This window comes from Chlorocebus sabaeus, chromosome 16 (assembly GCF_047675955.1).
Source record: "Chlorocebus sabaeus isolate Y175 chromosome 16, mChlSab1.0.hap1, whole genome shotgun sequence".
NCBI classification, from domain to species: domain Eukaryota; kingdom Metazoa; phylum Chordata; class Mammalia; order Primates; family Cercopithecidae; genus Chlorocebus; species Chlorocebus sabaeus.
In genome coordinates, this window is record NC_132919.1 from 4968150 (window position 1) to 5038405 (window position 70256).

General features: G+C 46.4%; 4 protein-coding genes across 6 annotated transcripts; 2 read left to right on the plus strand and 2 right to left on the minus strand.

The window, feature by feature from the left end:
• The first annotated feature begins 3382 nt into the window (after nucleotides 1-3382).
• ZFP3 (ZFP3 zinc finger protein) lies at nucleotides 3383-20978 on the plus strand. The gene is made up of 2 exons (XM_008010004.3): nucleotides 3383-3909; nucleotides 16030-20978. The coding sequence occupies exon 2, from the start codon at nucleotides 16038-16040 to the stop codon at nucleotides 17550-17552; it is 1515 nt and encodes a 504-aa protein (XP_008008195.1). The 5' UTR covers nucleotides 3383-3909; nucleotides 16030-16037; the 3' UTR covers nucleotides 17553-20978.
• A 567-nt stretch (nucleotides 20979-21545) lies between these two features.
• Nucleotides 21546-36654, plus strand: LOC103242226 (uncharacterized). Its single transcript, XM_073004619.1, has 4 exons — nucleotides 21546-22269; nucleotides 33795-34561; nucleotides 35655-35721; nucleotides 36430-36654. The coding sequence occupies exons 2-3, from the start codon at nucleotides 34178-34180 to the stop codon at nucleotides 35682-35684; spliced, it is 414 nt and encodes a 137-aa protein (XP_072860720.1). The 5' UTR covers nucleotides 21546-22269; nucleotides 33795-34177; the 3' UTR covers nucleotides 35685-35721; nucleotides 36430-36654.
• ZNF232 (zinc finger protein 232) lies at nucleotides 27936-34361 on the minus strand. Of its 3 annotated transcripts, none has more exons than XM_073004617.1 (4): nucleotides 34259-34361; nucleotides 31873-32347; nucleotides 31403-31529; nucleotides 27936-28699 (listed from the first exon to the last, which is right to left on the minus strand). In XM_073004617.1, exons 1-4 carry the CDS (start codon nucleotides 34279-34281, stop codon nucleotides 28026-28028), a joined length of 1299 nt encoding a protein of 432 aa, XP_072860718.1. In that variant the 5' UTR covers nucleotides 34282-34361; the 3' UTR covers nucleotides 27936-28025. The 3 variants fall into 3 exon arrangements, with proteins under 3 accessions (XP_072860718.1, XP_008008197.3, XP_072860719.1); XM_008010006.3 differs by having other exon boundaries at nucleotides 27936-28735; XM_073004618.1 differs by having other exon boundaries at nucleotides 27936-28735; nucleotides 31873-32247; nucleotides 34259-34339.
• A 4725-nt stretch (nucleotides 36655-41379) lies between the features above and the next one.
• Nucleotides 41380-57187, minus strand: ZNF594 (zinc finger protein 594). The gene is given in 3 exon segments (XM_073004616.1): nucleotides 41380-42804; nucleotides 42807-45040; nucleotides 56625-57187. Coding segments are annotated over 2 exon segments (2286 nt in total). The 5' UTR covers nucleotides 45021-45040; nucleotides 56625-57187; the 3' UTR covers nucleotides 41380-42732.
• Nucleotides 57188-70256: the final 13069 nt, after the last annotated feature.

Here is a 70256-nt window from a genome sequence, read left to right on the forward strand (position 1 = left end):
ACCCCATCTCTACTAGAAATACAGAAAAATTAGCTGGGCGTGGTGGTGGGCACTTGTAGTCCCAGCTACTCAGGAGGCTGAGGTAGGAGAATGGCGTGAACTCAGGAGGCAGAGCTTGCAGTGAGCGAGACTCCGTCTCAAAAAAAATAAAAATAAAATAAAATAAAATAAAATAAAATAAAGCAAACGGTGAGCTGGGGAGTGGCCGAGAGGAGACAACTTATCCTTTTACTTCCTAACCCATACACAAGGGCAGGTCAGATTAAGCACTGCCAAAGCTGGGGCCAATGATTCTCAAACTTTATTGTGCATCAGAGCCATGAAGTGTTGTTAAAACACACATTTCTGGGCCGGGCATGGTGGCTCACACCTGAAATCTCAGCACTTTGGGAGGCTGAGACGGGTGGATCACCTGAGGACAGGAGATCAAGACCAGCCTGGCCAACATGGTGAAACCCCGTCTCTACTAAAAGTACAAAAATTACCCAGGTGTGGTGGTGCATGCTTATAATCCCAGCTACTCGGGAGGCTGAGGCAGGAGAATCACTTGAACCCAAAAGGTCGAGGTTGTGGTGAGCTGAGATGGTGCCACTGCACCCCAGCCTGGGTGACAGAGTGGACTCCATCTCAGAAAACAACACCACCAACAACAAAAAACACACAACGCAACACATTTCTGAGCTCCAGCTCCAGAGTTTCAGATTTAGGAGATCTGTGGGTGGGACCTGAGAATTTTAATTTCTAACAAGTCCCCAGGAGATGCTAATGCTGCTGGTTTAGAGACCACACTTTGAGAACCATTGGCCTATGCTATTGGTTTTCAACCATGGCTGTAGGTCAGAATTACTTGGAAAGTTAAAAGCAAAACAACCCATGTCCAGATCATATTTCAGATCAATTTCAACAGAGTCTATGTGGGAGGCACCAGACAGCCATAATTTTAGATCCCAGGTGATTCCAATGTGCAGTCAAGGTCGAGAATCACAATTTAGGCTCTTGAGGCAGACATCCATTAATGCAGGTGTACTAGATAAAGGTCAGTAAAACCAGACATCTTCTACCCTTGGTTCTGAGGCAGGATATTTTTGTAGTCTGGGCATCTTTCCTTGGGATAAATGTAGCTTGCAATGATTTTGATTGAAATGATCTTTTCTTGGATCGCGGCTTGGAGAAAGTTTTGAGCAGAGTAAGGAAGGTAGTAATGGCAACCGTGGAAAATGGTAGACAAGCTGATTAGGGAAACAGAAAGTGATTTCTGGGCCTGTGGAAAGCAGAGACCATAAAATTACCTTAGGACTCTTCAACAAAATATATTTTTCCCACTAATGGGTAAGGAAAATAGATTTTTTTTTTTTTTTTTTGACATGGAGTCTCACTCTGTGGCCCAGGCTGGAGTGCAGTGGCATGATCTTGGCTCACAGCAACCTCTGCCTCCCGGGTTCAAGTGATTCTCCTGCCTCAGCCTCCTGAGTAGCTGGGATTACAGGTGCCCACCACCATGCCCAGCTAATTTTTGTAGTTTTTCTTTTTTTGGGAAGGAGTCTTACTCTGTTGCCCAGGCTGGAGTGCAGTGTCGAGGTCCCAGCTCACTGTAACCTCTGCCTCCCAGGTTCAAGTGATTATTCTGCCTCAGCCTCCTGCTGGAACTACAGGCACGAGCCACAATGCCTGGCTAATTTTTGTATTTTTAGTAGAGACGGGGTTTCACCATATTGGCCAGGCTGGTCTCAAACTCCTGACCTTGCAATCCGCCCACCTCGGCCTCCCAAAGTGCTGGGATTACAGGCGTGACCCACCACGCCTAGCCCTAATTTTTGTACTTTTAATAGAGATGGGGTTTCACCATTTTGGCCAGGCTGGTTTCAAACTCCTGACATCAAGTGATCCGCCTGCCTCAGCTTCCCAAAGTACTGGGATTACAGGTGTGACTCATCACGCCCGGCTGGAAAATAGATAAGTTAACAAACTTCCCATGCAGTTGCAGACAGTAGGGCAAGGGAGTTAAGGATTTTAGTAGGAGAGTGGCTAAAGTGATGGGCCCTAGAGTCTAGGGCCTAACGGCAATGATGAATTCAAGAGAAAGTTTTCTTTCTGCTAGATTGTGTATGGGATATAAACACAATATTCCTTTCTGAAGGTGTTCACTCCTTTCCCTATTTCATAGTATTATGGTGAGGCAAACAGAGAAGCCCGCCCTCATCCTTGTGGGAAGGCAGGTGACCAGGTTTGGTTAATACATGGTCCTTTCTCTCTTGACTGGTCCAGGGTTGAGCACCAGACCCAAACAGGGTTAATCATAGTCCTTCTTTGAAACTGATGTTTGGGAAGGATAGTGTACTCTGAGGCAACATTACATAGAATGAAAGGCTTCAATGTGATGATCTTGGAACTGACACCTAAAAATAAGGTGGCTGGCCAGGCGCGGTAGCTCAGGCCTGTAACCCCAGCACTTTGGGAGGCCAAGGTGGGTGGATCACCTGAGGTCAGAAGTTCGAGACCCGCCTGACCAACACGGTGAAACCCCCATCTGTACTAAAAATATAAAAATTAGCCGGGCGTGGTGGCGGGCACCTGTAATCCCAGCTACTCTGGAGGCTGAGGCTGAAGAATCGCTTGAACCCGGGAGGTGGAGGTTGCAGTGAGCGGAGATCATGCCATTGCACTCCAGCATGGGCGACAAGAGTGAAACTCCGTCTCAACAAACAAACAAAAAAACAAGCTGGAGACCGGGCGCGGTGGCTCATGTCTGTAATCCCAGCACTTTGGGAGGCCGAGGCGGCAGGATCACCTGATGTCGGGAGTTCGAGACTAGCCTGAACAAAATGGAGAAACCCCGTCTCTACTAAAAACACAAAATTAGCCAGGCGTGGTGGCACATGCCTGTAATCCCAGCTACTCGGGGAGGCTGAAGTAGGAGAATCGCTGGAATCTGGGAGGCGGAGGTTGCGATGAGCCGAGATGGAGCCATCGCACGCCAGCCTGGGCAACAAAAGCGAAACTCCATCTCAAAAAAACAAATAAAATAAACAAACAAACAAAAAACAAACTGGCTGTGCAAAACTACAGAGGAAGTAACAAGGAAAGGTTGAGGTGAGAATGGGCCAAGCTTTGCTCAGAGAACCCAGGAAGGCTAGCTGCAGAATGCTGTTTCCGCGGCCTCAGCTGCTTAACCTAGGCCTTTACTCTTAACCTAGGTAATTCCCACTCAATCTTGAGATTTCAGCCCAAACGTCACTCCTGCAAGCCCTCCCGGAACTCAAAGCAGGTCTCCCTTAGCTCCCGCCGAGGAGCGGCCTGTTCCCAGGATCTGCACCCTGTGTTTATCAGACCCACGGAGTCTGTGGAAGGGAAAGACGGGATAAGAACGATGCGGGCTGGGAGAGTTAAAAGGGTCGCGCAATCCGTCCCCGCGGGAATGCAAAGCAGATTCCGGAGTTCTTCAGCCCAGCGCGATGCTTGGAGAGCGACACCAGGGCGCAGAGCGGCAGATAGCGGAGCGGAAGTTCATCCCCGGAGCCGTTCTAGGAAACCCGGAGGACTCAGTTCGTCACTGATCCCGGGGCTGAAGTGGGCGTCGACGGGTGCACTTTGCTGTTCCAGGGAGCCGGCTTGGCAGGCGGCGGTGACGTGGAGCTAGGGCTAGGGCGAGAACCGGCGAAAAGCAAAGCCGGAAAAGGCAAGGGGGCGTTCGTGCGCTGACCACCTGTTCCTCCAGCGGAGTGCGACGCGCGCCGATTGGCTGGAGTGCCGCCCGGGTACCGGAAGTGGCCGATGCCCGTCGCCAGTGACACCGGGACAACAGCTGCGGGCTGTGTGCGAGCGGCCCAGCAGCGCGGAGCTTGAGCGGAGTGAGCGAGCGCGGGGCGGTAGCGGCCTGCGGTGAGACCTCATTCCGTCGCGGCTGTGGGGGTAGGCGGGGGCAGGGCTCCCAACTCCCTGGAGAGCCGAGCGGAAACCCTACGTTTAGGCCCGTTCTGACCGGGGTTCGGTTTGTGACCTTGAAGTTTATGCCTCCCTCCATTGCCCCCGCCCCCAGGCCTTCATTTCCACCTGCACGCAGACAGGGTGGCGCCTGGACACCGCCAGGGACCGTCCCAGCTCTGGTTTGTTGCCTGTCAGCCGTGGGGGCGGGAGAAGCGGGACACACCCTTATGTCCCGAGGTGGGGACCCGTGGGAGCTGTGGTTTTCTCACACATTCCACCCCCAAGTAAACCGCTAGGACGAAATGGCGGGCAGTGTCACAAACTTAAGGCCCCAGTGGCAGATTGTGCTCTGTGCTGCCAGACAAGATACTGGATTATGAGGGGTGGTTGTGAAAAGGAGACAGGTTTGACCTGCAAAGATAGAGCCCTATTATGGGTACCAGAGGGAGAAGAGAGGAAAGGAGGATAACAGTGCCGTAAATTAAATATCACCCAGATTGGGAGGAGGAACTTATTTTTACAAACAGTTATTGACAGCAGCTATGTGTCAGACATTATCCTAGGCTCTTTAGATACAATGATGAATGAAATATCCAGTTAGCCATCAAGAGCATTGCAGAGGCTGGGTGCGGTGGCTCATGCCGGTAATCCCAGCATTTTGGGAGGCCTAGGCGGGAGGATCACTTGAGCCCAGGAGTTCAAGACCAGCCTGGGCAACATAGTGAGACACCATCTGTACAAAAAATAAAGAAATTAGTTGGGTAGTTGGGTGTGGTGGCGCATGCTTCTAGTCCCAGCTACTTGGGAGACTGACGTGGGAGGATTTTCTTGAGCGCGAGAAGTTGAAGCTGCAGTGAGTCTGGGCAATAGAGTCAAGACCCTGTCTCAGAAAAAAGGGAGGTATTGCAGATTCATTATATATATATAAGACAGTTACACAAATTTACTTAACATTTACCAGGTATCTGAAATATGCTAGGTACCCAGAATACCAGGATGAATGCAACAGCATCCTTGCTTATGGTCTAGAGAAGAAAATAGGTATGAAAATTAATAATGCAGTGGGGTAGCTGCTACAAGGTGAAGGAGTAGCTGTCTGCCTTAGAGCATGGGGGTCAGGGAAGAAAATGGAGGGGGTCAGCCGGGTGTGATAGCTCATACCTGTAATCCCAGCACTTTGGGAGGCCAAGGTGGGTGGCTCACCTGAGGTCAGGAGTTTGAGACCAGCCTGGTCAACATGGTGAAACCCTGTCTGTACTAAAAATACAAAAATTAGCCAAGCGTGGTGGCGCACACCTGTAATCCCAGCTATGTAGGAGACTGAGGCAGGAGAATCACTTGAACCTGGGAGGCGGAGGTTGCGGTAAGCCAAGATCGCATTACTGCACTCCAGTCTAGATGAAGAAGTGATACTCCGTCTCAAAAAGAAAAAAATGGAGGGGGGTCTGTCCATGCCTCAGCCGAGGCTTGGAGATGGAGATGCTTGTGAAGTGCACAAAGTAGGCAGTAGATTTCCGGGAAGTGGGAATAACTTGTTCTCAAAGGCAAAGAAGCTTTAAAGAATAGAAAATGTTTAGGCCGGGCACGGTGGCTCACGCCTGTAATCCCAGCACTTTGGGAGGCCAAGGCGGGCAGATCACAAGGTCAGGAGATCGAGACCATCCTGGCTAATATGGTGAGACCCCATCTCTACTAAAAATGCAAAAAAATTTAGCTGGGCATGGTGGCACAGGCCTGTAGTCGCAACTACTATGGAGGCTGAGGCAGGAGAATGGTGTGAACCCAGGAGGCTGAGCTTGCAGTGAGCCGAGGTCGTGCCACTGCGCTCCAGCCTGGGCAACAGAGAGAGACTCCATCTCAAAAAAAAAAAAAAAAAAAAAAAAGAAAAGAAAATGTTTAAACTGCAGGACACTAAGCATGACTGCACCTTCCAGCAGTTAATGGAGTGTGTGGGACAAGAGATGACAAGGGGAAATGGGCTTTCTCGGGGGGACATTGTGAGCCATGAGAAGAAGTTTTTATTCTGTAGGCTTTGGGATGCAATAAACAGGAAGCGACATGATAACTATAGTACAGTGAAAGAGAGAAAAGGGCCAATGAAATGCTGGCCCAGAGGACCAAGAGAGAACCTCTTTCCTGCAGATGTTAGCGAAGACTTTGAGAAGGAGGTGATCCTTGTACTAAATATGGAATATCTGGTAGGATCTGGTCTTTCAGAGGTTGAGGAAAATCATTTGCATCAGTTAAGATGCTTTTGTCTGTAACACAACCCAACTCAAGCTGGCTTTAAAATATGTAAGTATATAGGCTCTCATAATTGGAAGGCAAGAGGTATAGGCTGGGCATGTTGGCTCATGCCTGTAATTCCAGCACTTTGGGAGGCTGAGGCAGGTGGATCACCTGAGGTCAGGAGCTAGCCAACATGGTGAAACCCCGTTTCTACTGAAAATACAAAATTAGCCAGGCCTGGTGACGGATGCCTGTAATACCAGCTACTCGGGAGGCTGAGGCGGGAGAATCGCCTGAGCCTCAAAGGCGGAGGTTGCAGTGAGCCGAGATTGCCATTGCACTCCACTGTGGGAAACAGAGCAAGGCTCTGTCTCAAAAGAAAAAAAAAAAAAAAGAGGTATAGTGGTTGCAGGACTGATTTAATCCTGGCAGCATCTTCCTTGTTTTTCTTTCTTCCTTTTTCTTTTTTTTGTTTTTTTTTTTTATTGAGGCGGAGTCTCGCTCTGTCGCCCAGGCTGGAGTGCAGTGGCGCCATCTCGGCTCACTGCAAGCTCCGCCTCCCGGGTTCATGCCATTCTCCTGCCTCTGCCTCCCGAGTAGCTGGGACTACAGGCGCCTGCCACCACGCCCGTCTAATTTTTGTATTTTTAGTAGAGACGGGGTTTCACCATGTTAGCCAGGGTGGTCTTGATCTCCTGACCTCATGATCCGCCTGCCTCGGCCTCCCAAAGTGCTGGGATTACAGGCGTGAGCCACCGCGCCTGGCCAGTATCTCCCTTGTTTTCCTTAGCTTTAGCTGCCCTCATCCACAGACTGGTAGTGAGATGGCAGCAGCAGGTACAGGCAATAATATATGGAAGTGTTATCTTATGGTTCTCTCAGGATGGCAGGAAACTATTCTCAGAAGCTCCCAGCAAACTTCCTCAAAATATTGACCCAGATGAAGGTGGATGTCCATTTCTGAACCAGGAATTCCTGAATCCTTGCTGTTTCTGAACCAGTGCTTTGCAAGAATTAGGACATTTATTTGACTGGGTTAACTCAGTTGGAGTGTACTGCTGGAGCTCTTGGATAAGGTTAGATCTCTGGCAAGGAAAGCAAAGCCACTGCAAATATTTTTGCTCACATACCCTGTAAAATAATTTTGGAAGGTTTGTATCTCTTTATACACTTGCAAGTTGACATCCAAAACATTTCCATTTCTCATACATTTTAGTGAGTTTCAAAGTATATTCTTTTTGAGGTATTAAAAATTTTCAAAATAAAGCCTCATCCCAGCTTCCCAGATACCTTCCCTTGGTTACCTTCCCTCGGAGCACAAAGAAGGTGCTCGTCACATCCTTCACCATCTCTGTAACCTCCTTCTGTTAGCACCCCACTCCTCCGAGCCCCACTTCATTTCCATGCCTGTCTCACTCAGTCATCTCAGCTCTGTCCTGACTAACCTCCCTAGGCCTCACCTCCTCAGTCTTCTACCACACACCTCCCTGGATTCTCAAACTGCCAGAACTGCCACTGAAAGAAGTCAGGAGAGCATGGTGATTGGCCTCTCTTCACTCTGATGCTCTCTGGTGTGCTTGTTTCATCAGGAGGTGGTGAGGGTTAATGTCTGTACATTGCTTAGCACTTAGAGCTTATCATTACCCTCCACATCAAAATGTCAGTGCTGCCTTGCTCATCTTCCCCCCTTCCATATTTATCCCACCCTTGTGTATGCCACATTGAAATCCAAATGTTTTTTCTGTTTCTGTTCTTTGTTTGTTTGTTTGTTTGTTTGTTTGAGACGGAGTCTCACTCTGTCGCTCGGGCTGGAGTGCGGTGGCACGTTCTCGGCTCACTGCAAGCTCCGCCTCCCCAGGGTTAATACCATTCTCCTGCCTCAGCCTCCCGAGTAGCTGGGACTACAGGTGCCCGCCACCATGCCCGGCTAATTTTTTGTGTTTTTAGTAGAGACAGGGTTTTACCATGTTAGCCAGGATGGTCTTGATCTCCTAACCTCGTGATCCACCCGCCTCAGCCTCCCAAAGTACTGGGATTACATATCAGTAAATACATATTTTAAAAATTTTTTTTAAATTATAGGGGCTGGGCACGCCTATGATCCTGGCACTTTGAGAGGCTAAGGTGGGCACATCACTTAAGCCCAGGAGTTTGAGACCATACTGGCCAACATGGTGAAACCTGTCTCTAGAAAAATTACAGAAAAACTGGCTGGGCACAGTGATGCATGCCTATAGTCCCAGGTTACCTAGGTGGCTGAGGTGGGAGGATTACCTGAGGCTGGGAGGTCAAAGCTGCAGTGAGCTGTGATTGCACCACTGCACTCCAGCCTGGATAAGAATAAGAGACCAGCCTGCACTCCAGAATAAGAGACCCTATCTCAAAAAATAAAGTAAAATTTTTGGGGCAGCAAAGATTGGGACTTGTATTACAAAAGGTCCAAGAAACACAACAAATTATCTCTGTATGGCACGCTAGAGGATTTTCCACCACAGACTGATGCACCATGGTGACCTTAAGGAGACAAAATTTTTAAAATATGTAATCAGGTTGTCAGTCAGCTGACAGATTATGCTGTAATGTTTTACTACAAATCACCGTGTGGCTTTTTAGCAGATAAGTTCAAAAAGTTGTGATATTGCTATCATAAGAGATTACTGTAAATGTAGATTTATGCAGTTTGGGCAAAATCAGGTCCAGTTACAGTAACTAGCGTCAGTTTGATAAGCATAACAGAAAGGTGGTTTTTAACTCAGAAAAGGTAAGCAGTCAGTTGTATTATATCTGCCCTGTCTGCTCTCGGGTTTAGGGGAGGGGAGGGGCAATCTAGATTGAGAAAAGGAAAAAAGTCTGAGGAGGAACTGGCAATGCACCATAATTCTGCTGCTTGGCCCCTGTGTTGATCTGCCTGTAGGCCAGATTTTGGGGAGAGATGGATACACCACATTAAGAGTAGGATAACTCCAGTCATTAAGACTTTGTAGGCCAGGCGCAGTGGCTCACGCTTGTAATCCCAGCACTTTGGGAGGCTGAGGTGGGTGGATCACCTGAGGTCAGGAGTTCCAGACCAGCCTGACCAACATGGAGAAACCCCGTCTCTTCTAAAAATACAAAATTAGCCGGGCGTGATGGTGCATGCCTGTAATCCCAGCTACTTGGGAGGCTGAAGAGGAGAATTGCTTGAACCCGGGAGGTGGAGGTTGCATTGAGCTGAGATCACACCACTGCACTCCAGCTGGGGAACAAGAGCGAAACTCCATCTCAAAAACAAACAAAAGAAAAGACTTTGTAACAGTGGTTTTCAAACCTGGCTGGGCATCAGAATCACCTAGGGCACTTGTTTAAAATACAGATCTCTTGGCCCCACTAGAGATTCTGATTCTGAGACATCTGAGACGGGATCTGGAAATTAGTATTTTTAACAGATTTCTCAGTGGATTCTTATGCAACTAGCCTAGTTCCAGACCAAGAACCATTGTTTAAGATCTTCTAACAAGATCTTACTGCCATGATTTCAGGGCGGCTAAGCAATTTTCAGGATTTTATGTGGATTTCCATGTAGATTTTCCTTTCCTTTCCTTTCCTTTTTCCTTTTTCCTTTCCTTTCTTTTTTCTTTTCAGATGGAGTCTGGCTCTGTCGCCCAGGCTGGAGTACAATGGCGCAATCTCAGCCCACTGCATACTCCACCTCCCAGGTTCAAGCGATTCTCCCGCCTCACCCTCCTGAGTAGCTGGGATTTTAGGCGCTCACCATCATGCCCAGCCAATTTTTGTATTTTTGTAGAGATGAGGTTTCACCATGTTGGCCAGGCTGGTCTTGAACTCCTGACCTCAAGTGATCTGCCCGCCTCGGCCTCCTGAAGTGCTGGGATTACAGGCATGAGCTACCATGCCCAGCTCATGTAGATTTTCATCTAGGTAATATGGTCCTTTAGAAATTTTATTTCTTCTTGTTAATTAATAGATATCTGGTTTCTACATCAGTACTTTATGAATGAGGCTTTTTGAGCTTGCTTTCCTTGGGCGCATTGAAAAGACAAATTTAGGTCTGCCAAGTTGAGGATCCTATTCTGAGCTATGGAGCCCCAGTAGAGGTCTGCCTGTCATCCCCAAACTGAGGACCAGTGCTCAACCTGCACTCCTCCAGTAGCACCTCCGTCTTATCTCTCTTCAGAAACATTTAATTTCAGATGGAGAAAAGTGAGGAAGTGAGAAACGGAAAGATAGAAAATTGTATTTGGGAACTTGAATTTAGGCTATGAGAAGTGGTGTTTCCATATGAGTCTGAGGCCTAATGTATGGCTGTGCCTCTGGAAAAATCAACCAAATGGAGATTGGCTTTGATTGATTTGTATTTGATAAAATACCCTTAAAGCAGTATTTAATAAATGACATTGAAGGCCGGGCGCAGTGGCTCAAGCCTGTAATCCCAGCACTTTGGGAGGCCAGAGACGGGCGGATCACGAGGTCAGGAGATCAGGACCATCCTGGCTAACACAGTGAAACACCCATCTCTACTAAAAAATACATAAAACTAGCCGGGCAAGGTGATGGGCGCCTGTAGTCCCAGCTGCTTGGGAGGCTGAAGCAGGAGAATGGCGTGAACCCGGGAGGTGGAGCTTGTAGTGAGCCGAGATTGTGCCACTGCACTCCAGCCTGGGCGACAGAGCGAGACTCCGTCTCAAAAAAAAAAAAAAAAAATGACATTGATATTGTGTTGCTGGCAGAATGCAAAGTAAAATAATGATCAGAGCGGGTAAGATTTAGTTGGGGAAGGCTTTCTGTGTTTTTTTGAGATGGAGTCTTGCTCTGTTGCCCAGGCTGGAGTACAGTGGAGTGATCTTGGCTCACTACAACCTGTGCCTCCTGGGCTCAAGTGATGCTCCTGCCTCACCCTCCCCAGTAGCTGGGACTATAGATGCACACCACCACGCCCGGCTAATTTTTTTTTGTGTAGTTTTAGTAGAGTCAAGGTTTCACCATGTTGGCCAGACTGCTCTCGAACTCTTGACCTCAGGTGATCTGCCTGCCTTAGCCTCCCAAAGTGCTGGGATTACAGGCATGAGCCACTGCGCCTGGCCAGGGGAGACTTTCTGAATTGCAGGGTTTTTTTGTTTAGTTTAGTTTAGTTTTTTGTTTTGTTTTGTTTTTTTGAGATGGAGGCTCGCTGTGTCGCCCAGTCTGGAGTATAGTGGCACAATCTTGGCTCACTGCAAGCTCCACCTCCCGGGTTCACACCATTCTCCTGCCTCAGCCTCCTGAGTAGCTGGGACTACAGGTGCCTGCCACCTCGCCCGGCTAATTTTTTGTATTTTTAGTAGAGATGGAGTTTCACCGTGTTAGGCAGGATGGTCTCGATCTCCTGACCTCGTGATCCACCCGCCTCTGCCTCCCAAAGTGCTGGGATTATAGGCGTGAGCCACCGCGCCCGGCCCTGAATTTGAGTTTTAAACTAAGTCCTGGTTACTTGACTGGGGATAAATATATACCTAACTTCTGTTGTATCTTGTTTTTACTAAGAAACAGTGATTTGCCATTTATTGTGGTACACATGTCGGCTCTATGAATGCTGATTTTGTAAAGAACTAGATGATGGAAAAGAAGCAACTCTAGGAGGCATGAGGATGAAAAGGAAAGACCAGAGAGGGGCTTGGAAGCAGATGGAGACTGAAATGGCAGCTTGTGGAACTTGCTGTTGGGTAGGGATGACAGAGAATATATTTAAGACAGTACTTCCCAACTCAGATGGTACCATGGAGGAAGAAGACACCTAAATGCTCGACAGTGGATTCTTACAGTGGTATAGATACACATTACCTATCATTTGCAAAGAGTTCATCAAAAAGAAGTACAGTTCTTAGGTGCCCTCTCTTACTTCATGGGAAAATGAGAGAAGATGCTGCGATGGGGAAAATTGAAGAAAGTTCCATCTCATTTTCGGGTGTAGCACAAAGAGCTTCTAAGACTTCAGGATTCCAGTAGGTTCCTTCCAGGTGTCTGGGGAGGGGGACATTGCCAGGGCTTCCCTGATGAGTGACTGGAGGTGCCTGAGCCAGATGGTGTTAGTAAGCAACATCCTGTGGATAACGGGAGGCTGGGCAGAGAGAAGGGGAGTCCAAAGTCACCCCCAAATCTCCACTTTTCCCCTTCCCTTACCACATGACTGCAGCCTCCTCTGCTGCTCAGGGTCTTTTTTCTTCAGTGATCTCCTCCTTTCTTCACTCTTGACCCCTGTCTTTCTGCTGGAACTATTCCTTCTAATGTAAACATGTCCCTATCTCAGAGAAAAGCCATTCTCTATAGTACTATCTTGGTCTTCTCCTTTCATCCACTTTTTTTTTTTTTTTTTTTTTTTAAAGAAGCAGCAAATTCATTATTCAGTCCACTACCAGCTGATTTTTGCTTCTGTCATTCCCCTGAATCTGTGCTCACAGTTCATATATGACTATTGTCTCAGTAGACATTTTCTTTTTTTTTCTTTTCGAGACGGAGTCTCGCTCTGTCACCCGGGCTGGAGTGCAGCGGCGTGATCTTGGCTCACTGCAAGCTCCGCCTCCCGGGTTCACGCCATTCTCCTGCCTCAGCCTCCCGAGTAGCTGGGACTACAGGCGCCCGCCACCATGCCCGGCTAATTCTTTGTATTTTTAATAGAGACAGGGTTTCATCGTGTTAGCCAGGTTGGTCTCGATCTCCTGACCTCGTGATCCGCCCATCTCGGCCTCCCAAAGTGCTGGGATTACAGGCTTGAGCTACCGCGCCTGGCTGATTTTTTTTTTTTTTGAGATGGAGTCTTGCTCTGTTGCCCAGGCTGGAGTGCAGTGGCGTGATCTCCGCTCACTGCACGCTCCGCCACCTCCCGGGTTTACGCCATTCTCCTGCCTCAGTCTCCCTAGAAGCTGGGACTACAGGCGCCCGCCACCATGCCTGGCTAATTTTTTTTTGTATTTTCAGTAGAGACGGGGTTTTACCGTGTTCACCAGGATGATCTCGATCTCCTGACCTCGTGATCCACCCATCTCGGCCTCCCAAAGTGCTGGGATTACAGGCGTGAGCCACCGCGCCCGGCTTAACTCCTTGGTTTAGAAAAACCATCCCATAGTTGTGCATTGTCTGAAGGATGAAGTTCCATACATGCCCACACCCCCTTGAGAATCACCTTCCACAATGAACACTCCTCACGGGAGGATTGTATTCCTCAGATTTGCTGTAGTGCACAAATATACTGCCCTAAGCAAAGGCCACTTGAATATTAGTTCCAAGTTGTTTACCATCTGAACAAAGGTCAAGCTTATTCTCTTGACATTTGGACCCCTTGTCTGTGGTGGGGACAGCTAAATCCCCAGGACAATTTTATTAGGTATAGGTTTGGCCTCGTATAATAACAAAACCCCCCCAATATCTTAAGCAAGGCAAAAGCTTATTTCTCTCTTGGATAAATGAAGTCCAGAGGCTGGCATTCCAGGAATGGTATGGCAGTGCCATGGAGTCATCAGGGACCCAGGTTCCTTCCAGCTATGATCCCCAGTCCTAGGGTATACCAGTATACTCATGGTCTAGGATGGTGTCCAGCTATCACATCATGCTCTGGGAACAGCATGGAAGATAAGATGGAATAAATGTATCCCCTCATCCTTCAGATTTCCTAGTAGTCCCATGTGTTTTCATTTGCATCTCACTGTCTCATTGGGTAGAATATGATCATTCGGCCAATCCCAACTGCAAAAATTAAAAAGCTGGGGAATGTGTTTTTTATTAGCTAGGCTAATTGCCATACTACATAAATTTATTATTCTATTATCAGGCAATGGGGAATAAGAGATATTGGGGTAGGCAACTAAACATTTTTGCCACAACTAAAAATCTTTCTAAAAGTTTAAAAAATGTACTCCCCCCGCCCCCCACCGCCACCCAAGAAACAAGGTGTCTTGTTCTGTTGCCCAGGCTGGAGTGCAGTGGCACAATCACAGCTCATTGCAACCTTGACCTCCTGGGCTCAAGTGACCCTCCTACCTCAGCCTCCCCAGTAGCTGAGACCACAGACACATACCTCTGCCCCTGGCCAATTTTTTTTTTGAGACGGAGTCTCGCTCTGTCACCCAGGCTGGAGTGCAGTGGCGCCATCTCAGCTCACTGCAAGCTCCGCCTCCCGGGTTCACACCATTCTCCTGCCTCAGCCTCCCAAGTAGCCCGCCACCATGCCCGGCTAATTTTTTTGTATTTTTAGTAGAGACGGGGTTTCACCATGTTAGCCAGGATGGTCTCGATCTCCTGACCTTGTGATCTGCCCGCCTCGGCCTCCCAAAGTGCTGCGATTACAGGCGTGAGCCACCGCGCCCGGCCCAAAAATGTACTCTTTAAGATTTATGAAGGTATTAAGAAAATACTATAAGAGGGCTGATTACAAAATATGTAATTATCAACCGCATTAGTATATATAAAAGTAATAGCCAGTTACAAAATGTAAGAAAAACTCACTAAAGGAAAAGAGGTACAGAGACATGATGAACATAAAAACGACGTCAGAATAAGTTTGGACTACAAATTTATACTAAAGTTTACTTGGGAAGATATGAGAATAGACGGGAAAGGTCTGAAAAAGAAAACTGAGAGAGAACTTTCTCTAGCATATATTAAAAATGTTAATAAAGCTAACAGGTTGAACTGTTTGATATTAGAGAAGACACAGATCAGTGGAACGGAATAGAATCCGGAAGTTGGCCCAAATATAGATGGATATTTAGACTATGGAGTAGGTGGCATTTTAAATCAGTAGGGGAGAGAATTATTCAGTAAATGGTATTGACACAATTCACTAGCCATCTGGAGAAGATTAAAGCCAGTGGCTCCGAACATCAGGGAGTCAAAAGGTGGTGCTTCTGTGCTAGTTTCAGTTAAGACACATTCACCTTTTGAAGGGGGTAAGCCCTGTATGTCCCCTCTCCTGCTCTACACAGCTGATGAGTACCAGAGAACAGGACTAAGAATAATCCTCTTGTTACTCATTTTGCTGTTACTTCCCCTATACACCCAAAAGTTATTTCTATTAACTTGTCCTTTTTTTTTTTTTTTTTTTGAGACAGGGTCTCACTCTGTCACCCAGGCTGGAGTGCAGTGGTGCAGTCTCGACTCACTGCAACCTCTGCCTCCCTGGTTCAAGTGATTGTCCTGCCTCAGCCCCCCAAGAAGCTGGGAATACAGGTGTCCGCCACTATGCCCAGTTAATTTTTGTATTTTTAGTAGACAGGGTTTCACCATGTTGCCCAGGTTGGTCTTGAACTCCTGAGCTCAAGTGATCCACCCACCTCGACCTCCCAAAGTGCTGGGATTACAGGTGTGAACCACCATGTCATTTCTGTCCCTTCTTTCAACATTTATCATATACCTATCTATTAATATGGCCACCATTTTCCCTAGATGTTTTCTTTATCACCTTCAGGTTCTATCCCAACTCACCATTAATGTTATGGAACTTTTTTTAAATCAGCATCTCCTTACCATCCATTTCCTACTTCTCTCTTGAAATCTCTTCTCACTCCTGTTAGTCAGCATCCACTGTTTAGCATGTCCACCATAATCCTAAATCTTTACCTTGTTTTTGGCAGCATGCTGTCATGTCACCAGATACCAAGACTGTTTTGTTGTTCTGAGACAGGGTCTTGCTTTGTCACTCAGGCTGAAGTGCAGTGGTGTGTTTCAGCTCACTGCAGCCTTGACCTCCCCAGGCTCAAGCAATCCCCTGCCTCAGCTGCCCTCTTCCCCTTACGAAGAGTGTTTTTGATTGCTATGAGAACTACATCAAAGCTCTGTTCTCCTACAGTGTTAGCTTCATTTAACTATGATACAGTCCCTTCACATACTTACCCTTTCTCGTTTCAGATTGTGAGATGGGGACTGAGAACAAGGAGGTGATTCCCAAGGAAGAAATTTCTGAAGAATCTGAGCCACATGGGTCAATATTAGAAAAATTTCCAAAAGTGGTTTACCAAGGTGATGAGTTTGGAGCAGGATGTGAAGAAGACAGGTTGGAGGGACATTCGAGAGAGGAGTCCATGGAAGAGGTTATAGAGCAGATGTCTCCTCAGGAGAGAGACTTTCCATCAGGGTTGATGATCTTTAAGAAATCACCCTCAAGTGAGAAAGACCAGGAGAAGAATGAGAGTGAGAGAGGCTGCAGTCCCAGCGCAAATCTGGTTACACATCAGGGAGCTACTACAACAGAGGGAGAGAGCGCATTTGCTACCTCTGGCCAAAACTTCATAGAGATTTTAGAATCTCACAAAACACAGAGAAGTTCTGTGGGAGAAAAGCCTCACGCGTGTAAAGAGTGTGGGAAAGCCTTTAATCAGAACTCACATCTCATCCAGCATATGAGAGTTCACAGTGGAGAAAAACCCTTTGAATGCCAAGAATGTGGAAAGACATTCGGAACTAATTCAAGCCTTCGACGGCACCTGAGAATTCATGCTGGAGAAAAACCCTTTGCTTGTAATGAATGTGGAAAGGCCTTCATTCAGAGTTCACATCTTATCCACCATCATAGAATTCATACTGGAGAGAGGCCCTATAAATGTGAAGAATGTGGTAAAGCCTTCAGTCAAAATTCAGCCCTTATTCTACACCAGAGAATCCATACTGGAGAGAAACCGTATGAATGTAATGAATGTGGGAAGACCTTTAGGGTTAGTTCACAGCTTATTCAGCATCAGAGAATTCATACTGAAGAAAGATACCATGAATGCAACGAGTGTGGCAAAGCCTTCAAGCATAGCTCAGGCCTTATCAGACACCAGAAAATTCATACTGGAGAAAAACCGTATCTGTGTAATGAATGTGGGAAGGGCTTTGGTCAGAGTTCGGAGCTTATCCGGCATCAGAGAATTCATACAGGGGACAAACCCTATGAATGTAATGAATGTGGGAAAACTTTCGGCCAGAACTCAGAGATTATTAGACATATTAGAATTCATACTGGTGAGAAGCCCTATGTATGTAAGGAATGTGGGAAGGCCTTCAGGGGAAACTCAGAACTTCTTAGACACGAGAGAATTCACACTGGAGAGAAACCCTATGAATGCTTTGAGTGTGGAAAGGCTTTCAGGCGGACCTCTCACCTGATTGTCCACCAGAGAATTCATACTGGAGAGAAACCCCATCAGTGTAATGAGTGTGCAAGAACCTTTTGGGATAATTCTGAGCTGCTTCTCCACCAGAAAATTCATATTGGAGAGAAACCTTATGAATGTAGTGAGTGTGAGAAAACATTTAGCCAGCATTCCCAACTTATCATACATCAGAGAATTCACACTGGAGAGAAGCCTTATGAGTGCCAAGAATGTCAAAAGACTTTTAGTCGGAGCTCTCACCTCCTCCGACATCAAAGTGTTCACTGTATGGAGTAATCTGCAAAATAGGAAAGTTTTTAGGGGAAAAGCTAAAGTCCAACGTATTCATTTGTTTATACTATGTGTCCCAAGTATTCAAATCAAATGAATGGACAGAATCTCTGTCCTCCCACTGATCTTAAACAGTGGGTTGAAGAAGATGAGGCACTTTTTTTTTTTTTTTAAGTGGTGGGGTGTTGCTCTGTTGCCCAGCATGGGATGCAGTGGCACAATCATAACTGACTGCTTCCTTGAACTGCTGGGCTCGAGCAGTCCTCCTGCCTCAGCCTTCCGAGTAGCTAGGACTGCAGGTACTAATGAGGCACTTTTATGAATTATTCATTGAGAGGTTTCAATGTACTGAGTTAAATCAGAAAAGCTATTTCAGGCCTTAATTTCCCCTCTGTCCTTCTTCCTGTCCCTTCTCCTCCCCCAGTGGATCACATAACAAACATTAAGGGTCTGTACCAGCCATCTTTCCTAAATTACTCTTCAGCAAAATTGTGGGAACAGGATTCCACCACCTCCTAAGAATGACAGAGTTGACTCACTGAATGTTACCCCCTGAAATATTAGAAAGTCATAACTTAGAAGACACACCTCATTTCCCCTGTCCACTGTTTAGCACTGGAATAATTTAGTAAGTTTTTATTAGCTTCAAAGTTTTCCAGCCCTGCTATCAAGTTACTTTAGAAGATGGCAGCATTAATGAAGAAGCAGGGTCATTTCACATCTGTTAGGCTTCCTTATTCATCTGAAGAGGCTGCCATGATGGAGGAACTGCCAGGCAATTTACAACAGGGTTATAAGTGAAGGCCTTAGCATCCAGAGGGGCCGATTAGGCAACAACAGGGGATAAACAATTGCAGTCACACTACTTGGCACGGGCAGAAGCAGCTATTCAGGAGCTGTCCACGCTTCAGGGGTGCTCAGACTGACTGCTCCTAAGAATTCTGCTGCATACATTTTTGGCCCCATCTGCCACTGCTGACAGATACTGTGACGGGAAGTAGTAGAGAGGACTGTGGCTTCGCCTCCTCCAGGCACCTGGCTACAGTGGTGAGCCAGTGCACCTGATGACAAACCAGGGTCTGGCCTTGCCAAAGCACTTCAGTTCTCATTACCTGGACCCCACTGGAGGCCCTGGCTAAGTCAGGATGTGGCAGCCTCTTCTTGGTTTTCCCCCTTGGCCTTGAAATTCTTTTTTCTTGAATAACTTTTAAAAAACAGAGATAAGGTCTTGCTGTGTTGCCCAGGCTGGTCTTGAATGCCTGGGCTCCAGTGACCTTTTTGCCTCCTCTTCCCAAAGTATTGCGATTACAGGTGTGAGCTACCATGCCCAGACTTGAAATTGTTTCTTCACCATCGCTGCATGTTTTTTGTGTTCTATATTTATTTCTTCTTTAAGGAAACACAGCCTCCATTTTTTATGTGTCCATGTTTCTGAGGCAGTGGCTGTTAGTGGGAATTGCACTAATGGGGGTCCAGCAGGCCTGGGGTCTGGTCTTAGTGCTAGACCTTGAGTAAGGCACTTCACCTGCTGGTCTCCAATTTTCTCATCTGTAAAATGGAAGAGTTGAACTAAATGATTGCTAAAGTTTCAGCCAGCCCAGTAATTCCTTAATTCTTTAAAAATTTAACTTTAAATATCTTTATTGTTCTTTAACCTCGTCTTTGTTACACTAGTATTAGTCACTAATATTTATTGAGTGTTTACTACCTGACAGGCACAGTGCCAGTTTACATTTTAATTTTCACATCATTTCTATGATATGGGTACTCATTTTTTTAAAGCAAGCTTTATGGAGGTATAATTTACATACTATAAAATGTACCTGTTTTAAGTGTTCAGTTGAATGATTTTTAATTTATATAGTGGTGCAACCATCAATGATGTGGGTATTCTTACCCCAATTTAAAAGATAAGGAGGGGGCAGAAGGGGCAGTGTTAAGTAATTGACGCATGGTTACACAGCTAGGAAGAGCGAGAGCCAAGACTCCAAACCTGGTTGATGGTCTTAACCACTGTGCTGTGCTGCAGACAGGCACATTCATTCCTGCCTTATCTGAACTCCTGTGCACATTTTCTATTACTGATTTCTACGGAGATTTGAATATAATGAATTTAAATCATGTCCTTGGTAACAGAACTGATCACAGCCAAAATAATTCACCAAATGGGTTTATTCTGTACTCCAATATAGGTGTCTTCCCAGGTTTATCTACTTGGCTTGAGAAAAGGGTTGTACAAATAGATGACTGCAGAGTTTTCACGTCCTTCCAGATACCTCTGCCTGGAGCAGTCACACTCTTGGTAAGGGAAGCTGTTTGATTCACTTCTTCCCTTTGGTTGATGACAAGTGAAGTGCGCCCTCTTCCTCCTGTTCTCATTGCTGGAGCGCAGACTGAACTGTGTCCAGACCATCTCTTTCCCACAGGACACCTGGATCTCACCGTCCCTTCCATGCCTGATTCCGTTGGCATGTTTCATTGCCACATTTACCTCTTGTCAGCCCTGACAGAGAATTCGGCACCCCTTCAGGCTTCTCCTAAACAATCTATTCACACAAACACCCCTGAGCAATCTGGACTTCACTGAAGATAGTGTGTAAGCAAAGGAGAAGAGCTCACACTGTGCATCCTATTAGACGTTTTGTTCTCAGAAGTACCTTATTGGCCAAACCACCAGTGCAGGTTTTTCTCTTTGTCCTTCCCTCTCAAGGCTCAGTCACCTCAACTTCTTTTTGCCTACTAGATATCCAGTCCATCCCCTCACTTCCCCTGGCCCTAGCTCAATCCCATCACTGCTCAGTAAAACCTAGATATCCAGTCCATCCCCTCACTTCCCCTGGCCCTAGCTCAATCCCATCACTGCTCAGCAAAACGTCCTCTAGTTCACCATTAATTCAATGGAACATTAGGAGGCAATTTAGTGACCTGTTGTACCTGAGCATGTTCTTAAGGGGGAAGTCTCACGTCTCATTCCCAGAAAAATCTACCATATATAGATATATATTCCCTACCCGCCTGCCCCCCCCGCCAAAGATTGCTGGTGAATGAAATTACCTGCATCTTGTTAGGTACACTATACGCAAATCCTTAACCTCCATTCCCTGTCCTCTTCCACATCTTACCCAGATATCTCAGGAAGATTTTTCTTTCCCTTCTGTTTGCCTCCCTCTTCGACTCACTTGGGAGTCAGCATCTGACCACAGTCATGACTGGTAATGATGATTTGTGCAAATACTATGAAGGACATGAATTGTCTTAATTTTAGACCCATTAAAAAACCGCACAGGCCTCAATCTTAAAGTCCTACCTAAATACCCAGAAATACACTTCAGAAGTTTTGAAGCTATGCCCATGTACATTTTCTTCCTTCCCTAATTTTAATGGTATACTAACACCTTAGGTGAATAAAATTTCTTTACTATTTTATTGAGATAATGCCTTTGTCATGTTTATTATTCCAAATTGCATTATGTTTCACTATAGTTTTTAATAGGACTTTGGTTACCAGTTTTGTCCCCACCTTGTAAGTTTCACCTTACCAAAGTACTCCAACATGCTTGTTAGCTTCTGGTTTTGCATACAGTGTACATTCTGTGTCCTTGATCTTCTGCTTTGCTTGGTGAGATCCTTCATCTTAAGTAACAGGACAAGTGTTATCTATTGTGTGTGTGTTGGTATACACGTTTTTCTTCATGATTAGCAACTTAAGATATTCCGGACCATTTGTATGGCCTTTAACAAAAAATCACCTTATTACTGAAATTTCACGGTGGCGGCGGGTGCTGCTGCTTGTTTACCATTCAATTTTTACAAGTGTTGTGACTCCTGGCGGATGCCAGGTTCTTAATGCTGTTAAGTCATGAATCTTCTTTGAGAACCAGGAAAGCTCTGCCCGGAAAAAATGTACATGCAGTTTCAGAGAATTCATGGACTTCCTGAAATTCATCCTCTAACCACTGTTCCCCAAATCAAACATTTTACCTTAAAAAAAAAAAAAAAAAAGACCGAGTCACTTCCGCAATAATTTCCTCTTCACCGCACCTCGCAGCTTCGGGAATAAAGCTATGTCAAAAAGACCTGTCTGGGTGAACCCCTGCAAATGGAAGTCAGCTGGACCTCAGTAAAAGCCCAGTGGGAAGGGGCGGGGACGATTCTGGCGATCACATGAGAAAGGGAGCAGCCTCAGCGGGGCAGGTGGACACAGTCGTCATCCACTCGCTGGCCGCCTGCAACGTGAAGCACCTGCGCTGGGCGCGGCGGGCAAGCGCTCAACACCTGCGCTGGGCGCCTCAACAGCCCAGCGGCGTCAGCGCTGCGGAGCAGGAAAGGGTCCCAAACGCAGGTCGGCCACGCAGCGTCGCGCCCACCTGTCCCTCTCCCCGAAGTGCTGAGCCAGCACGATGCACAGAAGGGAAGGAGGAAGGTGGCTTGAGGGCAGTTACCGACCGGACAGTGGAAGTCCATTTCAGGAGCCCCGGGACCCGAGTTCGGACCCCTTTCCACTCCCCCAGGCGTCTTTCCCACGTCCTTGTCTCCTAATCCTGGGAATCGACGGCCACTCCACTCTCCTGCAGTACCGCGGACAAGAACACCCATTGTTTTTACTTGTTTATAATACGCTTCACAGGCAGGTGTCTTCTGATGGACCCAACTCTGTTGGTACTCGCCTCCTCCAAAAAGTCCCCAAATGCGCTAGCAGGCCTGCCAGCCCGGCATCCGAGAGGTAAGAACCCCTGCGGCGCGAGCGGAAGTGCGTCTGTCGCGGGGCCTCTCTAGGACGCCGGGAGGACCCCTCGTTAGCGCGGGACCTCGGCGGCCGGGGGCGGGGCTCGAGGGGTGAGGGCGGCTCGCCGCGCGCGGATTAGCTGCCATCCGGCGGGCCTTTCTGTCGGGGACCAGTGGGGTGGCTGCTGAGGGCCGAGGGATCCCCCCGCTCTGGGCGGGCTCACGGCCGCGAGCGCGGGCTCTGGGGCGTCCGCGGAGACCCCTACGTGCGTATGCGGGGTGGGGTCGGGGTGGCAGTTGGAGGCAAATCAATGGGCCTGTACTTTTGTCTCTCCGCCTGCTGGGATTTGCAGTTTGTGAGGACCTTTCACATCCCACGGATATTTACGGAATCCCTTTCGCGGCCCAGGCTTTTCTGGACACCAAGCGAGGCCTATTATAACTATTTAATATATAATTATTACAGTTAAACTTATTTGCAGTCGGGAAGCATAGACTCAAAACACGAAAGGCAGGGTTGGCTTTAGAAAGAAGTCACTGTCGTCTAAGAGTGCCAGAGGGGCTAAGAAGATAGGTATGGAGGGCCGGGCGCGGTGGCTCACACCTGTAATCCTAGCACTTTAGGAGGCCGAGGTGGGCGGATCACCTGAGGTCAGGAGTTCAAGACCAGCCTGGCCAACATGGTGAAACCCGTCTCTACTAAAAATACAAAAATTAGCTGGGCGTGGTGGCGTATACCTGTAATCCCAGCTACTCGGGAGGCTGAGGCAGGAGAATCACTTGAACCCGGGAGGCAGATGTCGCAGTGAGCCAAGATCGCACCATTGCACTCCAGCCTGGGCAACAGAGCGAGACTCCGTCTCAAAAGAAAAAAAAAGGGCCAGGCACGGTGGCTCACGCCTGTAATCCCAGCACTTTAACAGGCCAAGGCAGGAGGGTCACTTGAGCCCAGGAGTTCCAGACCAGCCTGGCCAACATGGCAAAACCCTGTCCCTACAGAAAAATACAAATATCAGCCGGGTGTGGTGCTGTGCACCTGTGGTCCCAGCTACTTGGGAGTCTAGGAGGTCGAGGTCGCAGTGAACTATCATCATGAGACCCTGTCTCAAAAAAAAAAAAAGCTGGGCCAATGCTAGGACTCCTCCCATTTGTTTCCCTTCTCTCAGGGCTCTTTCACATTGCCTGTTGCCGAGTTCTGAAAATTATTGTTTCATATATTTTATCTGGCTTTTTAAACGTGGGATGGTAAATTCAGTCCGTTACTCCATTATGGTTTCATACTTGGAAGCAGAAAAAAGAAATTTGCTTTTTTTTTTGTTTTGTTTTGTTTGTTTGTTTGTTTTTTTAACAGGGTCTCACTTTGTCACCCAGGCTAGAGTGCAGTGGCACAATCTCGGCTCACTGCAGCCTCAACCTCCCAGGTTCAAGAAATCCTTCTGTGTCAGCCCTCAAGTAGCTGGGATTACAGGTGTGTGCCACCATGCCTGGCTATTTTTTTTTTTTTTTTTTTTTTTTTTGTAGAGACAAGGTTTTGCCATGTTTCCCAGGCTGGTCTGGAACTCCTGAGTTCAAATAATCCGCCTGCCTCAGCCCCCCAAAATGCTAGGATTACAGGCGTGAGCAACCATGCCCAGGCAAATTTGCTCATTTGATATAAGGTTTATGGGTATGCCAATTTTGTGGCTGATGGAACTCTTTCAAGGCTTTTGTTTTTTAAAGACCTTCATTTCTCATTGTTCCATTAAGCAATTAAGGTGACAGCATTAATTTGCAGAATTAATTAACAAGAATTAATTACATTTAATCTATTATTTTGAGACGGAGTTTCGCTCATTGTCCAGGCTGGAGTGCAGTGGTGTGAGCTCGGCTCACTGCAACCTCCGCCTCCCGGGTTCAAGGGATCCTCCTGCCTCAGCCTCCCGAGTAGCTGGAATTACAGGCGCCCGCCATCATACCCAGCTAATTTTTTGTAATTTTACTAGAGATGGGTTTTCACCATGTTGGCCAGGCTGGTCTCAAACTCCTGAGCTCAGGTGATCCACCCGCCTCGGCCTCCCAAAGTGCTGGGATTACAGGCATGAGCCACTCTGCCCATCCAGTTACATTTAATTTTCAATTTAGTTAAACTTTGCATTGGTTCCTGGGCAGCAGAGATAGTCTCATCGGTGGGACCAAGCACTCATCTGTCTGGGAAGCAGTGCTGACTGGGACAGTGAGTTTGGCTTTCTCTGCTCCACAGTTCAAGTTAGAAATGCAAAAGCCCCCCTTCTCTTCCCTGCAGCTCTGAGTAAAGAGTACCATGTGCACAGGCTTTGAAATCATATTTAGGTTCAGATCTTGGCTCTGTCACTTATCAATTATGTAGCCTTGGACAAATTATTTCATCTATTTTAGTCTGTTTCTTCATCCGTAACATTGCAATATAAAGCCTCCTTCTGAAAGCAGTACAGTTACAACACTGCTTCAGTAGTTTTCGGGTGGCTGGAAGAAGAGGAGACTGACTCCCTTAACACTAAGCCCAAAGCTTCCCCGTTTCCATGTGCTCCCTGGTTTGCAGCTCTCCTCCCTCCCTCCAGGGCTTATGGCCACACTGTCTGTAGGGCAGCCACTCTGCCACCTCTGGCCTCAGGGTCCTCTTGGGTGTATGCAGAGGCAGGTGCCTGAGAAAGGCCTGTAGAATGGGGCTGCTGGACAGAGCCTAAGGCTCTTGGGAGGAAAACTTGGAGCCATTTGCACTGTTTGGCTTGAAGCATAAACTGAGGGAGGGTGAGCTGGTTTCTGCCTGGCAGTCAGATCTACCCCCAAAAGTCCTACTGATCTTGCCCCCTTCATACTTTTCAAATCTGTCTCCTCTTCCACATCCCCATGGTCACTCCCTCAGTTTAGGCAGCCATATTACTTGGAGGTTACCACAAGTCTCCTAATAGGAGTCTGTTTGCAGTTTTCCACACTGTAGATGAAGTGATCTTTCTGAAGTACACAACTGAGTAACTGACGGTGTCACTCCCTAGTAATAGCTCCCCACTGCTCTTAAATCCAAAATCCCTTACCTGGCTTAAAAGGCCTTGATCTCTGATAAACATCATCTCTCCAGCCACATCGAATGCATTTGTCCCTTGCACTCTATACGATAGGCCCACTAAAAAAGGTTTTTTTTAATTTTTAGATAGGATTTTGCCATGTTGCCCAGGCTGGACCACCTCAGCCTCCCAAGTAGCTGGGACCATAGGTACCTGCTACTGGGCCTGACTTGTGTTGGCAGACATTTAACAAATAGCTAACAGGTAGTTCAAAACCTTTTTGGTTTTGTTGTGTTTGCTGATTTCTATGGTGTGAATACTCCCACCATGGCTGATTTCAATGCAGACTTGGGAAGCGATGTGCGAAACTGGCTCTGGCCAGCCTGTACAGACTGGCTGTAGCACAACACGGGAAAAGCCACACCCTACACAATAAGGTGTCAATTTCAATCCTGGTCAGGGGGGTGTGGGCTCTTCTAAGTTTGCTTCTTGAGAATTAGCTGCTCCCTTTTCTGCTATTCCTGTATTTTTTGACACAGGGTCTCACTCCGTCACACAGGCTGGTGTGCAGTGGTGTGATCGTGACTTACTGTAGCCTCAACCTCCTGGGCTCAGGTGATTCTCCCTCCTCAGCCTCCCAAGTAGCTGGGACTCTAGGCACGCACCACCATACCTGGCTAATTTTTTGTATCTTTTTGTAGAGATGGGGTTTCACCATGTTGCTCAGGCTGGTCTTAAACGCCGAGGTTCAAGCCATCTGCCCACCTCAGCCTCCCAATGTGCTGGGATTACAGGAGTGAGCCATCATGCCTGGCCTATTCCTATATTCTTTTGGTTTGTTTGAGATGGAGTCTCACTCTGTCACCCAGGCTGGAGTGCGGTGGCACGATCTCGGCTCACAGCAAACTCTGCCTCCCAGGTTTAGGCAATTCTCCTACCTCAGCCACCCGAATTATAGGCGCCCGCCACCACCATGCCCGGATAATTTTTTTTGTATTTTTAGTAGAGATGGGGTTTCACCATGTTGGCCAGGTTAGTCTCAAACTCCTGACCTCAAGTGGTTCACCTGCCTCAGCCTCTCAATGTGTTGGGATTACAGGCATGAGCCACCGCGCCCAGCCCCTATGTTCTTTAGAGATCTTTTTTTTTTTTCCTTTTTGAGAGGGAGTCTCGCTCTGTTGCCCAGGCTGGAGTGCAGTTGTGCGATCTCCACTCACTGCAAGCTCCGCCTTCCGGGTTCACGCCATTCTCCTGCCTCAGCCTCCCGTGTAGCTGGGACTACAGGTGTCCGCCACTGCGCCCGGCTAATTTTTGTATTTTTAGGAGAGATGGGGTTTCACCATGTTAGCCAGGATGGTCTTGATCTCCTGACCTCATGATCTGCCCATCTCGGCCTCCCAAAGTGCTGGGATTACAGGCGTGAGCCACCGTGCCCGGCCTCTTTAGAGATCTCTTTATTCCCTTTAGCAGATAATCCTTTTACTAGTTACTTCTTTAAATTTTCTTCAAATTACTAGTGTGGTTTTTGTTCCCTGCCTGGACACTTGCAGATGTGACCCCGTCTGAGCAGGCAGACTAGTAGGTCTGAGAAAAGGCCAGAACTGGTCAGGCAGTGCAGCTCATGCCTGTAATCCCCATACTTTGGAAGGCCAAGGCAGGAGGATTGCTTGAGACCAGGAGTTTGGCACCAGCTTGGGCAACACAGTGAGACTCCATCTCTACCAACAAAAAAAAAAGCGGGGGAGCCAGACCAAAGCCCCATTCACAATAAATACAAATATAACACTTCTCGAGCAGCTGCTCAGTGCCAGGTTAAAAATTCTAATGAAGGACAGGCATGGTGGCTCACGCTTGTAATCCCAGCACTTTGGGAGGCCGAGGTGGGTGGATCGTGAAGTCAGGAGTTCAAGACCATCCTAACACGGTGAAAGCCATCTCTACTAAAAATACAAAAAAATTAGCCGGGCATGGTGGCACGCACCTGTAGTCCCAGCTACTCAGGAGGCTGAGGCAGGAGAATGGTGTAAACCCGGGAGGGCGGAGCTTGCAGTGAGCCGAGACTGCACCACTGCACTCCAGCCTGGGCTACAGAGCGAGACTCCATCTCAAAAAAAAAAAAAAAACTCTAATGAAGTAGCCAGGTATCGTGGCTCAGGCCTGTAATCCCAGCACTTTGGGAGGCAGAGGTGGGCAGATCATGAGGTCAAGAGATTGAGACCAGCCTGACCAATATGGTGAAACCCCATCTCTACTAAAAATACAAAAAATTAGCTGGGCATGGTGGCACACGCCTGTAGTCCCAGCTAATTGGGAGGCTGAGGCAGGAGGATCGCTTGAACCCAGGAGGTGGAGATTGCAGTGAGCTGAGATCATGCCACTGCACTCCAGCCTGGAGAGAGAGCAAGACTCCATCTCAAAAAAAAAAAAAAAAAAAAAAAAAAAAAAAATTATGATTAAGTAGACATTATTGGTAGGCAAACTAGGCAGATCATGCTAGAAAGGAGAAGTAAACCAACTTGGCTACTACTTGCAGCCAAAGGCGTCCTAATGAATATCAGTATCTTAATCAAAGGACATGAAGGGATGATCTACAGGCAGAACTAAGTAAACAGTTTTTCCTAAATCAAGAAAGACACAGGAAAAATCTTAAGGAGCTTATAACTTTTATGGGATCCAGTCCTAAAGTAGATTAGACCGATGTAGAATCCTGTCTGGAGACGTTCTCCCCTTCAATTCAATGGGAAGGCTCTTTTCTGGCATGAACTCTCCGATGTCTAATGAGTTCTGAGCACCATCCATAAGCTTTCCCACATTCTTTACATATAAAAGGTCTCTCTCCACTGTGAACTCTCCGATGCTGACTGAGATAGGAGCTTTGACTAAAGGCCTTCCCACACTCATTACACTCATAGGGCTTCTCTCCTGAGTGAATCCTCTGATGCTGAACAAGATGAGCACCCCACCTGAAGGCCTTCCCACATTCGTTACATTCGAAGGGTTTCTCTCCTGTATGAATTCTCTGATGCTGACCGAGGTTTGAGCTCTGTTTGAAAGTTTTCCCACAGTCACTACACTTATAGGGTTTCTCTCCAGAATGAACTCTCTGGTGGACAACAAGATGTGAGTTATAAATGAAGGTTTTACCACATTCACTACATTCATGGTCTTTCTTCCCTGTGGGAATTTCCTTATGGGTGACAACCATCTGCCTGAAACTTTTCCCCTGGGCGGGGGACCACCTCAGTGTCTCCGCTTTGGGATTTCTCTGCTGCAGTTGTAAGGTACCCTCAGAGGTAGCTTCAAATGTAGAGGTGTCAGTAGCAAGTTTTTCTGAGAACACCTGTGATTCCGCTTCAGTAATGGGTGGTTGTGGCAATGATCCTTTGTCCTTGGGCTCTGGGCCATCTTCTGTAACAACTGACAAAAAATGTAAATACACCTGTTCTGGATGTATGAAGAAATGACACTTAGATTAAAATTTACATTTCTGGAATGAAAAAAAATACTTAAAAACTACTACATATGTGACAAAGACTGGAAGAATATTTACTTGGATATTACCAACGGTTAACTCTTGGTGATGGGACTATGTTACAGAGGAGAGGGTTTCTGCTTTTTAATTTCTCCCATTTATCTGCTTTTTTCCCCTAATTTCTCCATAATGAAGCACTAAAGAAGTTTTATTGAAAAAATGAAGGCAAGCTGGACGCGGTGGCTCACGTCTGTAATTCCAGCACTCTGGGAGGCTGAGGCAGGCGGATCACGAGGTCAGGAGATCGAGACAATCCTGGCTAACACAGTGAAACCCCGTCTCTACTAAAAATACAAAAAGTTAGCCAGGCGTGGTGGCGGGCGCCTGTAGTCCCAGCTCCTTGGGAGGCTGAGGCAGGAGAATTGCGTGAACCCGGGAAGCGGAGCTTGCAGTGAGCCAAGATCGCGCCGCTGCACTCCAGCCTCGGCGACAGAGCAAGACTCCGTCTCAAAAAAAAAAAAAAAAGAAAAAATGAAGGCAATTACAAATGCATGGTCTTTTTTTAGGATTTTTCATATTTTCAAGGAATCAGGGAGTGATGGTGTGAAGAAAGGGAAAAACAAGAATCATTAGGGTTAAGGAAAAGGGAGGTTTCTAAAGGCAAAAAAACCGTGCCCTTCCTGGCTCTGCAACCTTCACCTCTGCCCATCCATTTCCCAGCTGCATAAATCTATAGTTTCTTTACAGGATCCTCAACTAACTGCTTCCTTTACCAAAAGGACTTCCAGCTCCCTGCCTCCTATCTGCTTGGTGCTTTCTGCCTTTCTCTTCCTTAAAGGGGAAAAAGAGTGCGTTGCCTTTTTGTTTTTAAATGTCCATAGCACATTTTATGTTTTATCTGTTGTAACACTCCCTATAGCCTAAGGAGAACAGAAACCAATTGCTTTAAGATAACTCAATGTCATTTGACTTTTTTTTTTTTTTTTCTGTCACCCAGGCTGGAGTGCAGTGGCAAAATCTTGGCTCACTGCAACTTAGGTTTCCCTGGTTCAAGTGATTATTATGCCTCAGCCTCCCCAGTAGCTGGGATTACAGGCACGTACCACCACACCCGTCTAATTTTTGTATTTTTAGTAGAGACGGGGTTTCACCATGTTAGCCAGGCTGGTCTTGAACTCCTGACCCCAAGTGATCTGCCTGCCTCAGCCTCCCAAAGTGCTGGGATTATAGGTGTGAGCCACTGTGCCCAGCCAAGATCATTTGATTTTTAAAAATTCATTTTTTCAGGTTAAATGTTGTGGTTAAAAAAATCTGAAATATGCTTGCTATAGAGAAAAAAAAAAAATCACACAATAGCTAGCTTCTTTTTGAAAGTAAAGTAATAAAAGTGATAACTGAATACAGGCTCACTAAACAGAAGTAAAGGAGACAAGAAAAAGTCTGAAAAAAAGGCAAAGAAGAAAGAAGAGCTAAGAAGTAGAAACATACTTTTGGGACAGAATCTAACTAATCTCCATTTCTATTTTTTCCCATTTTGTAACTAACAAGAATTTGATTTTTTCAAATGCCTTGGTTTGGTGATAGTGGTGTCGGGGAGGGGTTATGGTGTAAAAGCAAATATCAAGTAGACTCTTTTTGGTTAGCAGCATATTCACAATACGGTCACGATGCTACAGAGGTCAACAAGGAGAGTTCATACTCCTGAGGCTCTAAGTCTAGTGTTTGCCACTGGCAGAGAGGAGAGGTTGTTTGCGGGTATGTATGCAGGCCAAGAAGGAAGTTTCTGTAGTGAATCTGAAGGGTAGAAGGTGAGGGCACACATAAGAGAGTTTCAAATAGGGCTGTTTTTTTTTTTTTTTTTTTTTGAGACAGAGTCTCGCTCTGTCGCCCAGGCTGGCGTGCAGTGGCCGGATCTCAGCTCACTGCAAGCTCCGCCTCCCGGGTTTACGCCATTCTCCTGCCTCAGCCTCCCGAGGCTATAGCTGGGACTACAGGCGCCCGCCACCTCGCCTGGCTAGTTTTTTTTATGTTTTTTAGTAGAGACGGGTTTTCACCGTGTTAGGCAGGATGGTCTCGATCTCCTGACCTTGTGATCTGCCCGTCTCGGCCTCAAATAGGGCTGTTTACATGAGGAAGAGGTGGTAAAGGTGATGACAGGCTGTATCTCACATAGGAGTGCTCTATGGCTTAAAAAGTGTGTTTTGCGAGGCCTCAGGAGTTTAAAAAAAAAAAAAAAAAAAAAAAAAAGGATCTCAAGGCTGGCCTCTAGCTCAGGGCACAGTTATTATAGACTAGGAGTTAAGTGCAGTGAAGATGATAAGGCATAAGTGAATGAACTATTTCCTGGTCCTGATTTAGGGCTCTCTAAAGTTAAGAGACACTGGCCAGGCTTTATATCCAGATATGACCCAAGTTCAGCTTCATCGTCAGAGCTATCTTATGAGGCAGGTTATTCTTACTCCTAATTTTACGAGTGATGAAACAGGCAAAGTCTCTCACCTAAGAGATAAGAATTGTAAGGCTGTGATGATACCAAACATTTAAGTGCCTACTACTATTTACCCTTTACAGGTACTAGGTACTGTGCCCTTTACCGTCCCTCTTTCTCCTCTCCCTCCCCACAGAATCCTGCTCCTCACCACTCTTTGGGAAAGGCTGGGTCTCCTTAGTCTGGAGCCGGATGCTCAGTGCTTCCTGGGCTGCTCCCAGAGATTCCTTCTTCTCCCATGGCTCTTCCTGTGCAGGTCCATGTGCAGGGCCTGGGACCTGGAGGTGATCAGGCACCACTCAGTTTTAAATTTTCTTCAAATTACTAGTGTGGTTTCTGTCCCCTGCCTGGACACTTGCAGATGTGACTCTCCTTGTACCAAAGCTTCCAAGAAGACTTTAGAGAGCCTCCTCGGAGTCAGCACAAGGGAAGGAAAAGGAGCTAGAGTCTCTTTCTCATTCAGGGCTCGAGGGCGGAAAAGACAGACACAGAAACACACATTAACTGCTCTACCTGGCCCAAGAGAGGTTTGACCTTGGCAACTCCCCCTACTGCTGCCCCTCTGTCCAGCCTGAAGGTCATTGATCTGGCTCCCATAACAGACCAAATCCCCCTTCCCACCTGCGGTTCTGGTTCAAGTCCTTTCTCTAAATCCTCCAGCACAGTCACAGCCTCCTCTCCACTCTTAGGGTGATGTCCCCGCACCCACGACTGGAGCTCCTCAGGCAGGATGGTCAAGAATTGTTCCAGCACCAGGAACTCCAGGATCTGCTCCTTCGTGTGTTTCTCTGGCCTTAGCCACTCACAGCAGAGTACCCGTAGCTGGCTCAAGGCCTCCCGGGGACCAGGAGTCTCCTGGTAGCGGAGATGCCTGAAGCGTTGGCGGAAGATCTCTTGACTGGTAGAGTGGTTCCCAGGTAGCCTGGTCTCATACTCACAAGACTGTTCCTCTTCCTTTGGTTCCATCATCATAATCTTCTCTTGTCCCCGTGTACACTGAAGGGCCAGAGTTTCAGCTGCTGTTAGTGATACAGCCGTTCTAGTCTGAACTAGCTCTGCAGAAGGCTCATACCAGCTGGAATATTGCAAGGGCCCCCTGTAACATAAGAAGAAATCATTCCTCCTCTTCTTTTTTTTGAGACAGACTCTCACTCTGTTACCCAGGCTGGAGTGCAGTGGCACGATCTCAGCTCACTGCAACCTCCACCCCCAGGGTTCTAGAGATTCTCCTACCTCAGCCTCCCGAGTAGCTGGCATGACAGGCGCCCACCACCACGCCCAGCTAATTTTTTTGTATTTTTAGTAGGGACAGGGTTTTGCCATATTGGCCAGGCTGGTCTTGAACTCCTGACCTCAGGTGATCCACCCGCCTCGGCCTCCCAAAGTGGTAATTACAGGCATGAGTCACCATGCCTGGCCTCTTCTTTTTTTGATTCATTAAACATATACTCAGCACTACAAAGAGCCAAACTCTGTACTATATATACCCCTTAGTCCGGCTTTTTCTTCCACCCCTCCCGAGAATTCTGATGTACTAAGTCAATGCTTTTGAGAAACTTGCCTTGTTGTAGAGACGGGAATGTAAAGTGGTTTTCTACAATACAACTAAATAAATGCCATTAACAGGAAAAAATATCAAGGAAAAAAAAGTTGTGGGGGCCTATGGGAAGAAATGATTATTGGGAAGAAACAAGTTTGAAGCAAAACCCAACTTTCCAGATGCAGAGCCCAGAGCCCAGCAGCTTTCACTGCAAGGTGGGGTTTGCTGGGGAGACTCCTCCCTGCTTTCAAAACTTTCTGAAGTAGCAGTTTCAGCAAAAGAAAAACGTTAAGTCCCCTCTACGGAGTTGGATCTCATTCAAACGCAGAAGCCCTATTAAGGGGCAGCTATGAACAAAACTCGGGTACAGTGACCTGGGTCAAGGAATCTAACAGGTGTAAACCACAAAAGCATCTGAGATAGGTCTCAACCAATTTAGGGGTTACTTTGCTAAGGTTGAGGATGCACCCAGGAAAAAGACACACAAGCCACAGTAAGATCCGTGGCCCGCACTTTTACCACCGAGGGTTTTGAGGGCTTCAATTTAATGGGGAGAAAGCTGGCAAAGGAGGGGAAGGAGTAAAGAAGAGGGGGGGTATGTAGTGAGGTAAGTGGCCACATTCTTGTGAGGATTTGATTAGAGCTGAGTTCACCTGTTGCACGTGAAAAGAGGAAGTCAATTATGAATTTGTCTGGTGCTCAGTACATCTGCATTTTCCACAAGATAAAGTAGATCTAGAGTAGAGGAAGAAGTCAAATAGCTTCGTCTCCGGGTGGGTGGAGGAAGCATTTCTAGTCTTGTCCGGTGAAGCTGGGCTGTTCATTTACATTGCCAGGGTGAGGGAGGCCACCTGGGGGCATATGTTGCTTTCTATCTTGCAGCTATCGGTTTAGGAACAAAAGGAAAAGCAGTTTTTTTTTCGTGACTCAGTTTCCAAGCTTAACTTTTCCCTTTGGCAGAGTAAGTTTGGGGTCCTGAGATTTTATTTTCCTTTCACCACAGGGAAGGAGGTGGGACGCATCAGAGGCCACGAAAGGAGCACAAAGAGGGACCGCTGGCCGAAGACAAAGGAGGCGCGAAGAAAAACGCGGAGCTCGTGTCTCCCACGGTGATGCCCGGCGGCGCTGGCCCCAGCAAAACTTCTCTACCCCGGCCTGGGGCAGGTGCCCGCCCGGGAGCGCGGGAAGGAGGCCGTCGTCCAGGCCAGGTACAACTCCCCCTCCCACCCTTCACTCCCTACCCAGGGGTCTCGAGAAAAGATTAGAGGGACATCAAGACCCCCCTCCACGGCACGTGACGCAACGCGGGCAGCGCAGCGCGGGCACCGTGGGCAACCCAAACCCCTCTCCACACACGCCCGCGGAGCTGCCTGCCAGGCCCGCTCAATGCACAGCCGGCGCTGCCTGCGGGACGGGCAAAAGCCAAGCCGCGAGGTGGACCTCCGGGAAGCCGCCGCCAACACTCACCTCACAGGACCAGGAGGTTCCATCGGGTCGCTGCCGCGAACCGCGCCACTTCCAGCCCTCACCCCCAGCTGCAGGTTTGCGCCTGCGCAGGTCGCAGCCTCGGCCTCCATCTCCCAGAAGCCTCCGCGCCGCCGGCTTCCGCTCGCCGACTTCGGCCCAGGCGCGTGGGCGCTGTCGAGAGGCTGGGAGCCCGGGAACCGGTTCCCGTACTTGAGCGGAGCGGGAAAGAGCGCGCCGCCTGCACGACTGGAATGTCGCGGCCGGATGCCCTGGAGGCCCCTGGGAATTGCAGTCCTTGCTCAGGTGGGGAGCGAGCCCTGTAAGCGGGTGACTTCACCAAGTTTGGCGGGTCTCTTGGAGTTGTACCTGAAAGGGCGGTGCTGGCGGACGGATGTCAGGGAAATTAGGGCCTTGTACATGGTCTGTGGTAACACTTCTCCAGGAGTTCTAATTTCCAGTTACCACTTCCCAGACCTGATGAGAGGGTCACAGCTGAGGAAGACGGTCCCTTCCACGAAAAAAATATTCCCGAACCACTGGCCGGGTACGGGGAGGGGAGGAGAAAAAAGAATTTTAAGGTTGATTTTATTCCGATGGGGGAAATAGGAGTTGGTGTTTTTTTGTTTATTTTTAATTTAAAAAAAAATTTTTTTTTTTCTGAGACGCGGTGGCCAACATGGTGAAACCCTGTCTCTATTAAAAATACAAAAAGGTTAGCCCGGCGTGGTGGCAGGCGACTGTAGTCCCCACTACTCAGGAGACAGGAGAATCGTTTGAACTCGGGAAGCAGAGGTTGCAATGAGCTGAGATCGTGCCACTGCACTCCAGCCTGGGCTACAGAGCTAAACTCCGTCTCAAAAAAAAAAAAAAAAAAAACAAACTAATTAAAAATAAATTTATCTCACTATCAGATTTGCAGGATATTGATTGATCCAGTCTCTCAATACTTTTATAAAATAGTTTTTCTCTCAATACTTTTATAAAATAGCTTAATCCTAGTCTCTCCAGGAAAAATTGTTATTCAGCTGTGTAGTTCTCAGATTATTAAATTTGTTTCTCCAAGATATAGTATCCTTGAAAATGTGCATAACACCCCCCGCTCCAAATCCTTGCAATTTACTTATACTGGGCCAAGCCCATTCTGACATCAAGTAGGATCAGGAAGTGCAGAATCTTGTAATCCTCAAGGTCATGGTTGGGGGATATATTATCTTTTTTCCTTCAAAGTGCCATTGATAATTACTGCACGTAGGAGCTATGGATAAAATTAGTTATCATTTGTTGAATGTCTACTGTGTGTCTAGAGCTATGCTAGGAACTTAATGAAATTGTCTCATTTAGTCTTCACAGTTGCCCCACAAGGGACTGTATTAATGTCATTATCTTGATTTTACAGATGAGAAAAATCAAAACTCAGAAGCAATAAAAGTTACAGAGATGAAATTGACAGAGCCTGGATTTCGGTATGTCAGACTTCAATGTGCTGTTATACTTTCAAATCCTACAGAATAGATTGAATCACAACTTCTACTTTTATGTGAAAGAAGACAATGGGTCTTACGACTTACCATCAATTTCCCTTTCCTGATTTAATTAGCTGCTTCTGTGTCTAATTTTGCTAGGAATGGGGGAATAACGCAAACTCCCTAAACTACATATTGACATTTATACTAATGTGAAAACCTCAAGTCCATTTGCAGACTTTTGGATTAGATTCTGTCCCAGAAAGACATCCACCCTAGAGTTCAGGATATCATAGCCATTTTACCGTTCCCCTGGCACAATTCATAGTAAGGAAAAAAAGACAAGGGGAAAGCTATTTGATTCCCAGTGCTGCTAAACAGGAGACACAAGGACACCATTTTGTGATGATGATGGTGCTTTATGCAGCTTCCACCATTTACAAGATTTTCCTGTGGTGTGGAACCTCTGACGATAAAGGGGTGAAATGGAACTAGAAGCTTATTCCAGTCAAGATTTCTGATTTATCTTGTGGTAAGCATTTGGGGAGGACATATCTGCACATGACCTGAGACTAAGTAGTATACACTGAATCAGACGAAAATTAGCTCTTAGGAAGCTTAGAATTTTCCAAGCAGTTATGACAAAAACAAACTCTCCTCTCTTCCTGTATGTACATACTGACATCTTTATCATTACTGTCTTCCTAGGGTTATGATTCTGTTTGGTTTCTTTGATGCTGTATTAGACCTGAGCTCTGATTGAAAATTCTTCCATGCTCGCTACATTCCAAAACTTTATCTCCAATATGAATTTCCAGATGCCTCACAAGGTCTGAACTCCATCTGAAGGCTTTCCCATGCTTGTCACATTCACAGGGCTTTCCTCCAGTATGAATTCTATGATGTTGAATAAGGTGTGAGCTCTGATTACAAGTCTTTGAACATTCGTTGCATTCATAAAGTTTCCACTGTGAATTCTTTGATGCTGAATAAATTGTGAGTTACCCCTCAAATCTTTCCCACACCCACTGCATTTATAAGACCTCTCGGCCGGGCGCGGTGGCTCAAGCCTGTAATCCCAGCACTTTGGGAGGCCGAGACGGGCGGATCACGAGGTCAGGAGATCGAGACCATCCTGGCTAATACGGTGAAACCCCGTCTCTACTAAAAATACAAAAAACTAGCCGGGCGAGGTGGCGGGCGCCTGTAGTCCCAGCTACTCCGGAGGCTGAGGCAGGAGAATGGCGTAAACCCGGGAGGCGGAGCTTGCAGTGAGCTGAGATCCGGCCACTGCAGTCCAGCCCGGGCTACAGAGCAAGACTCCGTCTCAAAAAAAAAAAAAAAAAAAAAAAATAAGACCTCTCACCTGTATGGATTCTCTGATGTTCTATAAGGACTAAGTTCTGACCATGTGCAGTGGCTGACGCCTGTAATCCAAGCACTTTGAGAAGCCGAGGCCGGTGGATCACCTGAGGTCAGGAATTCAAGACCAGCCTGGCCAACATGGTGAAACCTTCTCTCTACTAAGAATACAAAATTAGCCTGGTGTGGTGGTGGGCACCTGTAATCCCAGCTACTTGGGAGGCTGAGGCAGGAGAATCACTTTAACCCGGGAGGTGGAAGTTACAGTGAGCTGAGATTGCGCCACTGCACTCTGGCCTGGGCAACAGAGCAAGACTCCATCTCCAAAAACACACACACGCAAAACCCAAAACGGAACAGATGCAGAAAAAATTCCAGAGGGATTTATTTGTGATGCCTGTTCAAAACTCAAGAAGCCACCACCCTGATACTCATCAAACCCTGGAGAAATTCCGTTTCTGGAGTGTCAGAAGGCCTCATGAATAACCTTCCATTCACTGAAGGAGGTCCTTACTCAGCAGCCCCGGTCTCCTTCACTCTCCTGCACTCGTGCCTTGCAGATGGCCTCATGCGCGGACTGGCGGTCCAGCCTGCCAGGGGCAGGGCCTGGGCGCACCCCGCGCCGCCTTTGACCACTGAGGCCCGGGTCCTCGAGGCACCGGGCTAGGCAGAGCCTCCCGGGGCAGCGCCAGGGGATCCGGGCGGGGTGCGTGCGCCGGAAGGGCCTCAAAGCTGCAGGGCTGGACGGCGCTGGGGGCGCAAGGCACGGAGACCAGGCGGAGGGGACAGCTAGCGACTCACCGGGATGGGCGGGCCCGGCTCCCAGCTCCAAATACGCAGCCTCTGTGGGAGCTTGTCTCCAGGCGCCCATCAGTCTTCCCCCCACTCGGCGCTACCTTGGCGGCCGCGCCCATGCCGTCCCCGCCCCAACTAGTAGTCATGAGGGGTCGCGGGCCTCGCTCGAGATGCTCACTGCGAGGACTTTCCGCCTGCGGGCTCTCTGCGCGCACTCACTGACTGCCCGGCTGCGGGCGGCCGGCCTCACCACTCCCGGCTTCACGGGGCTGGGGCGCGCACCATGGAGTCGAACCGAGTCCTCCTGCTTTCCTAGAAAAGCCGTGGGGGGGAAAAGGGGAACACTTCTGGCCCACGTGAGCCACCGTCGCGCGTGGCGTCTGAGGGGCGTCTACCCGGAGTCACGGAGCTGACCAAAGGGAAAAGGCCAGTCCCTGTCCGGGAAGAGCTCAGCCTAGTGGGGCAGGCGACAAGTTACACTTGCTACCTTGCCATGGCCGTGGCCCGTGGAGGCAGTAGACCGTCACCAGGAGTCGGTCAGGAAAGACGGGCGGATACGTGAGGCCTGGACAGGAAGGAATTGGGAGACACAAGACTGTGCCGCCCAGACCGCTTTCGAGTCGGGCTCACCGGGATTTGAATTCCTTTCTTCACTTACTAGTTGTGAGTCTTTGAGCAAATTTGCCTTTCTAAAGCGTAGTTTCTTATTTATAAAACAGGGTTAACAGTTGCATTCACTGAGGTAAATACAAGAGAAAATCGATGTTAAGTGCTTATCACGGTACCCAACACATACCAAGTACTAGAAAATAATGGAGCTAGGTACGGAGGGAGCAATCTTGACAGAGGGAACATCTCGTGGAATGGTCACAGGGCAGGAGGGCGGTGCCTGCATTCTTGGGGAACTGCAGAGAGTTCATGGGTAAATAATAGGAAGGAAAGGTAAGTACTTTGCAGAAACCCTTCCCCAACTAGGTCAGACTCCCCACTGTAGTATCATATGCCTCTCCTTTTAGGCACTTGTTATGGTTGCAACTTTATTAACGATTCTAATTAGTTTCTCTTCTACAATTATAACCTCCATTAGTTTCTCTTCTGCAATTATAACCTCCGTCCCGCCAGAGACTTGTCCATTTATGCTCACCCTGCTTTGTAGCACCCAATGCTTAACACATATTAAAAGCTCGATAATGTTGGGCGAAGTGGCTCACGCCTCTAATCCCAGCACTTTGGGAGGCTGACGCGGGTGGATCACGAGGTCAGGAGTTCAAGACCAGCCTGACCAACATGGTGAAACACCCTCTCTACTAAAAATACAAAAATTAGCCGGGTGTGGTGGCACATGCCTGTAATCCCAGCTACTCAGTAGGCTGAGGCAGAAGAATCACTTGAACCCGGGAGGCAGAGGTTGCCGTGAGCCAAGATTGTACCACTGCACTCCAGCCTGGGTGACAGAGCGAGACTCTGTCTCAAAAAAAAAAAAAAAAAAAAAAAGCTCAGTAAATATTTATGGCACAAGTGGATAAATGGGGTTGCATCAGAATATGTATGTCACATTAAGGACTTTGGACTTCAGGCTGTAGTGGGAAATCACTGTGGAAATTCAGAGAGGGGGTGGCACTATCAGATTTGTTCTAAAGGAAGATCATTCCAGCTGCCCTGTAGAGAAGGGTTGGAATCAGGGAGGCATGTTAGGAGGCTGTGGTAATAGTACAAGCAAGAGATAATGGTGGCCTCACTCTAAGGGCATTAAAAATCAAGACAGGTGAGGCTGGGTGCAGTGGCTCACACCTGTAATCCCAGGACTTTGGGAGGCCAAGGCAGGCAGATCACCAGGAATTTGAGACCAGGCTGGCCAACATGGTGGAACGCTGTCTCTACCAAAACTACAAAAATTAGCTGGGTGTACCGGCTTGCACCTGTAATCCCAGCTCCTCAGGAGGCTGAGGCAGGAGAATCACTTGACCCGGGAGGCAGAGGTTGCAGTGGGCCAAGTTCATGCCACTGCACTCTAGCCTAGGCAACAGAGTGGAACTCCATCTGAGGAAAAAAAAAAAAGACAAGTGGACTATATTGGCAGATTATTGGCTAGTACTCACTTATTCTACCATAGTCATGCACTCGTTCCCTCAGGGATGGTAGTGACAGTCTTATTTCCTATTGATGCAGGATTTTTTTCCTTGATTCCTTCGTGGGACTCAGGAGGGGGCACCCTGTTTACTCAGCCCACTGCGCTCAGCCTGTAGCAGGCGTGTGCAGGTAAGCAAGTGAGTGCAGGATCTGGCTGGCCACTACCGGCACCAGCACGAGCAAGCTCTATGCGGGGCCTGTGACCAGAGCAGGCATGAGTAAATGACTGCAGAATCTAGCTGGCTGCTCTGGGCAGTGTCAGGAGCAAGCTCCATTTGGGGTCTGTGGTGGTGCCCAAGTGGGGGTGCCTGTGACCCCAAAGCCCCAGAGGGAGTGTTACAGTGCTCTCTTAGTGCCACTGTTTGAGGATGGCTGTGTGTTAACAGCTCAGCTGGCCCCTAGCCTCATTGTGTGGGGTGGCTACCCGCCACCAGTGAGGGCAAAGAGCGGGTGTGACAGCCTTGTGGGTAGCCAAACTTGGTGGGTCCCGAGCTCTTGTCTGGCATACAAGAAGAATGAGGTTCTGTGGAACACTTGAAGGATGATGAAGGTGGAGAATTTTATAGAGTGGTCACAATGGCTGTCAGTGGAGAGGGGAGCTAGAGAGGGGATAGAAAGGGCTGGTCATCTTCTCCCCAAAGTCTGGCTATCTCTTCCCAAAAGTCTGGCCATCTCTCTCATCTACTGACTGAGTATGGGGTCTTTATAGGCACAGAATGAGGGTGGGGCGGCCATAGATAGTTTTGGAAAGGGCAACATTCAATTGGTAAGAAGACATTATTCAGAAAGAACCAACTAGGAGGGAGCAAGCAAAGAGGAATAGAAGTTCTTACTTTGGGCTGTGGGTTTCAGGCTGTTCTGCTCAAAGGTGGGGTTTCACGGGGGGCCTGCCACATCTGCTTAGAATGTCTCAACTTCCTGTCCTGCCTCTATCACTATCAAATATTTGTATGAAGAAACCTCTCCTAAGCCACATTCCAATCACTCCTCTTCCTCAAAGAGATTATCAGACTCTGACTTTCTCAGCTTTGGTCCTCTTGGAGTTTGGTTCTTTCGCTGTTTAAAATCTTATGAAGGCAAACTTTGATCATTTAGGCTCTTTTCTCAAAGTTCCAAAGTAGACGGCTCCTTAACAGGTAGGTTTTATTTTACAGAATTCAGGTTTAGAAACTGGATACTACTACATTAGCTTCTGCTACCTATCAAAGCTTTGAATAGGTGGGTTTTTATTTCATGGATTTTCTGATTATCTGAAGGTTAACTCTTTGTCCTCCTTCAGCCCCCACTGGACTGTAAATTCTTTGAACAATGACTGTCTTTCTTTGGCCCCATCTAATTATGGACCCTGGCACATAGTAAACAGTCACTAAGTAATTCTTAAATAACTTTTATTTCCACATTCACAGTTGAAAACATTCCGTAGTGTAACAAAAATTTCAGTCTTTCAAAAGTCCAGTACCCTTAGTTTGATTCAAGCTCCATCAAAGATGAATTGGTTAGTTTTTAATCTGCAGTTTACAAGTAATAGTTCATATTTCAAAAAGCCTAACATAGGTGATATGTTTGCCCACAAAAGGGATAAAAGGCTAATGAAAATGTTTAATTATTTGCTTTGGGCTGGAATTTTAGTACCTAGGTCTGCCTACATGGTGCCAGTCAGAAGCATGATTTGTGTTGTACATGCCTTTATGTAGCAAAATATAATTATGTAATAAATGCAGTTTGGTAGACAGAATCTTTTAAAACACAGGACATAGGGGAGTAAAAAGAAGGCCTTGGTGATTAAAAAGTTGGAAACCACTGCATTAAATTACCTTCAAATCCCTTTAGGTATCCTGTTTATCCTTATAAACATTAGCTCTCACTGTACAGCATCATAAAGACAAGTAAAAGAGTTAGACTTTTTTTTTTTTTTTTTTTTTTTTTTTTTTGAGATGGAGTTTCACTCTTGTTGCCCAGGCTGGAGTGCAGTGGCGCGATCTTAGCTCACTGCAACCTCCGCCTCCCAGATTCAAGTGATTCTCCTGTCTTAGTCTCCCAAGTAGCTGGGACTACAGGCATGCCCCACCATGCCCAGCTAATTTTTGTATTTTTAGTAGAGTCAGGGTTTTACTATGTTGGCCAGGCATAGTAACTCCTCGTGATCAACTCCTGACCTCGTGATCCACCCACCTCGGCCTCCCAAAGTGCTGAAATTACAGGTACGAGCCACCACACCTGGCCTACACCTCTTACTTTCACAGGGTTTTTTCCCACATTTAAACTTGTCACTCGACTAGGAAGTCAAGATTGAAATGGCTCTTTCCATGAATAATTTAGTTTTGGCGTTGTTGCCAAAGCGATTTATAATGATTTTAATAATGATAGACATCCCCTGACACATTGGTGCAGTGGCTCGTGCCTGTAATCCCAACCCTTTGAGAGGCTGAGCAGGGAGGACTGCTTGTGCCCAGGAGTTCAAGACCAGCCTGGGCAACATAGTGAGACCTCGTCTCTTTGTATTTTAAAAAAATAAATAATTTTAAAAATTGTATCATTGGGACCATATTCTAGTGTCAATTCTGAGACAGAAAAAAAAAGTTGATTACGTTCAAGAGCTTTTAGCTTTTCCACTTGATTATACTTACATCGTTGAAAACTCCAGCAGGAATTTTCTATGCTTTCCCACCTTTACATGGTTTTCCTAATAAAACCCATCTGTAGTGCAATAAGATGTGGTCTCCATCAGGCTTTTTGTAGTTTTACTATATTCATTAGGTTTCTGCTATCTATTACAATAGGTCCTGTTGGTAGACTCTCTTACAGTCCTCAAATTCCTTTCCAATGTGAAGTTTCTGGTGTTGAAGAAAAGCTGTCTGCCCACTGAAGGCCTTACCACAGTTGCTACATTCAAAGGGTTTCTCTCTGGTATCAATTCTTTGATGATCGATAAGGTCTGAGTTCCGACTGAAGGCCTTCCCACATTCAGGGCATTCATAGGGTTTCTCTCCTGTATGAATACGATAGTGTCTAATAAGATCTGAGCTTCCCCTAAAAGATTTCCCACATTTGGTGCATATATAAGGTTTTTCTCCACTGTGAATTCTATGATGTTTCAGAAGGCCTGAGCTCTCATTGAAAGTTTTCCCACATTCTTTACATTCGTAGGGTTTCTCTCCTGTATGAGTTACCTGATGTCTGATGAAGTCTGAGCTGACCTGGAAATTCCTACCACACTGATTACACCAATAAGCTTTCTCTTCCTAGTGAGTTCTCTGCTCTCTCCTAAGCTCCTCATCCTTGCTAAAGGTTTTCTCACATTCAAGTTTCTCTCCAGCATGCAATCTCTGATGTCTGAGGAAAGCCGGGCGCCACATGAAGAGTTTCCCACATTCCTTACATTCATAGGGCTTCTCACCACTGTGAATTCTCTGATGTCGAATAAGGACGGAACGCTGCCTGAAAGCTTTCCTACATTCAGTGCACTGATAGGGCTTCTCTCCAGTATGGATTTTCTGGTGTGTAACAAGGTGTGATCTGTAGCTGAAGGATTTCCCACATTCACTACATTCATAGGGCTTCTCACCACTGTGAATTCGCCGATGTTGAATAAGGAGGGAACTCAGCCTGAAAGCTTTCCTACATTCAGTGCACTGATAGGGCTGCTCTCCAGTATGGATTTTCTGGTGTGTAACAAGGTGTGATCTCCGGCTGAAGGATTTCCCACATTCACTACATTTATGAGGTTTCTCGCCAGTATGAACACGATGGTGTGTAATAAGATCTGAGCTACTCCTAAAAGATTTCCCACATTTGGTGCATATGTAAGGTTTTTCTCCACTGTGAATTCTGTGATGTCTCACAAGGTTTGACCTCTGATTGAAAGTTTTCCCACATTCTTTACATTCATACGGTTTCTCTCTTGTATGGGTTACCTGATGTCTGATGAGGTCTGAGCTGCCCTGGAAATTCCTACCACACTGCTTACACCAATAAGCTTTTTCTTCCTCGTGAAGTCTCTGCTCTTCTGTAAGCTCCTCATCCTTGCTGAAGGTTTTCTCACATTCTTCAACTTTCTCTCCAGCATGCAGTCTCTGATGTTTGAGGAAAGTTGTGTGCCCACTGACGGTCTTCCCACGTTTGTGACATTCATAGGGTTTCTCTCCACTGTGGAGTCTCTGGTGTTCAGTAAGGTGAGAATGCTGCCTGAAGGCTTTTTCACATTCATTACACTTGAGGGGTTTCTCTCCAGTGTGAATTCTCTGATGTGTGACAAGGTGTGAACTTTGACTGAAGGCCTTCCCACATTTATTGCATAAATATGGCTTCCCCACACTGTGGATTCTCTGGTGTAGGACAAGGTTTGAGCTTCCCTTAAAAGCCTTCCCACACTCTTTGCACTCATAGGGATTCCCGCCTCTGTGAATTTGCTTATGTCTCACCAGATTAGAGCTCTGATTGAAGTCTTTTCCACATTCATGACACATATAAGGTTTCTTTCCTGTATTAATTCTCTGATGTATAAGATTTGAACTTTGATTAGAGTCTTTCCCAGATTCATTACACACATATGGTTTATTTCCAGGATGAATTCTCTGATGTATGATCAGGTTTGAACTCCTGTTGAAGGTTTTTCCACATTCCTTACATTCATAGGTCTTATTTATATTATGAATTTTCTGATGTTCAGTTAATCCTGACTTATGTTTGAAGTTTTGGCCACTAACCTCATATCTATGGGAGCTTTCTCCTGCAGAAAGTATTTTTTCTCCTTCATTACATCCATGGCCAATCTCTCCCACAATGGCTTTCTTGGGGATAATATGCATTTCCCTGATACCTCTCTCTTGGGAAGGGAGATGTCTCACTGCATCCTTTAAAGGGCTTACCCAGTGCTTCAATAATCTGTCCTCAGAATTACTGGTTTCAACTAACTCACATTCCTGGGTGATCTGCCTTTGGAGTTTTTCGGATGCAGCCCTCGCTGACTTCTTTTCTTCAGAAATTTCCATGTTTGATTTTCGTTCCTTCATCTTATTCCTGTTTTCAGAATCTGAAATGATAAGTAGATCATTCTATGATTCCTAAAATACAAATATCACCTCTTCACTATGCTGGGCAGTCTAAGAGGGAGGAACAAAGAACTCAGAAGACCTTTCCCTGCCAAAGCTGAGATGTGGACTTCACTAGAGACACTGTGGCTATCACAGGAACCTGTGCTACCACACACCCTGTTGGTAAAGAAACCTGCCAGGGTGCAGGCTGGAGCTGGGCTGTGGGAGTGGCCTAAAGGGTGGTGAATTAATTCACTGGGGGAGGAGGGCAATCTGGAGTTCGTCCACAGGAAGTGGCCTGTTGGATGGGGGAGGAACTTGCTAGATGGTGTGGCTGGGCCTGAACTGGTTCACAGGAAGCAGCCCACTAGGGTAAGTGCCACCAGGCCTTCCACAAGTTGATCTGCTAGCAGCCACATCAGTAAATAATTAAAATCAACAAATAAAAGTAGAACAGCACACTGGTACCAGGAAAATAAGTTAGTTTCTCTTCCTATGGCCATGCATTGTCCCTCCAGCATCCTCTGTTGACAAAGTCTAAATCTTGTACCAACTGGCAAAGGAAAAATGTTTACAGAATCCATCTTTGTAACACAAGCAAACAAAGATGGTGGATTTGGAGTTGAGAGGCAATAAATTAATAACTAGCATACTGCTCGTTCCTCCCAATATACCATGATAGTTACGCAAATCTGTACTATGCCTCAGAATAAAAATAATTGGCTGTCATTTCAATAGAAATCAATTCTCTTTTTCTCAGACCTCATATTTTTCTTTCTGATATTCTGATGAAATTGCCTCCTTTTGTATGGCAATTTTATTTCTTCTGAAATTACAAGATAGATGAGCTTATTGCTTTTGAGTGTCCATGTTATCAAATCCCTGACCTTCCCCAGTGGATTAGTTCATTTTCTTGTGGCTGATAAAGGCACACCTGAGACTGGAGAGAAAAAGAGGTTTAATTGGACTTATAGTTCCACATGGCTGGGAAGGCCTCAGGATCATGGTGGGAGGTGAAAGGCACATCTTACATGGCGGTGGCAAGAGAAAATTAGGAAGATGCAAAAGCAGAAACCCACGATGAAACCATCAGATCTCATGAGACTTACTCACTACCATGAGAATAGGGGGGAAACTGCCCCCATGATTCAAATTCTCTCTCCCCATGTCCCTCCCACAAAATGTGGGATTTATGGGAGTACAATTCAAGATGAGATTTGAGTGGGGACGCAGAGCCAAACCACATCATTCTGCCCCTGGCCCCTCCAAATCTTATGTCCTCACATTTCAAAATCAATCGTGCCTTCCCAACACTCCCCCTAAGTCTTAACTCATTTCAGCATTAACCCAAAAATCCACAGTTCAAAGTCTCATCAGAAACAAGGCAAATCCCTTCTGCCTATGAGTCTGTAATGTCAGAAGCAAGCTAGTTACTTCCTAGATACAATCGGTACAGGTATTGTTGGGTAAATACAACTGTTCCAAATGGGAGAAATTGGCCAAAAACAAAGGGGTTACAGGGCCCATGCAAGTTGAAATCCAGCAAGGCAGTCAAATTTTAAACCTGCAAAATGATCTCATTTGACTCCAGGTCTCACATCCAGGTCACGCTGATGCAAAAAGTAGGTTCCCATGGTCTTGGGCACCTCCACCCCTGTGGCTTTGCAGGGCACAGCCTCACTCCTGGCTGCCTTCACAGGCTGGTGTTGAGTGCCTGCAGCTTTTCCAGGTGTATGGTGCAAACTGTAGGTGGATCTACCATTCTGGGGTCTGGAGGTCATTGGCCCTCTTCTCACAGCTCCACTAGAAGGTGCCCAAGCAGGCACTCTATATGGCGGCTCCGACCCCATATTTCCCTTCTGCAGTGCCCTAGCAGAGGTTCTCCATGACATCCCTGCCCCTGCAGCAAATAATTAAAATCAACAAATAAAAGTAGAACAGCACACTGGTACCAGGAAAATAAGTTAGTTTCTCTTCCTATGGCCATGCATTGTCCCTCCAGCATCCTCTGTTGACAAAGTCTAAATCTTGTACCAACTGGCAAAGGAAAAATGTTTACAGAATCCAGCTTTGTAACACAAGCAAACAAAGGTGGTGGATTTGGATTTGAGAGGCAATAAATTAATAAATTAACTTCTGGCTGGGCATCCAAGCGTTTCCATACATCTCTGAAATCCAGGTGGAAGTTCCCAAACCTCAGTTCTTGACTTCTGTGCACCTAAAGACAACACCATGTAGAAACTGCCAAGGCTTGGGGCTTGCACCCTGTGAAGCCACAGTTCCAGCTCTATCTACATTGGCCCCTTTCAGCCATCGCTGGAGTGGCTGGGATGCAGCACACCAGGTCCCTAGGCTGGACACAGTATGGGGACCCTGGGCCTGCCCCACAAAACCATTTTCTCCTCGGCCTCCAGGCCTGTGATGGGAGGGGGCTGCTGTGAAGACTTCTGATATGCCCTGGAGACATTTTCCCCATTTTCTTGGGGATTAACATTCAGCTTCTTGTTACTTATGCAAATTTCTGCAGCCTGATTGAATTTCTCCTCAGAAAATGGGTTTTTCTTTTTTATCACATTGTCAGGCTGCAAATTTTCTGAACTTTTATGCTCTGCTTCCCTCATAAAACTGAATCCCTTTAATAGGACCCAAGTCACATCTTGAATGTTTTGCTGCTTAGAAATTTCTTCCACCAGATACCCTAAATCATCTCTCTCAAGTTCAAAGTTCCACAAGTCTCTAGGGCAGTGGCAAAATGCCACCAGTGTCTTTGCTAAAACATAACAAGAGTCACCTCTGCTCCAGTTCCTGACAAGTTCCGCATCTCCATCTGAGACCACCTCAGCCTGGACCTTATTGTCCATATTGCTGTCAGGCTTTTGGTCAAAGCCACTCAACAAGTGTGGGGAAAAGAAAGAGAGATCAGACTGTTACTGTGTCTATATAGAAAGAAGTAGACATAAGAGACTCCATTTTGTTCTGTATTTGAGATGCTGTTAATCTGTAACCCTACCCCAACCCTGTCCTTGCAAGAGACATGTGCTGTGGTGACTCAAGGTTTAGCGGATTTTGGGCTGTGCAGGATGTGCTTTGTTAAACAAGTGCCTGAAGGCAGTATGCTTGTGAAAAGTCATCACCATTCTCTTAATCTCAAGTACCCAGGGACAGATACACTGCGGAAGGTCGCAGGAACCTCTGCCTAGGAAACCCAGGTAGTGTCCAAGGTTTCTCCCCATGTGATAGTCTGAAATATGGCCTCGTGGGAAGGGAAAGACCTAATGGTCCCCTGGCTTGACACCTGTGAAGGGTCTGTGACTGAGGAGGATTAGTGTAAGAGGAAAGAAGGCCTCTGGGCATTTGAGATAGAGAAAGGCATCTGTCTCCTGCCTGTCCCTGGGCAATGGAACCTCTCGGTATAAAACCCGATTGTATATTCTATTTACTGAGATAGGAGAAAACTGCCTTAGGGCTGAAGGTGGGACTTGCTAGTGGCAATGCTGCTCTTTATGCACTAAAAAGGTTTATGGAGATGTTTGCATATGCATATCAAGGCACACCACTTTTCCTTAAACTTATTCATGTCACAGAGATCTTTATTCATATGTCTTTCTGCTGACCTTCTCCCTACTATGATCCTATTGTTCTGCCACTTCATTTTTCTGAGATGGTAAAATAATGATCGATAAATAATGAGGGAACTCAGAGACCAGTGCTGGTGCTGGTCCTCTGTATGCTGAGCGCCGGTCCCCTGGGCCCACTTTTTCTTTCTCTATACTTTGTCTCTGTGTCTCATTTCTTTTCTCAAGTCTCTCGTTCCACCTAACAAGAAATGCCCACAGATGTGGAGGGGCAGGCCACCCCTTCAACAACTCTCTATGAAGTTCCAAACTTTCCCACATTTTCCTGTCTTCTTCTGAGCCCCCCATACTGTTCCAGCCTTTGCCTGTTATGCAGCTCCAAAATTGCTTCCACATTTGGGTGTCTTTTCAGCAGCACCTCTGGTACCAATTTGCTATATTAGTCTGTTTTCACGCTGCTGATGAAGACATACCCGAGACTGGGAAAGAGGTTTAATTGAACTTACAGTTCTACATGGCTTGAGAGGTGTCAGTATTATGGCAGGAGGCAAAAGGCATTCTTACATGGTGACGGCAAGAGAAAATAAGGAAGATGCAAAAACAGAAACCAATGATAAAACCATCAGGTCTCATGAGACTTGTTCACTACCACGAAAACAGTATGGGGGAAACCATCCCCATGATTCATATCATCTCCCACAACATGTGGGAATTACGGAAGTACAAGTCAAGATGAGATTTGGGTGGGGACACAGAGCCAAACCATATCAGTCAGTCACAAAAACACATTTCTGAGCTCCTTGGGAGCGTGGTCCTGCATTAATCTTCTTGCAGTGAATGAGCAGCAACATGGCACAGTGATTAAGAGCATGGACTGAAGGACAAACTGCCTGAGTTTGAAACCTGGCTCCACCACTTAATGACCTCAGGCAAATCACGGAGCTCTCAGTGCCCTAGCTTCCTCATCTATAAAATGGACATAATAATAGTATTTACCTCATAGACTTGTTATGAGAATCAAACATATATAAATATACAGAAAACATTAGTGCTTTGCATATAGAAAGCACTATGTGTCAGCTGCTGTTATTACTATTATTATTAATATTTACCCTTTAAATATTAAGTAATATGTCCCTAGAACAAAAAAAGGCTGGATTTCCTTTTTTTTTTTTTTTTTTTTCAGAGATATACTCTCACCTTGTTGCCCAGGCTGGTCTCACACTCCTGGGGTCAGGCAATCCTCCTGCCTTGGACTCCCAAAATGCTGGGATTGCAGGTGTGAGTCACTGCACCTGGCCTTGGATTTCATTTAAATACCATACCCTCTCCTGCAACTGAAAGACAGTGGGCTTACTCCTTTTGGGTGTCCATATTATCAAATCCCCAACCTTTATTATTGGAAAGAATTGGCTTTGTCATAATTTTCCCTTAAAGAGTATAGTGGTTTTTTTCTTTTGGTTTGAGAGAGATATATATATGTATATTTCAAAATTCAGAAGATTACTATTTAAAAGATGGTAGATTAAAGGCTGCCCAATTTTGTTTTTTTTTTAAACAAAAAACTTGTGATCTGAAGGGCTCTTGAAAATAGATTTAGAAACTTAGAAACCTTTAGAAACTTAGAGACCTATAGATTTAGAAACTTAGAAACCTTTAGAAACTTAGAGACCTATAGACTTAGAAACTTAGAAACCTTTAGACTTTTAGACTTAGAAACTTATAGACTTAGAAACTTAGAGACTTAGAGACTTAGAAACTTAGAAGCTTAGAAAAGCCACACCAGGTGGCCATCTAAAAGCACCCACCCAATGACCAGTTGGCCATCTAAAAGCACCCACCCAATGACCAGGTGGCCATCTAAGGCACCCGCCCGATGTCCGTGTGGCTATCTAAAACACCCACCCAAATTCCTGGAACTCAAACAGAAGAACAAGTCCGGGAAATACCCCGCGCGGGTTCAAACCAGGTTCAAACCAACCAATCAGAGTAAGACACCTTGCTCAGGCCATAACCTGCTCCAATCATCTTGGCCTCAAGCTTTGTGAATTTTTGTGGTTTTTGCCTTTATAAACTGTCTGTACTAGGCATTCGGGATCCTGTGGCCAACTTCGGACATAGGACCCTAGCGCGCTAGCAATAAATCTCTCCGCTGTGACTTCCATGTCGAGTGGTCTCTCGCGACGACCCCTGCCCAGGAAGGAATCTAAAAACTAGGTTTCTACACTCTTATTGTGTCATACTGAACTCTTGAAAGCCAAAAGTTGAAGGAAGGTGTGCCTCTAGATTTGATGAGGTGTTTGTGGCAGCAAATCTGTATGAAGGCTTTGAAGTGCCTGGGCTCAATTTCCTCTGCTTGTTCCCATAGTACTTTTTAATAAAGAGCCTGCGTCATTCATTATTGAGTAGTAACTGTTAAGATAAATTTGTAGGATGTATGCTTGAAATAAAAAAATACGTATTTTCAAGGAAGAATAAAGGAAAGAAAGGAACATGAGTAACAGATTGGAAACATACATCCATAAGGCCGGGCGTGGTGGCTCACGCCTGTAACCCCAGCACTTTGGGAGGCCAAGGCAGGCAGATCACAAGGTCAGGAGATCGAGACCATCCTGGCTAACACGGTGAAACCCCGTCTCAACTAAAAACACAAAAAATTAGCCGGGCGCAGTGGCAGGAGCCTGTAGTCCCAGCTACTCAGGAGGCTGAGGCAGGAGAATGGCGTGAACCCGGGAGGCAGAGCTTGCAGTGAGCTGAGATCGCACCACTGCACTCCAGCCTGGGCGAAAGAGCGAGACTCTGTCTCAAAAAAAGAAAGAAAGAAAAGAAACATCCATCCATGAGGAATACAAAGAAATTAATAGGAAATATTCAGCAGAGAGTTCTCCATTATCTCAAAGAAATTTTAGACAAAATGACTCTTTAAATAAAAGCCTAAAGAAGAGATATAAGGGTTTAAAACAGATCACACATTTAAAGATTTGACATTTTTAATTAAAAAAAAAAAACATCGAGTCACGTAGCCAAAAAAAGAAAAAGGAAAAAATAATAGCAGCGGGGCTGCCCAGGCTGGTCTTGAACTCCTGGCTTCAAGCGATCCTCCCACCTTGTCCTCCCAAAGTGCTGGGATTATAGCTGTGAGTCACTGTGCCAGGCCATTTTTTTTTTTACTTTTTTTTTTTTTTTTTTTTTAAATAGGGTCTTACTCTGTCACCCAGGCTGGAATGCAGTGCAGTGGTGCAATCATGGTTCACTGCAGTCTTGACCTCTCAGGCTGAGATGATTCTCCCCCCTCAGCCTCCCAAGTAGCTGGGATTACAGGCATGCTGCAGCACACATGCCAAATTTTTTGTAGAGATGGGGCTTGCCATGTTGCCCGGGGTGTTCTGGAACTCCTGGCCTCAAGGGATCCTCCTGCCTCGGCCTCCCAAAGTGCTAGGATTACAGGCGTGAGCCACTGCACCCAGCTTCTTTTGTTTTTTTCATACATTCTGTCATTCTGTCACCCTGGCTGGAGTGCAGTGGTGCAATCATAGCTCACTGCAACCTCAAACTCCTGGGATCAAGCAATTCTCCCACTTCAGCCTGGCACGATAGGCACACCACCATATCCAGCTAGTTTAAAACCATTTTTTGTAGAGAGAAGGTCTCACTATGTTGCCCAGGCTGGTCTCAAACTCCTGGCCTCAAGCAATCCTTCAGTCTCCCAAAGTGCTGAGATTACAGACATGAGCCACCATGCTTGGCCAAAAACAAATTAGATTAGAAAGCAATAAAAAGAAGTGAGAAGTGACTTGACAAAGCTGAGGAAATAAATGGAAGGGCAAATGAAAAGCATTATGTAAATGAAATTCACATAAGGAACAACGAAAATAATCACGACAAGGTCACAATGAAGCCTGCAGAAATAATAAAAAGTGAAATGAATACAAATGTGATTACAGAGAAAACCAGTAATTAAAGAAAGATAATCAAATACATATAATTAGTGTTCCTAAAGAAAAGAGCAAACATAGGACGGGTGCAGTGGCTCACGCCTGTAATCCCAGCACTTTGGGAGGCTGAGGCAGGCGGATCACCAGAGGTCAGGAGTTTGAGACCAGCCTGACTAACATGGAGAAATCCTGTGTCTACTAAAAACACAAAATTAGCTGGGCATGGTGGCGTGTGCCTGTAGTCCCTGCTACTCGGGAGGCTGAGGCAGGAGAATCGCTTGAACCCGGGAGGTGGAGGTTGTGGTGAGCCAAGATCGCGCCATTGCACTCCAGCCTGGGCGACAAGAGCAGAACTCTGTCTCAAAAAAAAAAAAAAAAAAAAAAAAAAAAAATTAAAAAAAAGAAAATCAATATATAACAGAGGAAAATGTTGCTGAAGTAAACACTTAAATCTACTGGAAAGGTAAATTGTAGCTCATAAAAAGTAGACAGAAGAGTCAAAACTGAGACATGTCCTTTTGAAGTAATTAAATTTCAGGAATAAATGAGCAAATGGGCATCTAGGCAGAAAAGGAAGTAATGTGCAAGACAGAATTTCAGGTTGACTTTGCCCTTCCCCAGTTATACTCCATACCATAATTAGTAATGCCCATATAATTCCAAGGAGAAACAAAGTGCGAGCCGATAATTTTTTAACCCAGTAAAGTGTTCTCTTGCATTAAAAGCAATAGGCAAACATTTCCAGTTATGTAAAAACTTAGGGAGTATGACAGTTATAAGCCCTTTTTGAAAATAACTATTGCAAAGAGATATAGCCAATAAAGAAGTGAATTAAGATGAACCCTCAGGAATTAAGAGGGCATTGTAAAAGAATGGTCTAACGAAAAAAAAAAGTTTTCCCTCTGCCCTTACACCACAGTCAGTCAACACAGAAGACTTGTGTAACCAAATGTTTATTTTAATTATTTTTAGTTTTAGGGATGAGGGTCTTGCTGTCACCCAGGCTGGAGTGCAGTGGTGCCATCATAGTTCACTGCAGCCTTGAACTCCTGGCCTCAAACCATCCTCCTGCCTCAGCTTCCTGAATCATTGGGATAACAGGCAAGAGTGAAACTGCCTTTGCAAAATTATAATTGAGGAAATTATGACAGTGAAAGAGAGCAGACCTAACTAACCCCATCTTCTAACCTCTAAACTGTCTTTGATCATTCCTGGTATGAACAAAGGCATAGGTCAAACTAGCCCTGGGAAGGAATTTAGTTTATAGATTAAATGCTGAAACAAAATTGATAATAGCCCTTTCCTGAAAAACCCCTTCTTGCCTGGGGATCAGTCTGCCTTTGTAGGACTAACAAATTAGCTACAAGATTAGAAATTACAACTAGGGGCCATACAGCCTCTTATAAGAGTTTGAACCTCCCCAAATTGCCCCTGGGAATAACATCACTGTTGTAAAACCTAAGATCAGTGCTTGAGATATTTTATGGACCCTGCATTCCAGTGCAGCAAATGACACCACCCAGACCGATAGCCTGGATCAACCAGTTCTGCAATCCCACCTGGAAGCATAAGTCAGAAAGTAGAACTCACTTCACCCCTCAATGAGTTCATCTTTAACCCAACCAATCAGCACTTCCCACTTTCCAAGCCCATACACCAAATTATCCTCAAAAACTCTGATCTACGAATGCTCTGGGAGACTGTTTAATAGTAAAACTCCCGTCTCCTGCATAGCCGACTCTGCATGAATTACTCTTCCTCCGTTGCAATTCCCCTTTCTTGATAAATTCCTGTGTCTTGATAAATTGGCTCTGTCTAGGCAGTGGGCAAGGTGATCCCACTGGGCGGTTACAGAGCCACAATACCCTCTGACCAAATATTTTGGGGTTTTCCCACACACACCAAGCAAGCAATAAATTCTGCAGCAACAACAGCTAGGTGTTCTCTAATTCAGTTCAATTTGGACACTATCTACCTGGAGATGGTGTCAGATCCCACAGGTTGAGGACTCAATTCACCAGACTGCACCGCACTTCTGATGCCAATCACAAGTCCCAGGTTGTTTCACCTGTGCTTCTGACCGACCAGCTATAAATCAGGGATCCCAAACTCCCTTATTGGGTTAAATTATTTGCTAGAGTGGCACACTCTGCCACTGAACTCAGGGAAACATGTACTTCTATTGACCAGTTTATTATAAAGGATATTACAAAGGACACAGATGAAGAGATGCATAAGGCAAGCCAAGTGGGAGGGGGAGCAGAGCTTCCATGCCCTCTCTGGGCACACCACTGTCCAGGAACCTCTATGTGTTCAGCTATCTGGAAGCTCTCCAAACTCCATCCTTTGAGGTTTTAATGGAGGCTTCATTAAGTAGGCATAATTGATTGAAAAAAAAAAAAAAAAAAGTCCAGGCACGGTTGCTCATGCCTGTAATCCCAGCACTTTGGGAGGCTACAGCGGGTGGACACGTGGTCGGGAGATCGAGACCAGCCTGACCAACATGGTGAAACCCTGTTTCTACTAAAAATACAAAAATTAGCCGGGCATGGTGGCAGGCACCTATAACCCCAGCTACTCAGGAGGCTGAGGCAGGAGAATCGCTTGAACCCGGGAGGCGGAGGTTGCAGTGAGCCAAGATTGCGCCACTGCACTCCAGCCTGGTGACACAGCAAGACTCTGTCTCAAGAAAAAAAGTAAGTTGGCCATTAATTCAAATAAAAACAAAGAGCATGAGCCAAGAAAATGTGTCTACACTCAAAGCTGGCCCGGGGCCACCATTTTTTAACTTAGGAAATACCACTGTTTCATGCCCAGTTCTTAGTATCTTGTAACTATGTCAGTCCTTTTTAATTCACATTCATGGGCATGCATTAGGTGAAGCTAAACAAGGAGTCTATGCCTAGAGGAAGACACACACACGAAACAAGGTAGTAAGAGCCTATGAATTAGATGCTAAAAGTGCTGCGGTGGCAATCTGGGAAGACTTCCCAAACAACCTGACTTTTGAAGCTTGTGGGGAAAAGAAAGGTCGGACTGTTACTGTGTCTGTGTAGACATAAGTAGACGTAGAGACTCCATTTTGTTCTGTACTAAGAAAAATTCTTCTGCCTTGAGATGCTGTTAATCTGTAACCCTACCCCCAACCCTGTGCTTGCAGAGACATCTGCTGTGTTTACTCAAGGTTTAATGGACTTAGTGCTATGCAGGATGTGCTTTGTTAAACAAGTGCTTGAAGGCAGTATGCTTGTTAAAAGTCATCACTATTCTCTAATCTCAAGTACCCAGGGACACAAACACTGCAGAAGGCTGCAGGGACCTCTGCCTAGGAAAGCCAGGTATTGTCCAAGGTTTCTCCCCATGTGATAGTCTGAAATATGGCCTCGTGGGAAGGGAAAGACGGGACCATCCCCCAGCCTGTAAAGGGTCTGTGCTGAGGAGGATTAATAAAAGAGGAAGGCCTCTTTGTAGTTGAGATAGAGGAAGGCATCTGTCTCCTGCTCCTCCCTGGGCAGTGGATTGTATGTTCTATTTACTGAGAGAGGAAAAAACTGCCTTAGGGCTGGAGGTGAGACATGCTAGCGGCAGTGCTGCTCTTTAATGCACAGAAATGTTTGTGGAGATGTTTATATACATGCACATCAAAGCACAGGACCTTTCCTTAAACTTATTTATGACACAGAGATCTTTGTTCACATGTTTTCCTGCTGACCCTCTCCGCACAATTACACTATTGTCCTGCCACATACCCCTCTCTGAGACGGTAAAAATAATGATCAATAAATACTGAGGGAACTCAAAGACCCGTGCACCAGTCTGTCCTCCGTATGCTGAGCGCCGGTCCCTTAGGCCTACTTTTCTTTCTCTATACTTTGTCTCTGTGTCTGTTTCTTTTCTCAAGTCTCTCCTTCCACCTGACGAGAAACGCCCACAGGGGTGGAGGGGCAGGCCACCCCTTCAAAGCTGCTCCTAAAAGGAATGTAGACCCTTACAAAGAGACCAGCCCACCTAAATCCCTCCCTTGTCTGAACTCTTAACAGTCCTAATATTTTAGAGTGAGTAGTAGAACATACCCGAACCATACAGTTCATTCCTGTAGCTTAGTCTAGTCTCCCCAGCGGGGTCACTCGTGGGATGCAGAAACCAGATTTGGTTACATATACAAATATACCTGGCACAGCTTTGGGTGAGGAGTAATCAATTTATGCCTGACGGTGGATTCTGGGCCTCGGGAAGATGCCGTTAGCGGTACCCACAGGAGGGAACTGGAACAGGCAAGAGTAGCGGGAGGGGGCCGGGGGCGGGGCACGTGGAGACCAAGAAGCCTACGGAGAGCAAGAAGGCCCAGCCGGGCGCACCCGGAGCCTACATCCTCCTGAGGTCCCCCAGGCCTCTCCGCATAGGCATATGAGTTCTGCTCCACTCCTAGCCTGCCGGAGGACGCAGGCGCTGTGGCCCCCAACTCTGTGAACGCAGCGGGGTCTCACCTCCGGGCCACCCCCAGCCTCCCGCTCGGTAGGGGGCCCCTCCACGGCCGCCATCACTGAGTCGGGGCTTCTAACGCCACCATCTTGGGCCCCGCGCCTGGGCCACGCGAGAACTTCGGTGCGCTCCCCAGGACTGCGGTCTCCCAGTCAGCGCCGCGCCCAGCCGACCCCTGTCTGCTCCAGCCAATCCGGGCGCGCTGCCCTGGCCGCCTCCCACCAATCAGGTGTCTCTGTGCAGACTCCGCCAGGACGCTAGTCGGCGCTGGGGTAACTCGCTCAGCCCCGCGAAGTCTGACTTCCGGAGGGCTGGCTGCTTGCTAGCGGGTTACCAAGGTTACCACCCAAACGCGGAGTCCTCAGCTGGTCCCAGACACGGTTAGGGTTGGGGCTTTGGCAGGGTCGGGTCCGAGTGGGTGACCCCTCCAAGTAACTACGTTTTTGTCCTTCCCTTTTGTTTTGTTTTGTTTGAGATGGAGTCTCGCTCTGTCGCCCAGGCTGGAGTGCAATGGTGAGATCTCAGCTCGCTGCAACCTCCATCTGTCAGGTTCAAGCGATTCTCCTACCTCGGCCTCCCCAGTAGCTGGCAGGGCGCCCACCACCACGCCCTGCTAATTTTTGTATTTTTAGTAGAGATAGGGTTTCACCATGTTGGCCAGGCTGGTCTCGAACTCGTGTTCTGCCTGTTCTGTTTTCATCTTTTGTTGTTCCTGCATGCGTTTGTGGTCTCATTCATTGATGACTTATATTTGCAATACCCTGTCAAAGGTTAGGCAATACAGAGCCCAACAAAGACTGCATAGTGTTTAAAAGTGTAGGTTCTGAAGTGAGAAAGTCACTCAGTCAGAATTCTTGCCCCACAACTTAGGGACTATGTGACTTTGAACAAGTTACCTATTAATAGCTTCTTCATGCCTCCCTTGCTTCATTTGTAAAGTGAGGTAAATAATAGAACCGACCTCACTGACATATGTATGTGAAGTTTGCATGTGGCAAAGGCCAGATACATATTAGTTATTACTATGGAGATGATGTTGGTTCGCATCGCATAGGATCGTGGTGAGGGTTATATATGTATGTAAAGATGTAAGATGTCCAACGCCAAGCCTTTCCCACACAAAAATGTCAGTACACTAATCACTTTGGCTTCTCCTATCTCTGTCCCAAACTTTGGGTTCCTCGAATTATGCATGTTTCACTCTTGAATTTGTAAATGCAGCTACTACTATTTGTTCCTTAATTTGCACAGCTACATTTGAGATAGTATTTCATAGACTGTGTTAACTTTTCATTGAAATACTGAGCCATGTCTCAAGTAGAGTTCAGTTATAGTTGCTTTTACAGTTCGTTTTGCTTTACCTCTCTTAATAAGACTGCACTAATAAAAGTTATTCTTTGGAATTTAGAAATGGGTTTTTAAGGCCAGGCACGGTGGCTCACACCTGTAATCCCAGCACTTTGGGAGGCCTAGGAGGGCGTATCTCAGGAGTTCAAGACCAGCCTGGCCAGCATGGTGAAACCCCCCTCTCTACTAAAAATACAAAAAAAAAAAAACTGGGAATGATGGCGGGCACCTGTAGTCCCAGCTACTCGGGAGGCTGAGGCTGGAAAATTGCTTGAATCCAGGAGGCGGAGGTTGCAGTGAGCCGAAATCCAAGCACTCCACTCCAGCCTGGGCAACAGAGCAAGACACCACCTCAAAAAAATTTTAAAAATAGACTGTTGTGTGCCCTCTGCTCCTAGAGTCCCAGCCTCTGTGGCCCTGTGACCTGCAAGTATTGGGAGATCCACAGCTAAGACGCTGGGATCCCCTGGGAGCCAAAAATGAGTTAGAACTCTTAAGTGGGAGTTGAACAATGAAAACACATGGACAGAGGGCAGGGAACATCACATACCAGGGCCTTTCTGGGGGGTGGGGGACTGGGGGAGGGATAGCATTAGGAGAAATACCTAATGTAAATGATGAGTTGATGGGTGCAGCAAACCACCATGGCACATGTATACCTATGTAGCAAACCTGCATGTTGTGCACATGTACCCTATGACTTAAAGTATAATAAATAAATAAATAAATAAATAAATAAATAAATAAATAAAATGGGTTTTTAAAACATTGTGCAGGTTGGGTGAGGTGGCTCATGCCTGTAATCCTAGCACTTTGGGAGGCTGAGGCGGGTGGATCACTTGAGGTCAGGAGTTCAAGACCAGCCTGGCCAACATGGTGAAACTCCGTCTCTGCTAAAAAATTAAATAAATAAATAAATAAATAAATAAAGCCGGGCATGGCAGCACGCACCTGTAGTCCCAGCTACTCGGAAGGCTGAGGCAGGAGAATGGCATGAACCCAGGAGGCGGAGTTTGCAGTGAGCTAGTGAGCTGAGATGGCACCACTGCACTCCAGCCTGGGTAATAGAGCAAGACTCCGTCTCAACAAAAAAAAAAAAAAAAGGGCCCGGCGCAGTGGCTCGCACCTGTAATCCCAGCACTTTGGGAAGCCAAGGCCGGTGGATCACGAGGTCAGGAGATCGAGACCATCCTGGCTAATGTGGTGAAACTCTGTGTCTACTAAAAATACAAAAAAATTAGCTGGGCGTGGTGGCAGGCGCCTGTAGTCCCAGCTACTTGGGAGGCTGAAGCAGGAGAATGGCGTGAACCCGGGAGGCGCAGCTTGCAGTGAGCTAAGATTGCACCACTGCACTCCAGCCTGGGCAACAGAGTGAGACTCCTCTCAAAAAAAAAAAGAAAAAGAAAAGAAATAGTGCAGATCGTGAAAGTATTAAAAGGGAAAATATTTGTAGCATACGTGATAGGAAAAGGGATAACATGCATGACTTAAAGGAGTTCCACGTGACTTCAAGTTCCCTGAGAGAGCCGTGGGTTTTGCTCAACATTCCTTGTATTACCAGTGTCTGGCACAGAGCCAGCACTCCATACATATTTGCAGAATGAAAAAATTACATAATGAATCCATGCCGCTGACAGGGGTAGCATGTGAACTCTAAAAGAAGAGCTATTCTTTTTTTTTTTTTTTTTGAGACGGAGTCTGGCTCTGTCGCCCAGGCTGGAGTGCAGTGGCGCTATCTCAGCTCACTGCAAGCTCCGCCTCCCAGGTTCACGCCATTCTCCGGCCTCAGCCTCCCGAGTAGCTGGAACTATAGGCGCCCGCCACCTCGCCCGGCTAGTTTTTTTGTATTTTTTAGTAGAGACGGGGTTTCACCGTGTTAGCCACGATGGTCTTGATCTCCTGACCTCGTGATCCGCCCGTCTTGGCCTCCCAAAGTACGGGGATTACAGGCTTGAGCCACCGCGCCCGGCCAGAGCTACTCTTTTTAAGACTAAAAAGTCGAAATAACCACTTTCAGCATAACATATATTTCTCAACAAAAATATGCAACTACTGTCTTCCCCACACCTACTGCCTCCCATTTTCATTTTTCTGGCTTATGCAGATCTTGGTTCTTAAAATAAATTTTTTAAAAACTTTATTTTGTTATTTTAAAAGTAGTATAAGAAATACAAGAAAATGTTCATACACATGTAAAATGGTTTTGATGACAACTAGCCCTACCAGATTTTTTTTTTTTTTTAAGAGATAAGGTCTCTGTCAGTGGCATGATCATAGCTCACTGCAGCCTCATCCTCCCGGGCTCAAGTGATCCTTCAGCCTCCCGAGTGGCTGGGACTACAGGCACTGCCACCATGCCTGGCTAATTTTTTTTTTTTTTTTTTTTTTTTGTAGATATGGAGTCTGCCTATATCGACCATGCTGCTCTGGAACTCCTGGCTTCAAGCAATCCTGTCACCTCAGACTCCCAGAGTGCTAGGATTACAGGCGTGAGCCAAACCTGCCACCACTCCTGGCCCTACCAGATTTCTTTTCTTTCTTTTTTTTTTTTTTTAAGTGAGATGGGAGGCTTTGTTCTGTGGCCTACGCTGGAGTATGGTGGTGCAATCACAGCTCAGCGCAACTTCAACGTCCCGGGCTGAAACAATCCTCCCACCTCAGGGTCCCGAGTAGCTGAGACCACAGGTGCACACAACCACACCCAGATAATTTTTGTACTTTTGGAGAAACTGAGTCTCACTATGTTGCCCAGGCTAGTCTCGAACTCCTGGGCTCAAGCAATCCTCCCATCTCGGCCTCCCAAACCCAAACTGCTGGGATTTCAGGCGTGAGCCACCGTGCCTGGTCTTGGAGCTCTTTTTTTCGAGACGGAATCTCGCTCTGTCACCAGGCTGGAGTGCAGTGGCATGATCTCGTCCCACTGCAACCTCCACCTCCGGGGTTCAAGTGATTCTCCTGCCTCAGCCTCCCGAATAGCTGGGACTACAGGCGTGCATCACCAAAACTGGCTAATTTTTGTAATTTTAGTAGAGACGGGCTTTCACCATGTTGACCAGGATGGTCTCGATCTCTTGACCTCATGATCTGCCTCTCAGAGTGTTGGGATTACAGGCGTGAGCCACCGAACCTGGCCCTCTTTACTGTCTTATGCAGTCACTCAACACAATACTTCTGACACCAGATGGGTTGGGGCTTTCTCCACACACAAAGCAATTCTCTAGCAGACACCAGATAGCTGTCCTCTAATTCCATTCAATCTGATACTATCTACCTGGAGATAGTGTTAGATCCTGCAGTCCCACAAGACTGGCCCACTTCAGATGCCAATTACAAACCCTCGGTTGTGACCTGTATTTCTGACAAACTGGCTCTAAAGCGAGGTTCCCACAAATCCTTCCTAGGGTTTGGTAGGACAGCTCACAGAACTCAGGGAAACACCTTACTTATATTTACCCGTTTATTATAAAGGATATTACAAAGGACATAGGTTAATAACCAGATGGAAGAGATGCATAGGGCAAGGTATGCAGAAAGCGGTGTGGAGCTTCCATGCCCTCTCTGAGTGCCATCCTCCAGGAACCATCCACCGTCTTCCACATGTTCAGCTATCCGGAAGCTCCTAGAACTCCATCCTGTGCAGTTTTTATGAAGGCTTCATTACGTAGGCATGATTGATTAAATCATTGGCCATTGGTGATGAACTCAGTCTTCAACCCCTCTCCCTTCCCTCCCTCGGAGGTTGGAAAATGAGACTGAAAGTCTCAACCCTCTAATCCTGCCTTGATCTTTTTGGCAACCAGCCCGCATCCTGAAGTTACCTAGGGGCTCCCAGCCATCAGCCATCTCAGCAGCATACAAAAGACAGTTTGTTTGTTTGTTTTTGTTTTTTTGAGACAGAGTGGAGTTTCGCTCTTGTTGGCCAGGCTAGAGTACAATGGCCTGATCTCAGCTCACCTCAACCTCTGCCTTCCAGATTCAAGCGATTCTCCTGCCTCAGGCTTCTGGAGTAGCTGGGATTATAGGCGTGCGCCAACATGCCCAGCTAATTTTTGTATTTTCAGTAGAGACGGGGTTTCACCATGTCAGCCAGGCTGGTCTCAAACTCCTGATCTCAGGTGATCCGCCCACATCGCGCCCGGCCTCATGTGTGAACTTCTTAATGCACCACTAGGTGGCAGTGACCTGCAGCCCGTGGTTGTATTAAACAGACCTTTTTTTTTTTTTTTTTTTTTTGAGACAAAGTCTTGCTCTTGTTGCCCAGGCTGGATGGAGTGCAATGGCCCGATCTTGGATCACCACAACTTCCACCTACTGGGTTCAGCAGTTCTCCTGCCTCAGCCTCCCACGTAGCTGGGATTACAGGTATGTGCCACCACGCCAGGCTAATTTTTGTATTTTTAGTAGAGATGGGGTTTCTCCATGTTGGTCAGGCTGGTCTCGAACTCATGACCTCAGGTGATCCGCCCACCTCGGCCTCCCAAAGTGCTGGGATTACAGGCGTGAGCCACTGCGCCCGGCCTAAAGAGACATCTTAAATATGCCTTTATTTTTAGACAATAAAAAAAATAAGCTTCCCATTATGCAAGAGTCCTTTGGCCTTTGTGTATTCCTACCCTGTGAACAAAGAGTCTAAAACTGTGAAAAGATGTCCATGAGGTAGAGTTAAATTAAAATAGCAGGTTGCAGAACAGTATCTTTACCTCCTCACTTTCTCCTTTTCTGCCTCTCTCCCTTCCTTCTCTACTTCCACAAAAGTTGACTGAGTACCTATTGGGTGCTAACATGTGCTAAGTTACTGGAAATGCAATGGTGAGCAAAGCAACACCAGTGTAGTCCCTGTGGATCTTATGGTCCCTTATTGATGGACAGATAGGTTGGTTCCACCTTCTCATTATAACAAATAATACTACAAAGAACATTTTATACGTGCACTTGAGTTTCTCTAGGGCAGTGGTTCTCAAAGAGTGGTCTGGGCCATGAGACCAAAACAATTTTCATAATAATATTAAGATGTTATTTGGCCGTTTTCATGCTCACTCTTCTCATGAATGTTCAGTGGACCTTTCCATGAGGCTACATGACATACGATATTGCAACAAATTGACAGCAGAAGCAGATATGAGAATCCAGATGTTTTCTATTAAGCCAGATATGAGATTTGAAAAAAAAAAATGTAACATACAGTGAGAAAAATGACACTTTTCTCACTAATTTTTTGTTTTGGAAAATATAGTTATTTTATTATTTTTTTGAGACAGGGTCTCACTCTGTTGCCCAGGCTGGAGTGCAGTGGCATTACCATAGCTCACCGCAGCCTCAAACTCTTGGGCTCAAGTGATCTTCCTGACTCAGCCTCCCAAGTAGCTGGGACTACAGGTGCTCACCACTATGCCTGGCTAACATTTTTATTTTTAGTTTTTGTAGAGATTGAGTCTTGCTATGTTGCCCAGGCTGGCCTCTAACTCCTGGGCTCAAGCAATCCACCCACCTCAACCTCCCAAGTAGGTGGATCTACAAGCTCTTGCCACTGAGCCTGGCTCTCCATCATTTTTAAGTGCAATGGAGACCTGGTACCGAATGGTTTGAGACCCACTCTTCTAGGGCAAGGGTCCCCATTGCCCGAGCCTGGACCAGTACAGTCTGTGGCCTGTTAGGAACCAGGCTGCACAGCAGGAAGTAAGTGGAGGGCAAGCGAGCGTTAACTGCCTGAGCCTGTTAGATCAGGGGCGGTATTAGATTCTCATAGGAGCACGAACCCTATTGTGAACTGCACACATGAGGACTCTGGGTTGCACGCCTTTTAAGAGAATGTAACGGCTGATGATCTAAAGTGGAGCAGTTTCATACCAAAACCATTCCCCGCTTTCCTCTCAACCCGTCCCTAGTGCCAAAAAGGTTGGGAACTGCTGTTCTAGGGTATCTATCTCGAAGTGGAATTGCTGTGTTTTACGGTGTCCACAATTTCAGTTTTGCTAGGTGTTGCCAAATTGCTCTCCAAAGTGGCTAAAGCTAATTTTTTATTTTATTTTATTTTATTTTATTTTATTTATTTTGAGATTGTGTCTTGCTCTGTTGCCAGGCTGGAGTGCAGTGGCGCGATCTTGGCTCACTGCAACCTCCGCCTCCCGGGTTCAAGTGATTCCCCTGCCTCAACTTCCTGAGAAGCTGGAATTACAGGCGCGCAACCACCACGCCCGGCTAATATTTTTGTGTTTTAGTACAGATGGGGTTTCACCATGTTGGCCAGGCTGGTTTCAAACTCCTCACTTCGTGATCCACCCGCCTTGGCCTCCCAAATAGGCGTGAACCTCTGTGCCTGGCTTTTTTTTGTTGTTTTTTTTTTTTTAGTAGGAGTCTCATTCCGTCACCTAGGCTGGAGTGCAGTGGTGCAATCTTGGCTCACTGCAACTTCCACCTGCCAGGTTCAAGCAGTTCTCCTGTCTCAGCCTCCTGAGTAGCTGGGATTATAGGCACATACCACCACACCTATTTTTTTGTATATTTAGTAGAGATAGGGTTTCATCATGTTGGCCAGGCTGGTCTCAAACTCCTGACCTCAAGTCATCCAGCCTCTCAAAGTGCTGGGATTACAGGCGTGAGCCACTTCGCTGGGCCAAAAGCTAATCTTAAAAAACAAAAAACAAACAAAAGAACCCCCAAAATACCAGGCCGGGTGTGGTGGCTCACACCTGTAATCCCAGCACTTTGGGAGGCCGAGGTTGGTGGATCATGAGGTCAGGAGTTCAAGACCAGACTAACCAATATGGTGAAGCCCCATCTCTACTAAAAATATAAAAATTAGCTGGGCAAGGTGGTGCGTGCCTGTAATTCCAGCCACTCAGGAGGCTGAGGCAGGAGAATCACTTGAATCCAGGAGGCGGAGGTTGCAGTGAGCCAAGATCGTGCCACTGCACTCTAGCCTGAGCGTCAGAGTAGGACTCCGTCTCAAAAAAAAAAAAAAAAAAAAAAAAAAAAAAAAAACCAAACAAACTGGCAAAGGAGGGCAAATCACTTGAGCCCAGGAATTTGAGACCAGTCTGGGCAACATGGCAAAACCCTATCTCTACAGAAAATTTTTAAAAATTAGTTGGAAGCCTTTACTAAGAAAAAAAAAAAAAAAATTAGCTAGGCATGGTGGTCCGTGCCTGTGGTCCCAGTTACTTGGAAGCTGAGGTGGGAGGATGGCTTTAGCGTGGGAGGCGGAGTTTGCAGTTAGCTGAGATTGTGCCACTGCACTCCAACCTGGGTGACAGAGTAAGACCCTGTCTCAAAAAAAAAAAAAGAAATGTATATATCCTTGATTTTTTTGTTGTTGTTTTTCCCAAATCTCAAATTGTAAACAATTGTGAAATTATTAAAGTAGGCTAGCAAAAGAAAAAAAAATAAAGTAGGCTAGTGATACAATACAATAGTGAGTTGGTGTATGAAATGTTCATTATCTTTTCTAAACAATACTGTGAAAAGCAGGGTCATATTTATCTGAAATGTTCTTAGAGGAAGTTTCTCTTGGTCACTGAGAATAACTTTGTACAGTATCAACATTACATGTATCGGAAAATTTATTTTTGTTTGGTGGCTCATGGGTAGTAAAAGCGTACAAGTTATGCAAATAACCCTTTTTTAACAACAGGGGAATTTCATTATTCTTAAATACTACCTTCTGCAATTTTTGTTAAAACCATGTTCCACTAACACCTAATTTGTAAAAAAAATAAATAAATACAGAGGGACGTAATGTGAAAACAACTTAAAAGCTGTTAGTTCACTTTGTAAATGAGAGTTTATTTTAACCAATTTAGGGCTTTTTATTTTATTTTATTTTATTTTTTTATTTTTTGAGACGGCGTCTCGCTCTGTCGCCCAGGCTGGAGTGCAGTGGCGCAATCTCGGCTCACTGCAAGCTCCGCCTCCCGGGTTCACGCCCTTCTCCTACCTCAGCCTCCCCAGTAGCTGGGACTACAGGCGCCCGCCACTGCGCCCGGCTAATTTTTTTCTATTTTTTAGTAGAGACGGGGTTTCACCGTGTTAGCCAGGATGGTTTCGATCTCCTGACCTCGTGATCCGCCCGCCTCGGCCTCCCAAAGTGCTGGGATTACAGGCGTGAGCCACCGCGCCCGGCCCCAATTTAGGGCTTTTTAAAATTATTCACAGAATATTTACTTGTTCAAGTGTAGCTGATCTAAAACTTTAATGGCATTAAATTTTGGCAATGAAATATGTTGATCAGGCCGGGCGCAGTGGCTCACGCCTGTAATCCTAACACTTTGGGAGGCTGAGACAGGTGGATCACCTGAGGTCAGGAGTTCGAGAGCAGCCTGACCAACATGGCAAAACCTGATCTCTACTAAAAATAAAAAAATTAGCTGGACATGGTGGTGGGCGCTATAATCTCAGCTAGAAAAAAAGAAATATGTTGATCGATATGAGAGGTTGAGTTTTACAGTTGAAGGGGCAAGGTGCAGCAATATTAATTGGCTGTTTCTGACAGTATTTTGGCACATAGTTTTATGTACACTCTGCTCTAGTAAAATGACATGCGACCACAGTCAACGGTTACCTATTTATGCTGGAAGGTTTTTGGCAACCAACTGTTAATTGAAGTGAGATTCCATTCTGCCACTTAGCCACGGCAGAGTACATCCATGTGCACTCAGGGAAAGCAGATGGAATAGGTTATAAACAGAAGCACACTCCAATTCAGGAGACATGTCCACGCAGAAATAGTACTAGGATGCAACATACATCACAAAAACAAATGGAAATTTTGTTTGTTTGTTTTTGAGATGGAGTTTCGCTCTTTCACCAGGCTGGAGTGCAGTAGCACAATCTCAGCTCACTGCAACCTTCGCCTCCCAGGTTCAAGCGATTCTCCTGCTTCAGCCTCCCTAGTAGCTTGGACTACAGGTGCGTGCCACCACATCCAGCTAATTTTTGTATTTTTAGTAGAGACGGGGTTTCATCATCTTGGCCAGGATGGTCTCAATCTCCTGACCTCGTGATCCACCCACCTCAGCCTCCCAAAGTACTGGGATTACAGGCGTGAGCCATGGCGCCTGGCAAGAAATTGTTTTTTTTTGTTTTTTGAGATGGAGTCTCGCTCAGTCGCCCAGGCTGGAGTGCAGTGGTGCAATCTCAGCTCACTGCAAGCTCCACCTCCCGGGTTCACGCCATTCTCCTGCCTCAGCCTCCTGAGTAGCTGGGACTACAGGCACCCGCCACCACGCCCAGCTAATTTTTTGTATTTTTTTTTAGTAGAGACGGGGTTTCACCATGTTAGCCAGGATGGTCTCGATCTCCTGACCTCGTGATTCGCCCGCCTCGGCCTCCCAAAGTGCTGGAATTACAGGCGTGAGTCACCGCGCCTGGCCGTTTTTTTTTTTTTTTTAATCTGTCTTTAGGGGATACCTAGCAATTAGTGGGGTTAAATGAGGGAACTGTCATCTCAGAAGAGATGGTCCACTGTATTCATTTGTCATAATAACCAGACTCCTGGAGTTACTGGGTTCTAAAGTTGTTGATACAGCATGAGTAGGTTTGGATGTGGAGTTCTGTATGGAGGGTCCTTTCAACCGGAAGATAAACCAGAATTGTTGGTCTTAGCCTTTTGGATTACTGACTTTATTTGAATCTGTTTAAAAAGTCAAAACTGGCCAGGCGCCGTGGCTCATGCCTGTAATCCCAGCACTTTGGGAGGCCAAGGCAGGTGGATCGCTTGAGGTCAAGAGCTCAAGACAAGCCTGGCCAACATGATGAAACCCTGTCTCTACTAAAATACAATTAGCCAGGTGTGGTGGTACGTGCCTGTAATCCCAGCTACTCGGGAGACTGAGGCAGGAGAATCGCTTGAACCTGGGAGGCGGAGGTTGCAGTGAGCCGAGATGGAGCCACTACACTCTCAGCCTGGGTGACAGAATGAGACTCTGTTTCACACACACAAAAAAGCCTGTATTGTTGTAAATAGATTGTGAAGGGTGATTCTCCTGAGGGTTCAGAAGAAGAGGAGAGCTGCAGAGAAAGCCTCAGTTTTCTTAGAGATTACCTAAGAGGTTGTAACAGAAGGCTAGTAGAAGTATGGATGTTAAAGGCCATTCTGATGAGGTCTCAGATGGAAATGAAGAACATGTTATTGGAAACTAGCGGAAAAATGATCCTGATTATCTGACAAAGAATGTGGTTGAATTGTGTGTCCTAGTGTTTTACGGAAGGTAGAAATTCTGAGTGATGAAATAGGATATTTGGTGGAAAAAAATATCTGAGTAAAGTGTTGAGGGTGTGGAAAAACTTCTCTTGAATGCCTATAGTAAAATGCTAGCAGAGAGAAACCAATTAAAGATACTGTTTCTCCCTTCCTTCCTTCCTTCCTTCCTTCCTTCCTTCCTTCCTTCCTTCCTTCCTTCCTTCCTTCCTTCCTTTCTTTTTTTTTGAAACAGAGTTTTGCTCTTTTTGCCCAGGCTGGAGTGCAATTGCGTGATCTTGGCTCACTGCAACCTCCGCTTCCTGGGTTCAAGTGATCCTCATGCCTCAGCCTCCTGAGTAGCTGGGATTACAGGTGTGTGCCATGACGCCCGGCTAATTTTGTATTTTTAATAGACATGGGGTTTCACTATGTTAGCCAGGCTGGTCTCAAACTTCTGACCTCAGTTAATGTGCCCGTCTTAGCCTCCCAAAATGCTGCAATGACAGGCATGAGCCACCGCCCCTGGCCAAAGATGTTATTTATGATTTTAAAAAAAAAAACAGCAGAATTTAAATGTTTAGAAATTTACCAACCTGCCCATGTTGTAAAGAATGAAAAAGCTTGTTGAAAAGAAAACACCAAGAATGTGACCGAGGAAACTTTTGATAAGGAGGTTAGTGTGGGGAGATGGAAGCCAGATGCTCAGCATGACAGTGAAGAAGGACCCTGAAACCATTCTGAAGATCTTCAGAGGCTGCCCTGCCCATCACAGACCCAGAAAACTAGGACCTTGAAGTCAAAGAGATTTCAAGGCTCTGCTCCCTGCATTCTGGTGCAGGGCTTCTGGGATGCCCTAGCTATGGCTCAAGTAGGCCCAACTGTGGCTAAGCCCATCCCTCTGGGAGGCACAGACAATAAAGCATAGTAGTGTCCAAGCAGTTTTGTCTCCACAGCTGCGCAAAGTGCACGGTCTGTGAGGGCATTGCTACCTCTACCTAGATTTCAAGGGATTTCTGTAGGAAGCTTGAGGACCAGACAGAGCACTGAAGGGGTGGCCTGCCCTTCCACACCTGTGGGCATTTCTCATCAGGTGGAAATGTTATGCCCAGACCGTTTGTTCCCCAAAGAAGACCACCAGAGTCCAGAGTCAAAGCCAAGCGGCAAGGATCTTTTACTGCAAGTTCGAACTTGGTCCCTCCATCCCACAGCATACAAGAGGGCCTCGAACAATGGGAGTGCTTGCTTTTTATAGCCCGATGTAAACAGGATATGTAAAGTTACAGGGGAACAAGGTAGTTCTCTTGGTTACAGCATTACAATTGGTTAACATTATACATTTGGCATTTTTTATTGGTTCCCGCTGTGTCCTTATCGGAGCTTTCCCAGGTGGTGTTTTTCTGAAGTTTGAGAGAAATATGGAGGAATGTGTTTGTGCTGGGCTCAGGAAGTTGAGAGATATATGGTGGGTTGTGTTCGTGCTGGGCTCAGGGAGTTGGGACATATATGAGGAATGTGTTTGTGCTGGGCTCAGGGAGTTGGGAGATATATGGAGGAATGTGTTTGTGCTGGGCTCAGGGAGTTGGGAGGTATATGGAGGAATATGCCTGATTCCTTTCAGAAAGAGAGACTTGAGAAAGAAAGAGACACAGAGACAAAGTATAGAGAAAGAAAAGTGGGCCCAGGGGACCGGCGCTCAGCA

Bases quoted from the DNA above. Each gene is read 5' to 3' on its own strand.
- LOC103242226 (XM_073004619.1), top strand. From the start codon at position 34,178: ATGCACAGCCGGCGCTGCCTGCGGGACGGGCAAAAGCCAAGCCGCGAG. The intron at 34,562-35,654 runs GTGGGGAGCGAG...TTGATTTTACAG, and splicing joins GAATTGCAGTCCTTGCTCAG to ATGAGAAAAATCAAAACTCA.
- ZNF232 (XM_008010006.3), bottom strand. From the start codon at position 34,281: ATGGAACCTCCTGGTCCTGTGAG. The intron at 31,530-31,872 runs GTGGGAAGGGGG...GATCACCTCCAG, and splicing joins GACTTGAACCAGAACCGCAG to GTCCCAGGCCCTGCACATGG. The intron at 28,736-31,402 runs GTGAGGAGCAGG...TCATACATCCAG, and splicing joins CCAGCCTTTCCCAAAGAGTG to AACAGGTGTATTTACATTTT.
- ZFP3 (XM_008010004.3), top strand. From the start codon at position 16,038: ATGGGGACTGAGAACAAGGAGGTGATTCCCAAGGAAGAAATTTCTGAA.